This window comes from Nilaparvata lugens, chromosome 2 (genome assembly GCF_014356525.2).
Source record: "Nilaparvata lugens isolate BPH chromosome 2, ASM1435652v1, whole genome shotgun sequence".
Lineage (NCBI taxonomy): Eukaryota > Metazoa > Arthropoda > Insecta > Hemiptera > Delphacidae > Nilaparvata > Nilaparvata lugens.
This window is the reverse complement of record NC_052505.1, coordinates 56,138,205-56,210,293: the sequence shown is the minus strand read 5'-3', so window position 1 is coordinate 56,210,293 and position 72,089 is coordinate 56,138,205. Positions and strand designations below refer to the sequence as shown.

Here is a 72,089-nt window from a genome sequence, read left to right as displayed (position 1 = left end):
GAAATTTCGTTTGAAATATGTTGAATTATAAGTAAACTTTTGTTACATTTCTGATAGGAGCTGTGGTGATAAAATTTTCCAACACAAAAGAAAAAGACATGGAAGCAGTAATCAAAGACTGGCTGAAGTCTTCAAAAATTCGGTTTACCGGCAAAGAGGAATCTAAGTAAGTCTCAATTTTGATTATTTCAAAACAGAATATGAAGTCAAACAATTTTTTCCATGGGTGATGCGCACATGAGCTCTAGGCTTGTGCTAATCATTATAAGTAAGTAATCATACCGGGTGAGTCATATGTATGGGAACCTTCCAATAAATTAGAGACTGTTGTAGATATAATACTGTAACTTCCAGGATATGTTACTGGTCAAATACTCTAACTTTTGACGTACAACTGAATTTCAACCCCTCCATAAGGGGTTGACTATGTTCAGAATGTATAATATGGTGACTTAAGAGTTGTAACTCGAATATTTCAAATGTAAACACCCGATGTGTGGTACATTATTTTAAAGGGCTTTTAAAAACAAGAAAGATAACATCAATTAAAATGTACTATGGAACTTGAATCCAAAATGGTGGCTGATTGAAGTTATAGTTTGTGAAGAAATGAGGGGTTGCAATTCGAATATTTTTAATTTATACACCCATTGTGTGATACATAATTATAAAGGCATTTTTAAAACTGGAAAGATGACATCAATAAAAATTGTCTATGATACTTTTATCCAAAATGGCGGCTGATTGAATTTCATCAATTATTTCTTCAAAAACTAAAACTTCAATCAGCCGCCATTTTGGATAAAAGTATCATAGATTTTTATTGATGTCATCTTTCTCGTTTTGAGAAGGCTTTCAAGATGATGTATCACACAATGGGTATTTACATTCAAAATTTTTAGTTACAACCCCCAAGTCACCCCCTTATGAGAGGTTGAAATTCAGTTGTATGTCAAAAGGTGGAGTATTCGACCAATAGCTTATCCTAAAAGTTACAGCATTATATCTACAACAGTCTCCAACTTATTGAAGGGTTGAAGACTGTGATGTTTCGATAATGAATTCAATTTTAATATAAATTATTGATGTTTCTTCATTTTATTAAAGCAAAAATCTCCCTATTGGCCATCCAGACATTTATGGTTTTTTCCCAATGGGTGATGCAAGGCTATAGTGAAGTCCACGTTATAATGGCAGTGTAGGAAGATAGGAAAAAAGTGTTGCCAGATCTCAGCCTTGCCACCCAAACAGCTGATACTGGTATATGTGATGAATTTAACTGTTCATTATTGTTTAAAATAGTTAATCATATTTCATTTGTCAAGAAAATATATTTTTTAAAGATGTGATAATAAATTTTCATGATTGAGATTAAATATTTTGTCAATAAGCTGAATTTCTACATTGTTGATAAAGGATGTGCCAGCATCGCAATGCGTGAAAGAGATAGCACCATCTGCTTTGTTGAACGATAGACAAGGATAGCAACACCATTGCAAATCACACACTGCCATTATAACGTGGACCTCACTATAATACAAGCAAAGTCAAAAAGCTGAAAAAAAAGCTTACATGAAAAATATTTGAAATTTGTCAGTTGTTGAATGATTACAAACCAAAATGAGCTTTCTTTTTGTAATTATAGTGTGCAGCTGTTAGATTGCATTTATCACTTACTGGGAAAAATCCATTTGTCTTTGACTTAATAGTTGAATTTTATTTTTATTCAATTTTGTGTAAAATCATTGTAAAGTTAGGGTAGAGAATTTACTCCACATTATATTGTGGTTATTCAAAAGTTTTATAAGATTTATAGATTTTTAATGTCAAAATGAAGAATTGAAAAGGTTATTTATTCAGAATTATGAAGGTAATCCTTCTCTATCTTCTCACAATAAAATATTGTAAAAATGTATTTTAAAAAAAGTTATTTTCATGTGAATTTTTGGAAATTTTCATGCAAAAGAAATGACCAAATGTGAGACAAGAAATGTAGGAAAAACGTTTTATCCATGTTCTTTTCTAAGAGTTTAGTATAACGTAAAAATGTAAAAACAAAAAAAAAACGTTATTTTCAAGTTCCAGTTTCATGTACTTTTTACGTGAAAAGTTGGAACATTCCCACCTTTTTTTTTCACGTGAAAAAATGGTGTTTTCTCGACTTTTCCACCAGAATATGACGTTGTAATGTAAAACTGTGAGGACATAATTTTCATGTGAAAAAAACGCTCTTATGTTATCTTGGACTTTCCTTTCACGAGAGGGAGAGTCATGCATATTTGAATACATTTTTAGGTTAATAAATAAATTTGCTAGCAGATTAATTCAGGATATAAAATCCTCATTTTCTATTTTTCCAAGATTTTATACTTTGAACTGTTATTCTTTCTAGAAATGTACAAACACCGGATCCTGGAGGAAAATCTGAATGCTTCAAAAATTGTGATTGAAATGAGGTGCAGTAACATAAACCGGTATGTAGCTCAAAAATTGCTACTTCAAACAGGAAGAGAATAGAGTAATCTGGAGCACCACAATAAGGACCTTTCTTCATAGATAAATGACATTCATATGAGTTATTTTAATAAACAACTTTTCAAATTATGTATGTCTTAACTATTTACATTCCTTAATTTTTCATCAATATGTCAATAGATATCTATTCACTGAATCCAATTTACTTATATTGATTATAGGTAATTGAACAGGTATACTCCCTTGTCTGATGCTAGTCGCAGCTGGGTTAGAATATTATAATCCTTGCAAATGTTATCTTCATCCTAAGCTGCTCTCCTAGATTTAAAAGAGGATTTTTTCTATAAATTGGGCAGGCTGCTTATAGATGGCTATTGATCTGTATTGATATCAATACAGCTGATTATGTATTAATATCCATGGCTACCTATTGATGTGTATCGATATCATTAGGTATTAGGGCCAATACACATCAATACATATCCATGGAAATGTATTGATGTGTATTGATATCAATACAGCTGGTTATGTATTGATATCAATAGGTATTTGGGCCAATACATATCAATACATATCCATGGAAATGTATTGATGTGTATTGATATCAATACAGCTGGTTATGTATTGATATCCATGGATATGTATTGATTTGTATTGATATCATTAGGTATTCGGGCCAATACACATCAATACATATCCATGGAAATGTATTGATGTGTATTGATATCAATACAGCTGGTTATGTATTGATATCCATGGATATTGTAAAGCTTTTCCTGGGGGAGTCACTCTCACCTCCAAGGATAGGTCGATACACATATAATGAATATTGTACTAAGTCACCAGTATTGAGGTTATAAATTTTGAAAATGCGTACATGGACGCTAAGTGAGTACCAGACTGATTGATTCACTACAAGATTCAATACAATTGTCTGAATCGCGGGAGGCATAAACACTCGCTCACCCTTGATTCTTCTTATGACAGATTGTATAGTGATAAAAATTTTTATAAGCAGTGTAGTGGTTGCTAGACACTGAATTGATGGAACAAATTTACAAATAACAAATAAAATAGCCTAGAATATTGGCTCACAGATAAAACATATAAAAATTGAACAAAATTCCACAAATAGGTCTTGGTAACTTTAATGAGGTCTTACTGGTGAGGATTTCAAAAGGGAAGTGCCTGTCTTTTTCTAAGCCTTTTGGCTAGAACCTTTTCTCTGAGAATCTCTGTGTAATCAATTTGCATGAAAATTTGCCATTGGTAGAATGATTATGACATAGGCATGACATCAGTGGCAAGCAGTAGAATATAATTCCTTCAATAACAATAATAATTTGATTTGTATAATTCTTTGAACTACTTAATTCTCTAGATAGAGTTCCTCTATACAGTGCACATGCGCTAGCATATATGATAAGGCAGGTTTGTTGTCTGATAACAGATTAACATATGATGTTTTCAAACGATCACCCTTTTGGTGCTATTTCTATGCTATATGATTGGCTCAGACTTGCCAAAGAGATTCATTCACCATGTGGTTCAGTTGAAACAATAATTAATAATTTAATATTCCTATACAATTTTCATTATGCTCAAAACTGCTATAATTAATTTCTGCTGCTCTTATCAGTAATATAATGTTCATGCTATGATCCAGTTAGTTACAATAATACTTGATATTATAATACAATTCTGTAAATATTAAATAATTTCAACAATAATACCTACATTTTATTTTTTATTCAAAATTCTTGGTCCTTTATCGATAGTTCTTGATTTTAGAAATAATATTACAGCTTGCATGAAATCCTGGCATGACATTTTACAATATATTGAATCAGTCAGCTGTGCTTGAGCTACTCCAAAACATCTGATTAATAGTAAACAAAGTGTAACCTAAAAACTTAATAAGCAATTCACAAACGATTCGTACTCAATTCGCAAAATAATTATACTTTTAATAAATAATTCTCTAGAAAAAATGTATAGTATAGAACAGTACTTTTATCTGATACTCAGTTGTTGATAAGGAAGCTTTATTGCTCAGTCGCTAACTATTCCTTTGGCAGATTCTTTCATTTTATAAGGGTAATTAAAATTTTTCTGGTTGATTCTCTCTTCTTATGAGATATATTTGAAAGTTTCATCACACAAAAGCCCCCAGGATATTTTAAATAGGTAATTGGGAGACGAGTCGAAACATTGACTATTTGAAAAATCCGATATTGTGATGAATACACTATTTCATCTCCTTACTTCTACAAAAAACTTTGTACTCAACACTAAAAACAATAGCTTATCCTTCCATTGACTTATTAATGATGTAATATTACTTCATTCTGAGTGGTTGACTGCTGTAATTGATTAATTTTGGGCTATATGGATTGGTAACAATCGAAAACCAATTTGAGGGTGAATAATGAATATTTTTTAGTATTGTTGTATTGTCCTCATTTCGATAATTCTACTTGTATGTATCATGTGATAACAGTTTTTTGTTATCTTTTATTTTTCAATGGATTAATCGATTATTTTATGATCAAATGTCACTCAATTTTGTAGTCTTATATCTGAGATGTATGATGATATCTCAATGTACAAGAAAGTGATACTGAATTTGATGAAAATGATACTGAGTGTATCTTCCTACTCTTTATTTTATTGGTACAGTCATTTATATCTCTGGCATTTTGTAATTATTGTGAGTAAAGTTTGAAATACTCACTGGTTGTACATCAACTGCAACTCTGTAACTTAGATTTCAAATTCTACAATCAAAACTTATGATAATTCTCTCGTTTGTCATTTTATTTTAAATGTAAATTGTATGTATGTATTGTATTCATTAGATGATTTCATGAGTAATCGTTTATTGAATACAATATTTAGTATGTTATTTATTCTAGCATTACCAAGTAGTTGTGACTTGTGTTGTAGATTTTTTTTGTGTGTCTGTATTTTTGAATACCCATTCGAGGATCGAGCTAAAAATATGACTTGCTGTTGAACGAGGGCTTAAGAGTTTGCCGACTGAGATGGCCAGTGATATCGAACATCTGACCATGCCATGTGGGTCTTAAAGACGATCTTCGATCTGACGCCACTAGCCCAATGCCTGGAGGCCATCACCCTTCATCCTCATCCATCACCCTTTGGACACCGGACTCGTGGACGAAAGATCTTAGATAAGTACTTGATACCCCCAACTACAACATCAGATGTGCCCCCGTAAATTTGGTCTCTTAAAGACATGAGTATTTGGTCTCTTAAAGACACATTGTTTTGGTCTCTTAAAGATGGATTGTTCATTTGATTATTCATGTAAAGATGTATTTTATGATATTTTCTATATTATTTTCATTATTATAAGAGCAGTCAGTCAACCGCATATCTATGTTCTCATTTCCAAGACCCTCGAACAACTCGAATTGGGATCTCATTATTGACCTGATTAAAATCGTTAGACCTCAGGGCCTAGCACAATTTCAACAACTGAGCCTTCTACGACAATATCATTTGTCCCCAGGAGAGCGGTTCCACCATACTCCTGCACCATATGTCATTATGCTTCTGACTATTGTATGGAATATCATCTGTTTGGTCTTTCTGTGGATACTCTTACTCCAGATAATGGAATGAAGTTGTCATATATAACTTCCAGTTTGCCCTAGGTCTCTTCATTTCTTCATCTGTACCACCGTTTTGTGTAATAGTATAACCCGAGTATTTAAATTCATTTGTGCTTTCAATTTCTACGTCATTGTCTACTTTGATATTCTGCGTGACTTCACTATTTGTTTGCAAGTACTCCGTCTTGTCTGAATTTATTCCGAGCCCTGCCTCCTTGTATTCTTCCTTCAGTCTACGTATCATGAGACTCAGATCTTCCTCATCCTGGGCTATGACCACTTGATCATCTGCAAAGCAAAGGGTGAACAGATGCAAGGTGTCTTCCAAATAGATTTTGAAAAGAGTTTGGGATGTACTGCAGCCCTGAAGTAGGCCTTTAGATGTTTCAAATGGTACTGTAATGATTTTGTGGTCATGTGTTAATGAAGCTGTAATGAAGGTGAATACTGAGATTCGTAAGATTTGTAAATATTTCAAAAATGCTACTGTGATTGAAATTAGTAAACTTGGAAGGCGTTTTCACACTGCCCTAGTGGAAGAGATCCATAGAAATCGATAGAAAAACTCTATTGATATCAATATATGCTCATGGATATCAATACACATCATGGTAAATACAGTCAATGAACTTCTATTGATCACTGTACATTCAGTGATATCAATATGTGCTCATGGATATCAATAGAAATAATGGTAAATACAGTCAACGAAAATCCATTGTTATCACTGAATTTTCAGTGATATCAATAAAGTAAATTGGTATCATTCAAAGTAAATACAAAAAATCTGGTGTGGTACACTCACACAACTTTCCTTGCTCATTGAACTATAAGCCTCATTCTCAAACAAGAATGATCTAGGGGAATAACATAATGACGATTGGCGGCAACATATTTGAAACTACAATCAGACTTCTGTATATGTGTATAGTTGTTTTCAGAGTACTTTTTCCTTTGTGTAAATTGTGGAATTCGATATTTCTTAGAAGTCGTCAAAACAGCTGTTCTACAGATGAAATATCTTGACTATGTGTTCTTTTTATGAACTGCTCTACCTACCTACTTCATGCACGAGAAGGAGGCTACAAAGTCCATTTCTCAAGGATGGGGTGGACCCCCCATTAGTTTCTCAGAAAGGAGACTCATTCCAGTTGATAGAGCCAATAAATAACTATACAGGGTATGAATTTGAAAAAAATCGGTCAAGTCATTTTTGAGAAAATTGTGAAACACATGTTTTTTTAGTGATTATCCACCATTTTTCTCAATAATATTACGGAGCTCCTGAAATTTTTCCAGAAATGAGTTTCATGTCAGTTGATAGGGCTTATAAATAGCTATCCATGGTATAAATTTGAAAAAAATCGTTAGAGCCGTTTCTGAGAAAACCGTGAAAAACATGGTTTTTTAGTGATTATCTGCAATTTTTCTGAATAATATTACGGAGCTCCTGAAATTTTCCCAGATGTGAGACTCATATCAGTAGATAGAGCTTATGAATAGCTATTAATGGTATGAGTTTTGAGAAAATCGTTCAAGCCGTTTTCGGGAAAACTGTGAAAAACATGGTTTTTTAGTGATTATCCGCCATTTTTCTCAATGATATTATGGATCTCCTGGAATTTTTCAAGAAATGAGACTCAAGATTTTCTCAAGATTCATACCATGGACAGCTATTCATAATACAATTACTAATTTCAATCACAGTAGCATTTTTTAAATATTTACAAATCTTACGAATCTCAGTATTCACCCTCATTACAGCTTCATTAACACATGACCACAAAACCATTACAGTACCATTTGAAAAATCTAAAGGCCTACTTCAGGGCTGCAGTACATCCCAAACTATTTTCAAAATCTATTTGGAAGACACCTCGCATCTGTTCACCCTTTGCTTTGCAGATGATCAAGTGGTCATAGCCCAGGATGAGGAAGATCTGAGTCTCATGATACATAGACTGAAGGAAGAATACAAGGAGGCGGGGCTCGAAATAAATTCAGACAAGACGGAGTACTTGCAAACAAATAGTGAAGTCACGCAGAATATCAAAGTAGACAATGATGTTGAAATTGAAAGCACAAATGAATTTAAATACTCGGGTTATACTATTACACAAAACGGTGGTACAGATGGAGAAATGAAGAGAAGGCTAGGGCAAACTGGGAGTTATATATGACAACTTCATTCCATTATCTGGAGTAAGAGTATCCACAGAAAGACCAAACAGATGATATTCCATACAATAGTCAGAAGCATAATGACATATGGTGCAGGAGTATGGTAACCGCTCTCCTGGTGACAAATGATTTTGTCCTAGAAGGCTCAGTTGTTGAAATTGTGCTAGGCCCTGAGGTCCAACGATTTGAATCAGGTCAATAATGTGATCCTAATTTGAGTGGTTTGAGGGTCTTGGAAATGAGAACATAGATATGCGGTTGACTGACTCCTCTCATAATAATGAAAATAATATAGAAAATATCATAAAATACATCTTTACATGAATAATCAAATGAACAATCCATCTTTAAGAGACCAAAACAATGTGTCTTTAAGAGACCAAATTTACGGGGGCACATCTGATGTTGTAGTTGGGGGTATCGAGTACTTATCTAAGATCTTTCGTCCACGAGTCCGGTGTCCAAAGGGTGATGGATGAGGAGAAGGGTGATGGCCTCCAGGCATTGGGCTAGTGGCGTCAGATCGAAGATCGTCTTTAAGACCCGCATGACATGGTCAGATGTTCGATATCACTGGCCATCTCGGTCGGCAAACTCTTAAGCCCTCGTTCAACAGCAAGTCATATTTTTAGCTCGTTCCTCGAATGGGTATTCAAGAATACAGACACACAAAAAAAATCAGCAACACAAGTCACAACTAATTAGTAATGCTACAATAAATAACATACTAAATATTGTATTCAATGAACGATTTCTGATGAAATCATCTAATGAATACAATACATACATACAATTTACATTTAAAATAAAATGACAAACGAGAGAACTATCATAGGTTTCGATTGTAGAATTTGAAATCTAAGTTACAGAGTTGCAGTTGATGTACAAGCAAAGAGTATTTCAAACTTTACTCACAATTATTACAAAATGCCAGAGATATGAATGACTGTACCAATAAAATAAAGAGTAGGAAGATACACTCAATTCAGTATCACTTTCTTGTACATTGAGATATCATCATACATCTCAGATATAAGACTACAAAGTTGAGTAACATTTGATCATAAAATAATCGATTAATCCATTAAAAAATAAAAGATAACAAAAAACTGTTTTCACATCATACATACAAGTAGAATTATCGAAATAAGAACAATACAACAATACTAAAAAATATTCATTATTCACCCTCAAATTGGTTTTCGATTGTTACTAATCCATATAGCCTAAAATTAATAAATTGCAGCAGTCAACCACCCAGAATGAAGTAATATTACATCATTAATAAGTCAATGGAAGAATAAGCAATAATTACAAAACTAATGGGATATATGATATAAGAATATACATTTTGATATTCCTCAAAATCATGAATGAAAGGAAATTGATAGGTCTCAAGCAAACAGCTGTATTGTTATCACCAGATACGATGTCAACAAACACTACATAAGATAATAACGGCTCTCCATGCTATGGCTTTGAACAGCCAAATGAAAATGAGAGTGTTATTGCTATTCATTTAATAATGTAAAATATATAATATTCGAGGTTAGATTCCTTGGTACTTACTAGTTGGCGACCTAAGTAATCGGTTGAGCCATATAATTTGAGAATCAGCCAGACACCTGTGGCAAATTTTGTTGCATTTAAATAACATTCGCTTGAACTATGATCAGAGGATTAGTAATCAAGCATGGCATGTCAATGTAAAAGAAAAAGCATTTTTGGAAATACAAAAATATTCATTATATCATACAAGCATGAACAAAATGTATAAATAAATAAAAATGAATAAAAATATTGTGGGAATAGTATGTAACTTTATTCAGCACATGAATACATTTGTGGTTTTAGGATACACCAATCATAGTGCAGTATTTGACTGGCTGTAAAAGTGAATTGATTCAAAAAATACACGTATTTATTATATAAACAGTAGGAAATTGTAAACTATGCAGTACCCAGATTTATGTGACATATATAAAATAAATATTCGAGACAAAAATGTTCGCTCTTTAGGTTGTAACATAGCAGTTTAGTATGGACTATTTTTGACAACTTTGAATTACATCATCGCATAGTAGTGAGGCTAGTGAGACCACTAATGGGAGTGGATATTTACATTTTATTCAAATTAAAAATACAGAAGTGTGGTTGTGAAAAAGAATGAGGGTAGGTCCAAGCACTTGTTTGCTAGAGGTCACCGGGGACAGCCACCAATTTATAGAGCACAAGACTAGATCCCTTTTTGAATAATTGTACATTCAGAAATCCAAGATAATAATTGGAAATTAATTTCATAAGACTCAGTGAAGTTGTAATATAACAAGAGTCAATAAATTCAAATAATCCCCTTGAAGAAAACGACATCAGCCCACCAGGAAGGCCAAGGACATCAAAACGAATCCAAACCACCATCAAAATTGTGAATTTTGACACGTGAGTTCAATTGAAAAATTATTAAGGAGGGCCCTCAGTGGTTCAAAATTATCACGATTAAATAAAGCTAGCTCCTTGAAAGGTTATTTAAATATAAAAAATAATATCAAAACTTGCACAAGTATTGAAACGTTGAGGGAATATTTTTCAAGAAACATTTATGAGATTCACTATTAAATATGCAAAGAGGGAATATTCATTAAGAGGAACCTTTGATTCCACTCGGTATCATTTTTCATTGCTGACCACTTTGGTGAATGTTGGCGGGTGGCATTAGTGGCAGTACCACATCGGCTAGTACAATATTCAGAGCCCTTATATCTTTATCTATATCTTATATCTTATATATCTATCTTATATCTTATATCTATATCTATCTCTACTGCATCTATATTTGTGGAGTACAACAAATCAGTCACAAGAACTGTGAACTGTTAAAGCAGCCAACATTTGCAGCCAGCGAAAGCAGAGAATTGTTGGAGCTCCTAGAAGAGCTGGTAAGAGAATGGTTCTATTTTTCTTCCAGGAGTTATCAAAAATATCATATATATATTCAAAAATCTTTTCTCTACCGACTGCAACCAAGCAGGGCACATGTTATGGCAAAAATAACATTACAATGATTCCCAATTATATCTTTAGTCTCCAGGAGAGAAGAAAAAACAAGACGAATATGTCATGATTGAATCATATAAGAAATAAATCAGCTCATAAAATAATTTCTGTACTCTTCAGAATCTAATAGCGGTCTCACGTTCAGGTCTCCAAGTCGACCGAATTTGGCTCAAAAATAGGTATAAGGACTAGCAATGGAGCCAATAAAAAATTACCAATTTTAAAGGACGTGGTGGGGACATCAATAATTTCACTCAATAGAACGAGAGAGGAATACAACTAACAAGGACAGAATACAGCTAAATTCCCTCAATCGAAGTAGAAGACTCAGCAACAGAATGGATGTTCTACTGATTTTTTATGATGATTTTGTGTCTATGAAAATTCTAAGTACTCAAAGAAAACATTGGAAAACAATAGAGGAAATATTAGAGTTTAATTACATAATGTGCTGAATTACATCATGAAACTACTCCAATACCGTGAGAATCACAACGTTAATCCAGCACTCCAATAAAATTTTATCTTGGAAGAGTTATAATTTAAAAAATAAATAAATTTCGGCATAATGGGTGATGAACAAGCAAAGTAGTGGTAAGATTCTGGCTGTGGAAATGGAATGAAGGAATAAGGAACAGAATGAATGTTCAATTGGATTTAATGGAGTTCATTGAGGATAAAAGACTGGTATGGTATGATCACAAGAGGAGGGCTAGTGCAAGTAAGTGGATTGGAATAATAATGATGGATTGGAGCACATTGGGTAGAAGGAAGTGAGGGAGGCGATCTTGGCGAGATGAGGTGGACAATGCAATGGAGGCTAGAAATCTCTCAGATGGTGAGTGAAATGACCGACAAAGATGGAAAATCCAACTAAAAGGGGGAAGGCAGTGATTCACCGTGAAATCTTCGAATATTTATATATATATATATACATAACAGAAGACACTTCAAAGTTTGTAATATAAATTAAAACAGGAGACACGATATAAATAGTTTGAAAACACTTAAAAACTTACATTAGAAATGGGGAAAATTTTCGGAGACTTAGTCTCCTTCCTCAACTGAGCACAGACTGCAGTTTTGAATACAATGGTCGTGTGACCACAGAGTACACATGGAGACTCAATTGTGGAGAGAAAAAGGGTACTGATTCAGGGGAGATTATGGGGTATTTAGGGGGCGGTTACAAACTTTAAGATTTAAGATTTGAGTGAGTTATGAATAAGGAAAGGTGTAGCTTATGAATTGATATAAAAGAGGAGATTCAAAATTATAAATCTAGTTATTCAGTTTCTCGAGCTAAATTCAATAGTGAAATTATAATTTTGATTAACTCACACTGTTTTTATTTATCTTGAAAAAACATTCCTAATTCTTCAGTTCACCTTCTCGCCTAGCCTATAAAAGTGTAAATCCACCTAACGGTACACGATGGTTCGACCGAACAGAGGCACTCCGAGGAATGAGGTCAATGCTCCGAAGCCAGGGCCAGCTATTTCTGGATCACTGTCTGAAGAGACCCTCCGAATTATTCGACAGCAAATCGAAGAGTCTGTCCACAGTGCTGTATCCATGGCTGTGAAATCTATTTTCGAGGAACTTCAGGCATTGAAGGAGGAGAACAAACAGCTGCACGATAGAATTCGTGAGCTGGAGGTGTCTTGTCACCTGAAGGTCGACGACCTCGAGCAATATGGGCGCCGACATTCTATACGTATTTTTGGGATCCCGGAGAGCGACAAAGAAGACACGGACCTGCTGGCGCTCGATGTCTTTAACAAGAAGCTGAACGTGCCCGTGACTCTGGCGGATGTCAACCGCTCGCATCGCGTTGGAAGGCGTCAACCACCTCAACAAGGGCAAGCGAAACCTAAGGACCGACCCATCATAGTTCGACTCTGCAGCTACCGGACCAGGAAGATGATCTTCGACGCTAAGAAGAAGCTGAAGGGTTCCGGCGTCACCATTCGCGAGGATCTGACTGCGGAGCGTCTCAAGATCCTCAACGCTGCGGCCGACCGTCATGGGCATAGGAATGTCTGGTCATCGGACGGGAGGATCAAGATCTCTATCGGCGAGGGAGGATCCAAGAGGGTCCACACAGTCGAGAGGATGACCGACCTTCAAAAAATAAAGGTAAATTAAATCATTTCAGGATTCGATTACTAAGGTGCCCTTCACTACAATAATAGGAAATTCGTATTAAAACATTTCACATTAGAAACACCTTGGCATTTTTCATGAGCTGGCTTTCTGTTCTATAAATGAATCTTTCCACTGCTATTTATGATTATGTATGAGGCAATTATTTCAAACTAAGGAGATCCACATTTGTTAATACTGATTAATAATTTATCTTGATATTAATTCCCAAAACTACGTTCAATGCATCAACTACTATACTCCAGAGGGTACTTAGAGAATCATTATCTCTACTAATAATTAGTACATATCCTACTAATAATTATTACATCTCTTACCAAAATTATTTCCATAATTAATAATTTTCGAAATGCTGAATTTCAAATAAATTGGATGATTAACATACGTTATAGATATGGATGTAATCTATAGGTAAAGATAGTAATCTCTTCTATATAAGGTGTACATAATGATATCTCCTACTGTTGCCACAGCTCGAGCAATAGAAGCAAATGTGTGAAGAATTATTGATAGAACGGAGGGGTGGGTAGTAGGACGGAGTGGGTTCATATGCTTATATAGGGGCTGTGTTTCATTTAACGTTATCTTAGACATTCATCACTAAAATATTACAGTTCTCAATTTACTACTTTTATTGTTATTGCAACTCCCAATAGTTAATTATACTTCTATTAGAAGTATAGTAAAATACTATATAATATTTTTCACACTTCACCGTTCAATCCTATTTAAAACTCATCTAAAATAATCTAGCACTTTCTCCATCGTCTCCTCTACTTCTTATTTTTCTTTCTTATTTCTCTTCTTGATCTTATATTTATAATGATTACTTGAATATTGTTGTTTGCGATGATGATTATTATTCTCTTCTATTCTTCTTCTTCTTCTTCTTCTTCTTCTTCTTCTTCTTCTCTTCTTCTTCTTCTTCTTCTTCGTCTTCTTCTTCTTCTTCTTCTTCTTCTTCTTCTTCTTCTTCTTCTTCTTCTTCCCTTTCTTTTTCTTTTCTTCTTCTTTTCTTCTTCTTCTTCTTCTCTCCTTGATTAATTCAAGATCACAATACGATGTTCTATTTCTTATTCTATAGTTCAGTTTCATAAGTTCTTCTCAATTTGTGCACATTCCTTCTTTCTCCTCTTTTCTTCCCTATTATTATCATTATTTTCCCTGTGATTTTTTTCACTAGCTATCCAGCATGTTCAAATGTTTATTTCTCTTCCTATATCTATTTATCTTTCTACCTTTTCTCTTTCTATCTCATTACCTTCTACTAGTATCCATATATTATATTATAATATCCATATATTTATCCATATAATATTCGATTCTTTCCCACATTAAATCATACTATTCCTCTTCAATTTTATGCGAATATTATTCATTATCAATTGTATTATGTATCTTTTCTCAATTGATAACTTTCTTCAAAGATTTTTCGTTTTTCTGCTGGCTTTTTCTTCTCTTTTTCAGTTTTTACTGGATCCCATTTCGCTCTATCTCCACCATGAACACGATCTTCCACTACTGGATTCCATCTCTCTCTATCTCCACTTGGACTCGATTTTCCACCACTGGATTCCATCTCTCTCTGTCTCCACTTGGACTCGATCTTCCACTACTGGATTCCTTCTCGCTTACCTCCACTTGGACCCGATTCTTCCACTACTGGATACCTACTCGCTCTATCTCCACTTGGACCAGATCTCCCACTACCAGTTCTTCCTCAATCTTCATCTTATTCACCATTAGGATTATTCATCACCGGAACTCCACACATCTACATCTTATTGTGTTTAGTGAATTTTTTTTGAACTAGTACTTTAAATAGTGAAGGGAGCCGAACTGTCAAGGCATGCTGAATGCACTCGAATCAAGAGACTTTTTCATTTAGGTTAAGTTTTATCAGTTTCATCCCCATTTTCCCCGTCATGTGTCGTTCTGAGGTCGGTTCACGATTGGTCTGCTGCTTCCATGATGCCTCTCACTGACACGTCAGCTCGCTCGCCCTCAAGTAGGTATGATTATTTCAATAATAGTAATAATGACGCAGGTATGTTTCTAGCAAATAAGCTCCACTCTTTCAAAAAACTTTTCAAGGCTGCTCACCTTAACGTACAATCACTCAGTTGCCACATTGATGAACTCAGAGCAATCTTCCGTTTTCAGGACTTCAATATAATCGGAATTTCCGAATCATTTTTGAAGCCTAGTATTTCATCAAACTTTGTTGCATTGCCTGGATATAATCTTTTCCGGAATGATAGATTAAATAAAGCTTGTGGGGGTGTAGCAATTTATGTGAAAGAAGGTATCAAAACAAAAGTTTTAATCACATCTAAACAAGAGTATTGTTCCAGACCAGAGTTTATGCTACTTGAATTATCCTTATCTAGTACTGATAAATTACTCGTTGGTATCTGTTATCGCCCACCAAAAATAGGTCATTTCACAGATTTCGAAAATGCCTTGCTTTCTCTTATGCCTTGTTATAACCGTATACTAGTTATGGGGGATATGAACACCGACTTGAACATGACAAATCGTAACTTTGACTACTTTCAACTGACTACAATTTTCCAATGCCTAAACATGACTATTTTACCTCTCGATTCAACTCATCATACTAATGAATCAGACACACTCATTGACCTTCTCATTGTTAGTGATCCCAATGAGGTTGTTCAAGCAGGCCAAATCTCAGTCCCAGCTATTTCTAGACATGATTTGATCTACTGTGTACTTTCCCATAAGATACCCAAGCCAGAACAGAAAATTATCACTTATAGAGACTTCAAAAACTTTGATGAAGCCGCCTTCCTGACTGATGTGGCTCAGACTCCATGGCATCAAATTGAAGCATTACCCTCAGTTGATGACATGGTCAAGACTTTCGAGAATTGGACTTTGACTTTGTATGACAAACATGCACCTTATGTGACAAGGAGGATTAATAGAAAACGACGAGTACCGTGGATGACTGAAGACATACTTAAGATGATGGGACGTAGAGACAAAGCACATAGAAAATTTAAAAAGACATTTGACTTGGACAGTTTGATAGAGTATAGGAGCCTTAGAAATAGGGTTAAACAGGAATTACGGAACTCAAAGATTAGGTACTTGAATTCGTTTATGACAAACAATAGACAAGACTCTAAATCACTTTGGCAGGGAATAAAAGAATTCGGGCTTGGCAAACAGAAATCGAATCCACAAATTGACTTACCATTGAATAATATAAATGACCATTTCGTTTCACACTCTAACCAACGCGACGAAGTTGTCATTGCTAATCACATCGATGATCTTGAAGAGCAGGTTACAAACTTAGATTTACCAATCACTGATCAATTTCATTTCCATCCAATCTCAGAAGAAGACACTTTCAGAGCAATTCAACGTATTCATAGTAATGCTACGGGTGTAGACAAAATTCCTATTAAATTTATCAAGAAGATGTTATTTGCTGTTTTACCAACCATTACATACATTTTCAACAAGTCACTTGAAGAAGGCATTTTCCCTGAAAACTGGAAGTTTGCTCTGGTTCGCCCTCTAAATAAAGTTCCATCACCCAATAAAGTTGAGGATTTTAGACCAATCAGTATTTTACCTGCATTGTCCAAAGTGCTAGAAAGACTCATTCATGCTCAAGTTGTAAAATTTCTAGACAACAATAGTAAGCTTCATAACTTTCAATCAGGCTTTAGAAAATTCCATTCAACTGAGACAGCTCTGCTTCGTGTCACTGATGATATAAGGTTAGCTATGGACCAAAGAAAATGCACCATCCTCACCCTATTTGATTTTTCTAAAGCATTCGATACTGTTGATCATACAGTCCTTCTGAATAAGTTGGCTATTCTTGGTTTCAGTCACAACTCGTTAGTTTGGTTTAAATCCTATCTATTAGGTAGGAAACAATGTGTATCTGTCGGTGACAAAAAGTCAACTTGGAAAAACGTTATGCATGGAGTACCACAAGGTTCAATTTTAGGCCCTCTCCTCTTCACTTTGTATGCTAATGACCTTTCTTCCATTATCAAATTCTCCAGTTTCCATACTTATGCAGACGACCTTCAAATCTATTCAAGCTGTCCCATAACAAAAATTAATGAAACAGTTGAATAATGAATCAGGATATCAATTCGATAGTGGAATGGACAAAGAAAAATGGCCTTAAGCTTAATCCCATCAAAACACAACCCATTATAATTGGATATTCTCGTCTTATAAACAATATTGACCTTGAATCGATTCACAAAATTAGTGTAGACGGTAATGACATTCCTTACTATAGCTCAGTTAAGAATTTAGGCATTATTATGAATAATACTCTTGACTGGTCAGAACAAGTGAACAAAACTTGTAAAAAGGTATTCTCAGCCATGCATGCATTGAAGAAAATGCACGATATCCTCCCTAGAAACATTAAATTATTATTGGTTCAATCTCTCATCTTCCCACATTTAATGTATTGTAATTCTGTTCTTAACGATATGCAAGTCACTCTGAATGATAAACTACAGCGTTGCCAAAATTATTGTCTACGTTTCGTCTACTCTCTCCAACGCCATGATCATATCACCCCAGCCCACATTGCTAGTTCAACATTAAAGCTTCCCGATCAGAGGCTTTTTCGAATAGTCAAGCTTGTTAGAGATATCTTGATATACGGTTATCCGAACTATTTTAAAGATGATTTCAAATTTGTCTCTGAAGGTAGGAGGATAGATGCTTCACATACTAGAACCGGAGAAAGTACTTTAAGGATACCCAATCATCGAACTACTATTTTCACAAAATCCTTCTTAGTCAGTGCCTGTCGTGCATGGAATGCACTTCCTGTTTCTATCAGGTCCATCGAGAGCCGAGCGAGCTTCATCCTAACTTTAAAAAAACATCTTTTGGAACAAATGACTGAAACTGTCCGGCCCTAGAACGATCACATGACATCCATCCCCCACCCATCCCACAAATACAAACCTTTAAACCATGTTATAGAACGAATTGTATATATATATATATATATTATATAAACTCATGTTATTTCAATTATCCACTGCATAATGCTGTATATTACTGAAAGTCGATAACCCTGATCTACTTTCAGCCTACTTCATTTTATTTATTTGATCTTATCTACCTATATAATTATTTTACTCTATCAATTTTCTGTTTTTTTTTCTCTTTAATATTCATATTGATTAAAACTTTTACAATATTTCCATTAATAAATAAATCCTTAGTTTAAATAACGAAATTAACGTTTTGGTAGAGAGTTAGTGGGGAGGATATTTTTAATATTCTTTCCGAAGAATGGACATTGATATGTCCAAAGCTCCGCCAATTTATGTAGATGCATAACAATATGATTATTATCTAGAGTTATTATATTACAAACTGCTTTTTCATATCATATACAGTTCAATAATTATTTTCTTAGTCTATATTATGTAAATTCATCTATAATTTTGCTGTATTGTAAGCTATTGTATATAAGTGTATAAGCCAGTATATATTGTAATCTACATAAATAAAGTACTCAATCAATCAATCAAATCAATCAATCTACATCTATTTCTGAATAATCTATTGCTATACTGTCAGATTAAAGTGAATCCTTATCTCTACAATGATCTAAGTTCTATAATATCCATATTATGCTTGTTTCCAACTGACATTCAAGGATTCAATCAAACTGTTTATCAATATTATGCAGGTGTAAAAAATTGATGTTTCAATGAAAAAAAATGTTTTAATGTTTAAATGTTTAAATGTTTAAATGTTTAAATGTTTAGATGTTTAAATTTTAATGTTTAAATGTTTAAATGTTTAAATGTTTAAATGTTTAATGTTTTAATGTTTAAATGTTCAAATGTTTAAATGTTTAATGTTTAAATGTTTAAATGTTTAAATGTTTAAATGTTTGAATGTTTAAATGTTTGAATGTTTAAATGTTTAAATGTTCAATGTTTAAATGTTTAAATGTTTAAATGTTAATGTTAAATGTTTAAATGTTTAAATGTTTAAATGTTTAAATGTTTAAATGTTTATGTTTAAATGTTTAAATGTTTAAATGTTTAAATGTTTAAATGTTTAAATGTTTAACTGTTTAAATGTTTAAATGTTTAAATGTTTAAATGTTTTAATGTTTTAATGTTTAAATGTTTAAATGTTTAAATGTTTAAATGTTTAAATGTTTGAATGTGTTTAATCGACAGAGGCTGGCTCAAACAGCAATCTGGTTTGTGGACTGTATCATTAATTACATCGAGAACTTTTGGGTTGTCTGGCGTCGGGTGGCAAGTTGAACAATTAAAATGGCTAAGTGCACAATAACATAGGCCTACCTTCATGTCCAAATCCTCCTTGCTTCCAGGATCCCGGGTCCAGATCACGATACGAGACGAGACGACACTTGTAATAAATCAAAATAAATAATCAATAGATCACTTTGCAAAAAATCGACATTACGAGAAGTGAGCTGTTCAATTGGCTGTCAATCGATGACTGGCCACAATTATGCTTAGCGCATCACCGTATAATTGCCCACTCCACCACACAACGCCAGACAAGAAAGGGAAGCATTCATAACGTCCGAACATTCCGCCCACCTTGGAAGAACTTCCAATAACAAAAAACAAAAAACCACCTATAACGAACCCTACTAGGGAGACTAGGGAAAAAAAGGAAAATATCTTCACTCCTCAGGGGCCCTTGAGGAGACTTAAAAAAGAAGGAGTAGGAGGCCCACGGAAAGGAGAGGATGGGACGAGAAATAAATGACTATATACAACTAATATAGAATAAAAACAAGAAACAAAGCAACTTGGGAACCTTTCCCACACATAAAACGAGAAACAAAAAAACTGACCACTAAAACTTATTGAAGTTCCCTTCAATAAGGCCTAATCTTCATCAATAGGGAGCAGACATACCCTATTGACAGACTGGTGAGACTTCCTTTTGCAGTCTGTACCTCCACCACTCTCACAATTCCATCCTGTTCAAGGAATATCTTTGTTATTCGACCAAGTCTCCAGTGAAGAGGGAGTAGGTTACTTTCCTTTAAGAGATCCATACGTCCAATGTTAACATTACTATGTTTTCTGTACCATTTTGTTCGGGTTTGCAAACTAGATACATACTCCAATTGCCAACGTTTCCAGAATGAGGATACAATTCTTTCGAGTAAACTCCATCGATTTCTCAATTTCACCGATTGAATTGATTCCTCTGAGTCTTTACTCTGTGTTGCTAGTGTAATTTTTCTTGCTTCCAATTCAATCTGTATGGAATTTTCATCATCATTACCGTGGGTTTGGTGTGGCCAGCACTCCAGTGGTTTGTCTAACCAATCAGACCCATTCCACTACAGAGAATTACCAATTAATTCATTGAGAAATAGTCCTCGACTAGCACAATCAGCTGGATTACATTCGGTTGACACATATCTGAATTGCTCTGTAGACAGGTGTTCCTGTACTTGACTTACACGGTTTGCCACAAACCTAGCCCAACGATGAGGTGAAGACTGAATCCAACTCACTGCCACAGTTGAATAAGTCCAAGCTGCAATATAATCTATGTTTATAATTTTTGAAAGCACTTTTTGAACTTCAATACACTGATGCGTAGTACAAATGGCAAGAAATGGCGATGATGATACTCCATACGACATAGTTGTTAGAGTATACTCTTTCATTTCTTCTCCCTTTTCGGATTTTGTCCATTTTATTCAACATTATCCTGTCTATCATCATCTAACTCTTCCAAACTTCGTTTCTCCCTTTCAAAAACATCTTCTCTGAATTCCTTTTTCAGTATGGGTCTTCCCATTGGTTTGATTTCATGTGGACTATGAATCACTTTTAACTCTTTCCCTAAATTACCGTTGATCGGTAAATAACTGTTGAAGGCTATACCTTGTTTACCTGGAACTTCTTCTAAATTATCTCCCAATTCTTCTTCTCGAATCATGGTAACATTTTCTCCGACATTAGTTTCAACTTCAAGATATCCCGATATCTCCCTCGTATTTGTTTCCTTGGATGGTAATTCTACAATGTATCTACCAGTATTCAAACGACAAACAGTTGATTTGTATATCTCCTCACAAGCCATTTCACTTTTCAATAATTTTTTTGTCCTAGGTGGCTCTTCTATGACCCAAAATCGCTTCACCAACTCTTCTGAATTAGCATTGGAATACATGCACAGATTATTTGAGATAGTAGAACTCTCCTCTGATACCTTACCCATCAGGCAGTAGCCCCATACTGTTTCTAGGGCAGATGGTGTACCCGCTGGACCAATCACCTTTCTTCCAGTCAGAATGAAGGGGAAGTATTCAGCACCCAATAAAATATCAACCTCCTCTGAGAGGGAAAATTCAGAATCTGCTAGCTCCAGTCCTTCAATATGTGCCCAGTACGCATTTTTTATCTGATTTGTAGCTGCTATTTTGTTGACTCCCGACACGGTAATTCCTAATGAAGGGGAGTTCGGTATTTCAAATTCACAGTTAGTAATTTCATCTGTCACTTCCAGTTTAGTATCAGATAATCCATAGATTGGCAAACTATGTGTTTTCTGTACCACTAAACCCAGTTTTTTCATGCATCGCCTTGTAATGAATGACTCGGTGCTTGCACTATCTAATAATACTTTGACCTTATGATAATTACCTCGAACTCCCAATTTAACAGTTGGTAACAATACTAAGGAACTATTTATGTTCGAAAATACTTTCTTCGCTGAGTCAGTAACAACTGTCTGATGGCTTTGATCAGCGACGTCGTGCACGTCTACCCTGCTCATTTGTTTATTACCGGCCAATGTGTTGGTGTTTTCAACAGGCGGCTGTCTCGGCTCTAAATGGAGGAGCAAATGATGATGCGAATTACAGTGACTGCACGGCTTTCTTCTTCTACAATCTCTAATAAAGTGCCCTGCCAATAAACAGCCGATACATAGTTTCCATTCTTTTACACGTTTTAATCTATCAGATGGTTTGAGATTCAAGAACACTTCACAATTTTCCAGTTCATGAGAATTATTACATTCAATACATTTCAGCTCGCCCGATTTCGATTTAACAATCATAGCTGAAGCCTTGTAATTTCCCATAGTTGGTTTCGATTTCCCAAACTGCTTACGTGAGGAGGCTTCTGACGATGTAGATGATCCCAATAAATCAGTGGATTTAGTAGCCTCTAAAATAACAGCTTCATCATTCAAAAATATTTGGAAGTTTTTCAAATCGGATACTGTTCCTTTTTTTAGCAGTCTCTGCCACTTCTCTCTCAATTCTTCAGTCAGTTTTTTACGTGAGACAAATAATAACGGAATCGACCAGTCATTAACTGCATGACCAATTGGTTTTAGTGCTGCAATATACTCAGCTAAATGAGTGATGAATTTTCGTAGCGAGTCTGGTTGCTTATTAACTGCTGGCATATCAAAAATTGCTTGCAAGTATGCGTCAGTCAGATTGTAAGAGTCATTGTAGTGATTCAATAATAATTTCCATGCCTCAGCATAATGATCACTTGTCAATGGGACTACAGAAATGACTGACAGTGCATCGCCTCTCAGTACAGACCGGAGATACATATGTTTTTGTATGTCAGCAATTTGACCAATATTATGAACCGTGGCTTCGAATAAATCTTTAAATTGACTCCAAATTTTCAAATCGCCGTCGAAAGTCATTAAAGGAAGCTTAAGTAGGGCAACTGGCGAGATATTTCCAGTTGTAGGTGAAGAAGCTACATTGGAAGAACTAATATTCAAATTTGTTTGAGTGGATGGTAAGCTTTCGAGAATAGCCTTGACATTGGAAAAAGTGTCATCAAATTGGCTCATCAAATTTTCAAGGTCACTTGTTTCCAATCTAGGATTTTGTTTGTTATAGTAGCTCTGCATCTTATCTATTATGTCATTGAACTCCACCTGGTGGTGATCGATATGCTCACCCATAACTTTCAATAAATTCTTCATTTTTTTATTTTTCGGATCTTTTTCGACAGCTTCGGCAATTTCATTAATCCGTTTTATTTTCATCATAATTTTTTTTTTCATTCGTATCGGTAAAATTTTTATTGTTAAGGAGACATATTTGGGGAAACCTGTTGTCTTCATTGTGAATAAATAGATAAATAAATGAACTATTGATTGCGTGCAATACCGCATGCAATTAATAACTAGAATTACATAGTATTGTCTCTCGAACTTTCTCTGCTTTGAACTCGGGCTGTCCTGTTGCCAGTATGTCTTGAAGAAGATTAGCTTTTGATGTTAGCATTTTTGATACACCAACCCCAACAGCCATTAGCCGTTTTCACACGATATATCGCCGACACGACATACACACAGGATTTACTTTGATGGACAGTATAAGAGGAGGCTGCGGTTTATAACTGCGCGAGGTCTACTGTTCACAGAACCACTAGTTCAATTATAAGAGCAGTCAGTCAACCGCAATGCTCTTATTCCCAAGACCCTCAAACCACTAGAGAATTAAGATCGCATTATTGACCAGATTTAAATCGATGGACCTCAAAGCCTAGCACAATTTTCAACACCTAAGCCTTCTTCAACAAAATTATTTGTCACCAGGGAAGCGGCTTAATACATTATACTAAAATCTTGTATATAGGTTGATCAGGAAGATAAAACAAATGATTATTAAACTTGAATATGCATCAATAAATTGGAAAATGTTAAAAAACTTGATTCAGATAAATCACATACAAATTTGGAGCCAGAAAAATCACAAAAAAACATTCACTATCAGCACAGCTGTAACTATAGGCCAGTCATCGAAATTATAAGAACAATCTCTCATCAGCGGGCAAAGATTTCCTTTTTGCTGGTGATGCCTAGATTTTATATTCTATTTTAATTTTATTCAAGTATATGTATGAGTAATTATGCTTATTTATTTATATTTTTAATGATATGTCATATTATAAAGATTTTGTACCCTCAACTGGTATGGTAAAAAAAGTAACACTCCAGGTATGGTGGGGTCACCATTGACCCCAATTATAAATTATTGGTAATAAATAGTCAAATCCAAAAAATGCTGTTTATTATTATATTATAATTATGTTCAATTGACATTTGAATTATTGAACAACACACTATATATTAAACTTGTCACATAATGAATAATATTTTATAACTAAGTTTTGAAAACAAGCAACAAGTCATGCCTCAACAATCCTTTAAACTGTCATCCTCTGTTCACGTGGTAGACTGCTAACCTGAGATCTTCGTTTTAGGTGAGGCTGACAAAGGTCAAGTCCTAGATTTTTCAAAAAGTTTCTTTGATCTAGTTTAGTTTGCAGGTCAACTGAGTTGAGAATAACATGCGCATTTACTCCACTGATATTCAAGAGACCAAACCACAGTACTTGGGGCCAGCGATGACTTCTTCTCCCAACAGAGAAAATGGCATATTTTTGATCCAAGCAATCCACACCTCCTTTTGTTGAGTTATAGAACTCAATTGACACTGGAACAAGGAACTCCATAACATAAATTTTAACTTGTGTTTAGCTCTGCTCAATTATGTTAAAAATTAGTGTGAACTGAATTCGATAAGTTATTGATTCACTCAGTTCTGTTACATTACATATCTGTGCAACGATTACATACCTAGGAAGTGTCTGAAGAAGTGAGTAATTTACAATAGAAACGTTACAACCTCTAGGGTGACACATTTGTGAGGTTAAATTATTAAGCGTTGTATGGTTCATTCTTGAAATTGCTGTCAGCTGTGTTTCGAATTTCGGAACAATTCAGAGCAGTATTGTCTCCTGGTCCGTTATTCTGTTATTGTGAGGGCTAACCAGCTGACTGATTAATCAATCTTACAACGTCACTCTCCTTATCTTCTTTTTCATACTAAGACAAGATCTACCATCGGACGTAAACAAGAACCTCAACGTCAACACCTTAACAGAACTATAGCGTCCTTCAGTTGCTATGACAACGCATTGATAGTTGACACAGGCCTCTTCTATCATTGGTCAACCTTTCGCTTTCAATCAAGCGGCAGTTTTAAATCTAACAAATATTATTGATCTATCCATATTCAGGAGCTTCCTTTGCTTCCAGCCTCGACAGCTCTCTTGGCAATATCCGATTTCCTTTCTGCTCTTCCTTTATAGCTGTACTCTCTCATAACATACCTTATACGCCCCTATCAGAAATGAATAAACGTATGACCCGGCGAAAACACGAGAACTTAATTCGCGATGTAAAATCTGACCTGGATAATTTAAACGGTGGCCTAGTTAATGATGATGTAGTTGAATTGGCTGTGAGTACTAGGGGAACACTCTCTTACATTGCCGAAAAATACTCAAATGACGCAATTATTGAATTGATTCCGGATATAATCGGAGTCCCAAATAAACTGGACAATGCTTTAACGGACAACTATGAGCTGAGAAACAATCTGACAGAGATAGCAGAGGAAAATAAACAATTATCTAAGCTCGTGAGTGATGAAAGAAATAGAAGAAGAGCATGTTTCGAGGATTCATTAATCAATGAGGAGAAAGCAGAGGAGGAAATAAATTTCCTTAAATCTCGAATTAAATGTCTGGAGGCATCCAGGCTTGCTTTGAATGAAGAGTTGAAGAGTAAGAATGCTATCATAGACATAATTCAAGCTGAGCAAAATAGTATTCTCAACAGAGAAAAACTAAATTCGGAGCGAAATTCTATTGAGTTTACGGACTTTGTTACACCTAGAAAAACGATTAAACTAAGAAATGAGCACAGACAGGTCAGATCCATAGAAACAGTAAACCGATTTTCGGTGCTCTCTTCAAATACATCGTCACCTTTGATACCACAAAAAATACAGGTGATAGCTCAGGTTCATCAACCCCCCTCAACTCAAAGGAAACCAAAGACTCATTATAACGGTGGCGAGCTTACTTCCAAAAAGAAAAAAAAGAGTCACAATTCTAGCAGATAGTCAGGGAAAGCAATTCTGTAATTTTACGAGTGAATTTGGAGATGTATTGGAAGTTTTAGTGAGTACTAAAGCTAGTGCAAAGTTGAAGCACGTTATTCAGCAAGGTCTTGACATAGTCAAAGATTTTACAGATAATGAATGTGTCATTTTATCGGCGGGTTCAAATGACCTCCATCGTAACGAACCTTTTCAACTGACATTGGACCAAGCAATGCGATCTCTTACTAATTTGGATCTAAAAACTAATATCCTGGTATGCAGTGTGCCCTACAGGTACGACGATCCTGCCCTCAATGAGAATATCAGCTACGCCAACGCCTACCTATCAAGAGCGGTGAATAACTATACAGGAGGACTCAACATTCACTTCATGGATATAAACACGTTCCTGAAAATATTCCACTTTACGAGGCATGGGCTTCATCTCAACCGACGAGGGAAAAGGATCATGGTCAAACGGCTTGCGAGATATGTGAGAGACTTATTTGGTGCCGATCTCGCATCGTTAGGAACTGAAGTGCTATTGGATAAACCTAATCTCAATGCTTGCTGTTCTCCAGCTATACAATATGTAACTGATACGCCTACGATGATTCCAAAATCTCTTTGCCTGACTCCCAATGTGACTGTTCGTACTCCTATCCTACATTCAAATCAAAATTTCACAAATATGTCAGCTTCTTCTCAATCTATGAATTTTTTAGGCTTGTCTCAGTTCCCGGTCCTGAACAATTCAATTTAGATGGTCACTGTAGTAAAAATAGTTTTTCACTATTCTTTTGTAACGTACAAAGCATTGGGAACAAAATTAATGAAATCAATATGTTGAACAATAAACATAATTTTAATGTGCTTTGTATATCTGAGCATTGTTTGAGGGCAAACACTTTAGAGTTGGTTAAAATACACGAGTTTTCACTTGTATCTGCTTTCTGCAGAAGTGAGGCGAGGAATGGTGGAGTCGTCATTTTTGTGGCAAATAAGCATACTGATCAAATCAAGGTAATAGATGTGACTGCATATAACTGTGAAATTCATCATGAATTTGCCGGGATAATTATGAAAAAACTAAATATTATAATAATAGCTATTTATAGATCACCGAGAGGCAATCTGAATCTCTTCCCTGAAGCTTTAGAAAAACTTATTGTATATTTGAGAGCTAAATATAAAAATAGATATAATTTTATAGTAGGAGGGGATTTTAATGTGAATGTTTTGTCTGCAAACTCTGAAACGTCTGACTTGATTAATCTCTTGAAGTGTATTAACCTAACTCTCACAAATTTCGAGTCTACTAGACTTGACTCAGCATTGGACAACATTGCGACAGACTTGAGCTCAGAATCTTTCTCGGTGAAGGTGGAACCAGTTGCTTTGGGTGATCATGATGCAGTGTGTTTTCATCTGAAATCGGATTTTTTGATGTATCCACATGAACAACCCTTTAATATTCCTCATAAACGGAAATTGAGACCAATTACTTTGTCTGGACTTGAAAGCTTCTGCTCGCGATTGAGTTCAGTTGACTGGTCCAAAATTATTACATACGGAAACGCTGAAGAAAACTTCAATGCATTTTTTGACAGATTTCAGGAATTGTTCCTACAGTCTTTCCCATTTGTTGATTTTAGTCTGAGATCTAATGATTTAAAAAGAAAGAAATCTTACCTTTCTTCACCTGCTATGGAAAGTTGAGATGTTATGTGCTGATTGCATATGACAAATTTAAAAAAGACAGAACAGACTCAGCCAGATTAACGTATAATAAATCAAAAAGACTGTACAAATATGAGTTGAAGATGACACAACTAAAATGCAATGCCTACTTCATTGAACAAGCCAAAAATAAATGTGTAGCTGCTTGGAAAATAATTAGAAAAAGTTCCAAACCACCTCTGTCAAATTCAACATTGGTTTCCGCCGAAGACTTCAATAATTTCTTTGTAAATACTGTCTCTGAAATGCGGGAAGCAATTGAACCAGCTAATGTGTCAGCTGAGGAGCTTTTAGCGTCTTCTCCCGGATCCAAGTTTGAGTTTGGTCTGAGGGAACTGTCATCTAAAGAGATTGCTGATATAGTATCCAAAATTAGGTCATCTATCAGTAAAGATATTTATGATCATTCCAGCTCTATGTTAAAAACTGTCATAAATGTTATTTTGGAACCATTAACTTTTTGTTTCAATGCCTGCATTAGAGAGTCCGTTTTTCCACGGATACTTAAGCATTCCAGAACAGTGCCTATTCATAAAAAAGGTTGCAAAAATTCACCCAAAGATTTCAGACCCATATCCATCCCACCTATTTTCAGTAAGATATTGGAATATGCTGTTGCTAATCAATTGTACGAGTTCCTTGAGAGAAATAGTCTGTTGTCCACTTCACAGTTTGGTTTTAGGTGAAGAAAATCTACTACTGATGCAGTCACTTCAGTTGTGGCCGAAGTTGAAAAAGATTCTGACAGTAAAAACTACACAGGTGTTGTACTTTTCGATCTGAGTCGAGCTTTTGATGTTGTTGATCATAATAATATCTTAGCGAAAAAACTCCATCATCTTGGTGTGTGTAACAAGGCTCTAGACTTTCTTCAATCATATTTGAGAGATGGAAGTCAGACTGTGTGTGTGAACTCAAGTCTCTCAAGTCCTCCATCTGTTCCTCATGGACTTCCTCAAGGATCCATTCTTGGGCCTCTACTCTTTATAATCATGATGAACGATATTGAGTACAGTATTGGTTCTAAAGTCGTCTGTTATGCTGATGACTAATCCATGGTAACTGTGGATAGGGACTTGAATGCTCTTCAGCAGAAAATGATCAAGTGTCAGGATGAGGCTGCAGTGTGGTTCTGTGCAAATGGTTTGCTTCTGAATAGAGATGAAACTCAGTTGTTGGTGCTTGCACTGAGACAAATCACTGAGGTCGCTGAGGGTGCAGGAAGTGGCAGGCTTCTTGGTCTCATACTTGACCGAAAGCTTTCTTGGAGTGAGCACATAGATAGTGTATGCTCTAAACTCTCTAGATCCATATACTTGCTTCGTAGTCTAAGGGAATCAGTCCCCAAAAAGTACCTGAGGTCATGTTACTTTGCGTTTTTTAAAAGTGTCTTTGTTTACGGTCTGGAACTGTGGGGCTGTGCCCCAGATGTCCAAAAGGTACTCCTTTTGCAAAAGAAAGCTATCAGGATAATCTCCAGTGCCGCTTTGCAAGCCTCTCTCCATTAAGGAGAGAATTATGACAGTGTATAGCATAATAGCATTTAGGCTTCTAATGAGCGTGAAGAGGAGAATAGACAGTTTCCTTTGCAGAGATGAAGTGCACAGTTATAGTACAAGAAACAGATATGAAATTGATGTTCCTTATTCTGGGTTGGGGAAGATTTTAGAAAGTCCCAAGCACATTTCCCTTAAGCTTTTTAATGTGCTGCCATGCTCGGCAAGGGTTTTGCAGGAGTCCAGATTTAAATCTGAACTGGAGGGCATTCTTTTGCAAAACCCTCTATATTCTTTTGATGACTTCTTCCAGATGAGAATGGACAACTTTTTCAAGCTTTAATTTTTCAACTCAGTTTAAGTCTAGGATGGCCATATTGAGCTGATCGATTTTTCTATTTTCCACAAGGCTGACCATGGTTTCCTATTATTTCCTGTGTATGGTTATATAAAATCACTTCATTTTACACATGTGTTTCCAAGTTATTTTATAGTAATTGTATTTTTACCAATGTATTTTAATTATAATAAGTATTATATTGTATTGACGTTTCCAATTGCCATTTTTTATGTGCTCAAAGGAATAAAAGCATCCTTATTCTTATTCTTATTCAATCATCTCTGCCTTGTTTCCATTTTATGCGTTTACTTTCATGTTATGATGCATTGTACTTGGAAGAATAACACTCCTATTTTTTTTTTTTTTTTTTTTTTTTGGAACATTGGATATGAGAGTTTTGTCCCTAGTGAATCCAAATACAGAAGACTGTACGGGTCGATCTTTGTTAGGTCTGAAAGCAGCCGGTACATCCCTTTTGTTTTGATGAATAGTCCCTACATATGTCAATTGTCTCTCCTTTAGTTTGTTGACAAGTTCAATGGAAGTAAAATAGTTGTCCACAGTAATGTTCCTTTTTGAATTAGTTACCGGTTCAACAAGGCTTACTGCTGCAAACCGTAGCAATAGGAATAAGCAATCTTTCTAGATTCTCAGCACCATTTTCTCCTACATACACAAAAGCGTTCAAGAGGTAATGTGTTAGTAGATATATTTTGCCAATCCTGGAGCAAACGTCCCAGAACCGTCTTTAACCTCAAGCTCACCAGAGATGACCAAACCTAACCTCAAGGTCACCCAAGTTGACTAAACCTAACCTCAAGGTCACCCAAGACGACCAAACCTCACCTCACTGTCACCCAAGTCGACCAAACCTAAATTTGGAAAATATAAAAATTGTTGCATAATGTTGTACAATGTGAGCAGAGATTATCACACAGAGCAGGATTATGAAAAGTTTGTCATGACAGGATGTGGACAAGTTTATCATGGAAACAGGATGCTGTGATTGCTTAACATCCTGGGTGGTAAGATTGTTAAATTTTTCTACAAAATGAAAAAAGTTATATCTTCCACTAACAAGATATGCGAATATCTAGATGGGAGAGGATGTTGCCTAATATATTCAATGAGAAAATTGATAGTATTGCTAATTTTGATTTAAGTCACTCCGAATAAGGAAAAGTTTGCTATCCAGAAGGATGTAATCCTTCACAAATCCTGTTTATACTAAGTGGGTGGACTTGAAAGTTTGGCTATCTTGGGTTTGTGTATATATTTACTGCCCAAGGTCACCCAAGTAAAAAAAAAAAAAAATCAAAAAATAAAAAAAAAAAATTCAAAAATTGAAAAAAAATTAAAAATTTTCGAAATTGAAAAAATAATTAAAAATTTGGAAAATTAAAAAAAAAATTAGAAATTTTTAGAAATTAAAAAAAAATAAATAAAATTTCAAAAATTGAAAAAAAGAAAATTTTAGAAATTAAAAAAAAAATTAGCCTAGAAATTTAAAAAAATTGAAAAAAAATTGAAAAAAAAAAATTGAAAATTTGAAATAAAAAAAAATGAAAATTTGAAATAAAAAAAATGAAAATTTTAGAAATAAAAATTAAGAATTGGAGAGAAATTGGAAAAAAAATCGAAAATAAATCAATATAAATCAAAATTAATCGAAAATAAATCAAAAATAGATCAGAAGGCCTCCTACCCACTTGGGAAGCATATATAGTGTGCACAACAGTGTAGGACCATCAGTGTTCAGCCACAAGCCATACAAGAGAGACATCCCTATCTGTGTGTGTGTTATCAAGTTTCATAGAACCCTGCGTTCCAAACATTACAGTGCTAGGCAGCTGCATATCCATAGAATCAAAAGTTTTATACATTACAGTGCTAGACAGATGTATTTCTCAGTGTTTCACTAAGACACAGCCACACCGCTGCTGTTTTTTGATCTTCAATTGTGTAGAAAAAGGTCAGTACACAAGTATCCATTTAATTATATGTTTTCTGTATAAAAAGATGTCATCATATTTGTTAATTCAGCATAACTATCATATTGGAAAAGTTGATTCAACAAGAGATATCCATCGTAGTGTAGTGGTTAGCACTTCTGCTTTTCATTCTAGAGGACTGGGGTTTGAATCTTCATTGTATATGGGGATGTAGGATGATTGGTTATGGAATGTAGGTAGGTAGAGGGATAGCATATAGTAAGGCACATGTACTGACTGTAAAACCATTACACCATGATGGATATCTTTTGCTGAAAATTATAACAAAATCTGGGACTGTATCTGAAAAAAAATGAATTACCATATTATGCATATACAATGATGCTCTAGCTTAGTAGATAGAGAGAGAGAGAGCGAGAGAGAGAGAGAGATAGTTCCATAGACATGGTACTAATGCTAAATATATTATTCTCAGACATGAATAGGAGGAAGGTTAATGCCTCAGGTCAAGAACAATCCTACTGGCAGGATAGATATATGGATGAGTTTGGGCAATATTGCAAGCCAGTGTGCAAGGTGGCAGGGTCAGGAGGAGGAAGAGGAGAAGGAGCATCACCCCTCCCTATTCAACTCTGACAACCCCAGCTGGAGTGAAATACTATCCTAATGCCTATATCCATGAGGTTTTCACACATATACGAGGTCAGGGTGAACAGGATGGAGGCATATAAAATCATTTGAATAACAACTTAACCATTTGAAACAACTTTGTATAGCTCTCATATAATGTACCACTATTGTTGTCAAATAATATGATTCAGGTTTGAAAGATGAAGCTGTAAATATTGATTATATGGCTAATTCACTTATATTCTTTATTGTGTTGCTATCCAATAATGCAAAAGATGAATATTGTGAATAAGTTGACCTGTTGAACAATATGTCAGCAGATCTATATGTTTGTGGACAATGAACTGGGCTGATGAAAGATAGGTTACTTGTAACTTTTTTGACCTAACCTCAAAATATTGATTTCAAACATTATTTCTTTCAGTAGCATAGTAATTGTGTGCTGAACATCTGAGTGCCAGACATGTCATGGCTATGTCACTCTATATGATGATTGCCACCTATATTGTAATCTATTATTAAGTTGCTTGTATGTATGTTACAGATGAACAAAGCTACCAGATTTCAGCAGACCAGCAGCTCATCAGGAGAGTTCTGCATGTTGGAGGAGGCATTCAACAACAACCTTTGGACACTGTTCTACAACAACAACTCTTCACCCAATCCTGCAAAGGACTTTCCCTCTCTGCTAAACAGCCAACATACAAAGATCATTGATGTGATAGATGAGGAGTTCCAGACACATGGGTCAATCAAGGTCAACCTGGTGTTGGAGGCTACATACCAACACAGCCACCTTGATGAGAAGAACATCAAGCAGGAGGAGTTCCAGAATGTGGTCAAACTATTCAATCTTTAATATCAACGATCTTGCTGGAATTATCAGGGAGGCATGCAAGAAGCTGTTGAAAGAAGAGGCTAAGTTTGAAGGCAACTCTAGTGGATGGAGCCTTCTCATCATCGACACTCCCCTCATAAGCATGAGCAAACACAAACCACTTCGAGGATCTTCCTACATTGGACTGCCAGCTAAAATTGCAGCAAGAAAAGCTATCATCAACCCAAAGAATACCAATCAACAATGTTCCAAGTGGGCAATCCTTGCCAAACATGTGCAAGGAGCAAGTCCTGAATGTGTTAACAATAGGTATCATCAGCTCGTTGAAAAATACAATTTCAACAAGATATCTTTCCCCACCACAATCAATCAAATTGACTGTTTTGAGAGGGATAATCCGAGTGTATCAGTTAATATATATTTTCTTGATTCCAAGTGTATAATCTTTCCAAGACGTGTTTCAAAAGAAATGAAGGAGGATCATTTCGATTTACTACTACTCCATGAAAATGATAGTCGTGATGCCACCACCACTCAGGACAGCAGTGAAGCCACTCAGGACATCAGTGAAGCCACCACCACTCATGAAGAAGAAGAGGAGGATATCAATAGCCATTACTGTTTTATAAAAAACTTTGAAAATCTTGTTAGATCTCAACTCACTAAAAACGGACACCACATCATCATTTGTTGCAGATGTTTCACACATTACACCATCAACAATAATGGCGAGCAGAGGATTAAAGATCATGAGGAGTACTGTGCCAACAACAAGACTGCTAGGATCATCATGCCTCAATTCAAGGAAGATGGAAGCCGACCAACAATGAAATTTGAGAAACATTTGAATAAATTTAGACTACCATTGGTGGCCTATGCAGATTTTGAATGTCTACTGGAGAAGCTTGAGGAAGAGCAGCAATGGATTGGGAAGGCTACCAAAGTGATTCAGCGTCACACAGCAATGAGTTATTGCCTCTACTTTGTCAGAGATAAGGGCTTGTTTCCATCATGGCTAACAATCACTAACCTCATCCCTAAGGATCCAATTGTCTACAGAGGACCTGATGCAGCCAAACACTTCATCAAAACTCTGACCATGCATGCAAGAGACCTGGATGAGGCAATCAATCATCATCAAATAAAGATGCTTCCACTTTTTGAGAGGGAGAAAGCCAGGCACAATGCTGCCACCAACTGTGAAGCCTGCGAGAAACCATTTAATGGTGACAAGGTTTATGATCATTGTCATATAACAGGAGTCTACCGGAATGCTCTGTGCAACAAGTGCAACCTTCAAAGATGTCATACAAAATTCATTCATGTTTTTCTTCACAACTCTTCCAATTAAGATACTCACTTGATCATACCGCACCTTGGAACCGATAGAAATCAGCTGACTGTCATCCCAAACACATCAGAAAAGTACATATCATTCACCAAAAACATTCCCCAACAACTGCACCTACGATTCATAGATACCTTCAGATTCACACCGGACAGCTTGGACAACCTAGTCATCAACCTTGTCAAGTCTACTGAAGAAGTGTCAACAGTGCTACCACATACAGCTAGAGAATTTGGAGACAAACTGGAATTGGTTTTCAGAAAGGGTGTGTTCCCCCACGAATATTGTGACTCGTGGGAGAAACTGAAGGAGACCTCACTACCACCAAAGGAGACGTTTTTCAGTAAGCTAACTGACAGCCACATCAGTGATGAGGCATATGAACATTCTCAACAAGTGTGGGAGAAATTCGACTGCAAGACCTTGGGAGAGTACAGTGACCTATACCTCAAAACAGATGTTCTCCTTCTGGCTGATGTCTTTGAAAGCTTTAGAGATATGTGCTTAAAAAACTATAACTTGGATTGTGCACACTACTTCACATCACCAGGCTTCTCCTTTGATGTTATGCTAAAGTATACAAAAGTTGAACTAGAACTTCTGTCTGACTATGATATGTATATGTTCATTGAACGAGGCATAAGAGGTGGCATAACAACATGCGTTCATCGACATGCCGTAGCCAACAATGTCTACACAGGAGCACCTGTCGACCCCGAGAAGCCTATCATATCTCCTGTACACAGTTGCAAACAACCTGTATGGCTGGGCGATGTGCCAACCACTTCAATGCCGGAAATTCCAGTGGATGGAGAAAGATGAGTTGGAGGGGGTGAGCAGAGGTATTGATGGTGTTGGAGATGTTCAAAAGATTGGCTACATCTTGGAGTACCAAGATGAATTGAGATGATTGAGTACCCTTCTGAATTGCATGTTGAGCACAATGACTTCCCATTCCTGGCAGAGAACAAAAAAACTCCAAAATCAGGATCATAGAGATTGATGACAACTCTAAGCAACTGTGAACGATATGTATGTCATTATCGCATCCTCAAGCAAGCAGTACAACATGGATTGAAAATCACTAAAGTTCATCGAGGTGTAAGGTTTAAGCAGGAGGACTTCCTAGCACCCTACATCATGCTAAACACCAGACTTCAACAACAGTCAAAGAACAAGTTTGAGAAAAATTTCTTCAAACTAATGAAAAATGCAGTTTTTGGCAAGACAATGGAGAATGTGAGAAAGAGAATGAATATGGAGCTTGTCAACAATGAGAAATGTCTTATGAAACTGATTGCCTAACCAACCTACAAGGACCTGTACCGAGCACTCCTTTTAATTCAGGCTTTTTCCCAAGTTATAATAGTAAATTTAATACGCAATAGACTAGAGCCATTATTGTAAGTGAGTTAGCAAAATAAATTATTTTCTCTCTCTATTATGAACGGCCATGACTTCGAGTTTCCCATGATAGATATTTAAAAATTGTGGCTCCGAGTCGTCGAGGAATGTAGATTATGGAATTATCTCTAAAACTTAGCCTTCTTGTTGCGACATAAAGTGCGATAAGTTGGAAAACAGCAAGCATTGAAATTATAACAAACTACAGATTTTGCAGTTACTATTTGGTCCAAAGGCTCTAGAAGCCACGCGACGATTGGTCAAATTGATTCCCTTCGCCCAATAGGAGACCTGTTTCTAAATACAGTAGTGGGGGGATTCCCCAGTCGAGAGACCAGATTACGTTTCGGACGACTTTGCTAGGAGCACTACGAGAGTAAAGATGTAGTCATTATGTTTCCCCCTTTTTGGGCAAGTTTATAAGTTTATATAATTAGTTAATGTAGGAGCTAGTTCTATTTTTATTAAAGTTTGAATTTTCTAGTAGTGCCATGTCCTGAAAGGTTCAATTGTGTTTCTTCATCATGTACGAATAATTGTTTCTTCAAATAACCGCTAAGGTACGTAAAATAAGGTTAAAATATAATTTAGGGAATTTAATTGATTGAAACTTCCATAAGAGTATTGAATTAATTAGGCCTGTTATTTTTCAAGTTAATAATATTGATTGAGAATAATTCTTTTGATTTTAATAGTGATGGAAGATAATTATAAATTTTTTTTCTAAAGAAGTATAGAAAGTTTTCAGTTACATTACATTTGAGTTATTGTTTCTGGAAATATATTATCGTAGAGTATTGCTGAAAGTCAGGAAGATAGCCTTTAAATTGGAATGAAATTTTTAAGATTATGTTCATATTCAGTTTATGACATTTTATAATTTTATATTTTTTCAGACTCTGTTTTCTTATGTCATTAAGGCTTCCGAATAATTTAGTAGATTTTTATGATAGAAATCTTAATAGACAAAGGAGAAAGTTTTTCTTTTCCATGAAATAAATATTAATAAATGTTGGCTAGCGCACAAGTTTCCAACAATACTAGTCGAGCTACTATATGAAAAATTATATTTGATTTTGCAAACCAAATGGAAAATATCATATAAGTTAGCATCATTTCTATCTGAATTATTCCTTTCCTAAGAGTATTATATCAATTTATATAAAAGTTAACATCATGTTTTCATAAAGTTGCATTGTATATTGATGACACTCTGGCAAGTAAATCCGTTTTAATTCAATTTTGAGAATGAAATCAGAACGTCAAGATAATATCTAAATTAAATAATTGAATAAACTCCTGTTTTAGCTTTTGATGAATTGTAGGAAGAGTTAGAAATTAATGCTGTAATACATTTATTTACAGCGGTTCATGTGTGTCCCCAAACCAACTTCATGTACTACCACCACTTTGGTTCCGCAATTTTATGTAACACCGCTTCAAGACACCCGTTCAGACGACAGGTCTGGGGACGTAAGAGGACGTCGCCGTCAAGCCAAATTTAACCGGTATAAATTCACCGCCAAAAACAAGGTACTGTAACCCCGACGATAAAGCAACGTACAGACCAACAAAAGTGCAGTGTAGTAAAACAAAGGTTCATTCGAGAATGTCAATCAAAAGTGGGGATTCAAAATTATTATGAAATGGGTTATATGGGTTACTATCGACGAAACTTGGGTTCAAGGACTTTTCTTTCTTGAGTTATTTTATGTTGAAATTAACTTGTTATTTGATGACTGATATTGTTTGGTTTTGTGACGTATTGCTATCTAAAAGGGGATAGTAATGCGCCCCCGAATCAGATGAAGAATGTCAACAAAGTAACATGAAATTGTTGTTTCTGTTGTTCGATTTTAGTTGCCAATGTTTATTGAAGCTGTTTGTATTTTTCAATTATTTCTAATTGTAGTGTTATTCTAAAGTATAAACCTATTAAATCAGGCAAGATTAATTGAAGTTTCCTTGACTCTAGCCCGTTCACCTGCATGAATTAGGTATAGACTCAGGTATTTTCTAGATGTGTTGACCTATTTCTAAATTCTAAATTTTATTCGAAATTTTCTTCTTTATCATCTTTTAAAAGGTAAAGGCACACAACTGCGCCGACTCTGCTGTCTAGAGATATTTAAATCTCTGGAATTCAAATATTCTAGAAAATTAAATTTTTCATAACTTACTCTAATCATACTAGATCAATTTTTCTGAGTCTATACTTAATAATTCATTCTGTGAACGTGTTAACTGTCAATATTTTAGGTTTGGAGTTGAATGAATAATTTATAGTTGCTACTCCAATTTTTCTGAAGTTTAAATAATTGTAGATGAAACAGGAAAGTTATTCAGTTATGTTAAATCCATTAAAATGGAAATCTTTTGAAGTGCTTAAAGATAAAGTTAGGTATCATTGATGCTTAAGTTGAAAGTATTCTGAAACTTAATATTGAAATTGATTATTGAGAAATTAAAGGTTTAACGGTAGAATAGAAATCAGTAGAAGAAACTAGCATAGGTGAAAACAACTGATTCTAAGTGCTGAATAAAATTTTTGCATTCTGTAATTCCGTGAATGGTGATAGAAATTATTGTGATGTCAACGTACGTATTCTGGTCTCATGCATCAGGTACTTGAGTATCATCATAGTATAGTAGAAGTGAAAGTGAATATTCAGAGATTTTAGTTTAAAACCTGAATAATAATTTATTAGTTGGAGAAATTAGAAAACGTGAAACTGATTCCAAATTAATGCTAAATTGGTGATAAGGTTAATTTTTTGTAAGTTTGTGCGAAGGGATTGAAATCGTAACACTATGGCTTCCAGCCCACATTCCCCGGCCATCAGCCCGGTTAAGGTTAATTTTCGGGATGTCAAAGAGGACATAGAAGAAAATTTCGATCTTGGTCTTTTGTATTCGCGTAGTATCAATCCAAACTATCTGCTAAAAGGGGAATTACTTTTCGAACTCAATTCATTCGGTTGGTCTAGTAATGTTGATTGTGATGTTGCTAATTTGAGACAACAATACCATCAAATACGCGGTGAGGGTAGTGGTAGAATTCATCGCGCGGTGTATGATGAAGACAGGTCCTGACTCGAATTAAAGAGTATCAATGAAATTACTGCTAAAATTGATGAGTGGTTACCTCAACTGGAAACTGGTTCCGATGCTGAAAAGAAAGAATCGTTCAATCGAATAGTGAACCAATTCTCACATGTATTGAATAGAATTATTCACCTGTCTCATTATTCTCAGGAGAGGTCTGATTCCGAACTGATTAACGAAATCCAGAAACGCCTTGCAACCCTGGAGGCGGCTTACCCCATTATGTTGCAAGTACAAAAGGAGGTCGAAAGTCACGCCCTGTCCCCAGCTCCGGTAGTATTTACCACCCCTGTCTTAAGTCCATCGCTTTTTGATTTCCCGGGGACAAGTGGTGTAGATAAAGTAGATGTAGGGAAAGTAGAGGTCCCCGCCCCACCGCCAGTTTCTAATGAACACGGCGACACAAAGCACATTCCACCTGCCTTGGTTATCCCACCGAAAGAAACTCAAACTTTTGATTCATGCTTGGGACTGAACCCTAACAGTATACGCATTGAATGCCCCCGTCAATTTGTTCCGATTAGGCAATCAGTCAGTAATATCACGTCTACTAGGGCGCTACCTCAAAGTGTACCTCAATCAGGTTATACACCGGTGTTCAATATGATTTATAATCATCTCCCTAACCAGATTGAACATTTATTGCGTGATTTGCCACACACTTATGGTTTAGTCGTGGACAAATTGTTGAAATTCATCGCTCTGGCATTAAAAATTTCAACTCAGTTCGATTTGCCGGATGTACAATTGTTCCAGATCCTTCAACCTTTCTCTCTAGGACCTCTAGCCGATCGCATAAATTTTCCTATTAATTCTAATTATACATTTGATCAGTTTCATGCTGAGGTCCTAAAATATTTTGTGCTGCAAAGATTATTGGCCGTCATTGAAAGGGAGGAATTCTACCGACTCCAGAGAACAGGCGAACCGTTGTCCGCCTACATAGTATCAATTAAAGAGGCCGCGAAATTATTACGTTTAAATTTATTCGAATGTGAAATTGTGAATACCATTTGTTCGGGACTTAATCCTGCCGAAAGATCCAGACTTATCTCCCATTGTTGTCCTCAGACATATAAAGAATTGATTGATATGAGCGTACAAGCTCAAAACTTGAGTTTTGCCGATGAAGAAAGAAACCGAGTTGAACGGCCTGGGAACAATAATTATAGGTGAAGTCCTAACACGCCTAGTAGGAGTAATGAACAACTTGAACAAAGGTGTTTCTATTGTAAGAAAGTTGGTCATATTGCTAGATTCTGTCATTCTAATCCCAACAACTCACGTTTTCGAAATAACAATAATGCCCAAGGTCAAACACAAGTTTCCTTTACTAAGCATGACAATGATGTGAAATGTTATACTTGTAATAAGATCGGTCATTATTCGCGCGATTGTAGAAACCGGAAAATATGACTAGGACAAACAAAAGAAAAACGTACCGCTTCCATGATAGTTAACCAGTCTGACAAAAATTCCACCTATTCGCCTCAGTGTTATATCCAACGGGCTAGACGACATGGTGTTAAGAAAAGCACCAAGAAAAGGGTTAGTAGGTCAATAAAAAAAAGACACCTTTTCCACGGAAAGATTAGAGGTTTGTGCAATAATGTAATTCCTTTCATTTCCTGTTATTTAGGGTCTCCTAAAATACGGTCAGTTGCTTTAATTGATTCTGGAACCATATGCTCGATTATTTCAAGAAAGGTTTATGATAGCCTAGTGTCGGAAATTTCGAATCTCATTACTCAGAAAGAAAACATTAGTTGTACAACTGCCAACAACACGCAGCTATTGCTTCATGAGTCGGTAATACTAAAAATCAAGGTAGAAAATTTCAGCTGGTATTTCAAATTCTTCATTACCAATGATGTACCTTTTCCAATGATTTTAGGTTGTGATTTGATAAGTTATTCCAAATTAATACTTGACTTGTTTAATAGAAGATATTTCTTTGGTTTCAAACCCAATTACAAATTCAAATTCAAAGAAGATTGGAAAGCAAAGTGCTCTGAACCTGTAAGCTCTATCGCTGTGACAGAAGTTGCTGATAACTTATCGCATCTTGAACAATCTCAGTTGGAAGGAGTTCTCAATGAATTCAAAGATGTGTTATCCAAAAAATTAGGTGAAACTAATCTTACAGAATACAAGATTCGGTTAATTTCCACCGAACCTGTGAGAAGAACCCCATATCAATTAAATCCAATGAAGATGGAAGTTGTTGAAGAGAAAATTAAGAAGATGTTAGCTGAGGGTGTTATTGAGCCAGGGATCTCAAATTATTCATCCCCCTGTTTCCTAGTAAGTAAATCCAGTAAAGACAATTTGGATAGTGATTCATGGTGACTTGTTGTTGATTATCGTTTCTTAAACAAAAAGGTGTCATTAGATTCAGTCCCATTACCAAACATCGAAAATTGCTTCCACTTTTTCAATGGTGCTAAATACTTCTCAGTACTGGATTTGAATCAAGCGTATTATCAAATCCCCCTTGCTGAAGAAAGTAGACACTTGACAACGTTTTGTACAATGCCAAATACATATCAATTCAAGCGTATTCCGTTCGGGCTGGCTACCGGTGCACAAGCACTTTCTTTGGTATTAGACCGACTGTTATTGGCCGACTGTTATTGTTATTATCAACGTACTCCATATTTTACAACAGCAGAGTAACATGGGACCAATTGAAACTATGATGTCTTTCAAACGTTTTCCCTTGTTAGAGTTTGCCAAGAAAGTAACCAGGGACTCAATGAAGTGATTGAAGTATTCAAAGATTATTATACAAGGTCCATCTTTAGTGCCTACTTGAAAAGTGGACACGCCCATATTGTTTTGTCCTGACTCTTGCCACCGTTTTGAAGACTCTTGCCACAAATCTCTATTAGTTATACATTTTGCTGAATTTCGGAATGATTAAAGAGATTTCTTTTGAAGAGGGCCCGCTTCAAATTGTATCCTACTATCTATCCAGAAATTCGACTCTCCAAATCATACAGAATGCCTCTATGGTAACATATCCTGATTAGATTTCTTATTGCATGTTTCACACCATAAGGAGGGGGAGTGTGCCAAGCACTCCTTTTAATTCAGGCCTTTTCCCAAGTTATAATAGTGAATTTGATAGCAATAGACTAGAGCCATTATTGTAAGTGAGTTAGCAAAATAAATTATTTTCTCTCTCTATTATGAACGGCCATGACTTCGAGTTTCCCATGATAGATATTTAAAAATTGTGGCTCCGAGTCATCGAGGAATGTAGATTATGGAATTATCTCTAAAACTTAGCCTTCTTGTTGCGACATAAAGTGCGATAAGTTGGAAAACAGCAAGCATTGAAATTATAACAAACTACAGATTTTGCAGTTACTATTTGGTCCAAAGGCTCTAGAAGCCACGCGACGATTGGTCAAATTGATTCCCTTCGCCCAATAGGAGACCTGTTTCTAAATACAGTAGTGGGGGGATTCCCCAGTCGAGAGACCAGATTACGTTTCGGACGACTTTGCTAGGAGCACTACGAGAGTAAAGATGTAGTCATTATGTTTCCCCCTTTTTGGGCAAGTTTATAAGTTTATATAATTAGTTAATGTAGGAGCTAGTTTTATTTTTATTAATGTTTGAATTTTCTAGTAGTGCCATGTCCTGAAAGGTTCAATTGTGTTTCTTCATCATGTACGAGTAATTGTTTCTTCAAGTAACCGCTAAGGAAAGTAAAATAAGGTTAAAATATAATTTAGGGAATTTAATTGATTGAAACTTCCGTAAGAGTATTGAATTAATTAGGCCTGTTATTTTTCAAGTTAATAATATTGATTGAGAATAATTCTTTTGATTTTAATAGTGATGGAGGATAATTATAAATTTTTTTTCTAAAGAAGTATAGAAAGTTTTCAGTTACGTTACATCTGAGTTATTGTTTCTGGAAATATATTATCGTAGAGTATTGCTGAAAGTCAGGAAGATAGCCTTTAAATTGGAATGAAATTTTTGAGATTATATCATGTGGTGCTGTATTTTACTTGCCTCACATATGTAGAGAGATTTGCCAAATCATGTAGTGCTGAATCTAAATGCCTCACGTTGGGCCGGCAAATCATGTGGTGCGTTTTTTAACGGCTTCACACATGTAGGGTGAATCTTGTACTGAGTCAATGGTGTAGAGGCTATAAATTTTGCAATGCGTGTGTGGACGCTGAGTGAACACCAGACCGATTGATTCACTACAAGATTCATACAATTGTCGGAATCGCGGGAGGCCTAAACGCTCGCTCACCCTTGATTCTTCTAATGACAGATTGTATAATGATGAAATTTTTATAAGTAGTGTAGCGGACGCTAAACACTGAATACGGATACCTTAAAATTATTACCTGTGAAGAATGAGCATACAAAATCATACAGGTCGAGCAAAAATCCCGATGTAGCTAATTTACGGGACTGTGTCTCTAATAAGTTCTGAAGGATTAAAAATACGGTATTTGAACCAAATATCGTTCAGAATATATTTCGAGAACAGAGTCTTGTCGGGTTTTAAGCTCTATTGTAGGAATTTATATGATCTATGGCTGCCACTGCTGTACAATTGATGCGTTCGCTCCTAAGTCGAGGTGGGTAACAGATAAAAGCTGATATATGAGCAGGTAAGGACAAAGAATAAATATCTCGATCTGACCCCACTCGCTACATCCACTTAGACCTGTTCCAATATCCAGCTTGATTCAATTATTCCAATGATCGTATTCGATCGGTTCTTGATGATATAGAACGTATCAGACACAATAATTGACAGGCTTAAGAAATAATCGAACTCAGAAAGCGAATTAACAAAACTGAAATATATTATAATAAAATATGTAATCATACAGTGCAGATTCAGAATTTGATTTACAGGTTGATAATAATTTAGCATTAATAGAATAGTTAAAAATTTTCTTGTGCTTGCATGATACCATGCGTGATTCAACAGAATTTTACAATTGATAAAATTGAACAGTTTTGAAAAAATAGTAAAAAAAAAAAAAAAAAAAATGAATTACAAAATATATTTTAAAGTTGCTCGGGGTCGTGGTTCAGGCAGCGGAGGATAGTTAATCAACTACAAATTCTTATAAATTTAATATGAATAAATTCTAGACTCTTAAATGCTAAAGCGCTTGTCGGCGTGGCCAATAATTTAACGAAGAAAAATTTATGTTTTTCAGCACTGAAATATTTTCGAAGCGTAGATTGGGGCCCCTTTTAAAACTTATAACTCACGTGAATTTCCTTGGCGGTCGTGGTTTTCTTCTTTAGATCAAAAATCGTTTGATCGGCGGCAATCCAGGCTTCGGTTTCAGCACGTGGGGAATTTTAATTTAAATATCTCCTTCACCAAATTAATTAAGGGATAATTTACTTTAAACTTTTAAATTTATCGATTGATGAAAACAGAAATTTACAAATAACAAATAAATTGGCCTAAAATATCGGCTCACGAATAGAACATTTAAAATCGAACAAGAAATTTTCACAAATAGGTCTTTGGTAACTATAAAAAGAGATCTGCACGGTGAGGATTTCAAAAGGGAAGTGCTGTCTTTTCTCTAAGCTTCTTGGCTAGACCTTGCTTCTCAGAATCTCGATGTAATAATTTGCATAAAAATTTGCCATTGGTAGAACGCTTGTGACGTAAACATGACGTCAGTGGCAAGCAGTAGAATACAATTCCTTTAATTACAATAATAATTTAATTTATGTAATTCTTGAAACTGCTTAATCTTCTGGACATAGTTCCTCTCATACAATGTACATGTGCTAGCGTAAATGATAAGGCAGGGTTGGTGTCTGATAATAGATTAACATGTGTTGCTTTCAAACGATCACCTTCTTGGTGCTATTTCTATGCACTGTGATTGGCTTAGACCTGCCAAAGAGATTTAATTACCATGTGGTTCAGTTGAATTAAATCGTTAATGAATTAATACTCTTGTACAATTTTTATTAGGTTTGAGATTGTTATAATTAATTTCTGCCATTTTATCAATAATATAATTTCATGCTATGACCTATTTAGTTACAATAAGACCTGACATATAATATAATTTCTTAAATAATAAATAATTTCAACGATAACACATACATTTTATTTTTTTATTTGAAATTCTTGATCCTTTATGGATAGTTTTGATTTTTAGAGATGGTATTATATCTTACGTGAAGCCAGCGTGACATTTGACAATACTTTGAATCAGTCAGCTGCGTTCGAACTGTTTTAAAAACATCTGATCGATAGTAAACAAAGTGTAACCTCAAAATCAGTGAGCGATTCATAAATAATTTGTGCTTTATTTGCAAAATAATTATAATTTTATTGAATAATTTTCCTAGAAAAATATTCAGTACAGAACGGTACTCTTATCAAATATACAGTTATTGATAAGTAAGCTTTATCGCTCGGTCGCTAACTATTCCTTTAGCAAATTCTTTCATTTTAAAAGGTAATCACAATTTTTCTCTCTTTTCATGAGATCTATTTGAAAGATTCATCACAGTTCATATTCAGTTTATGACATTTTATAATTTTATATTCTTTCAGACTCTGTTTTCTTATGTCATTAAGGCTTTCGAATAATTAAGTAGATTTTTATGATAGAAATCTTAATAGACAAAGAAGAAAGTTTTTCTTTTCCATGAAATTAATATTAATAAATGTTGGCTAGCGCACAAGTTTCCAACAATACTAGTCGAGCTACTATATGATAAATTATATTTGATTTTGCAAATCAAACGAAAAATATTATATAAGTTAGCATCATTTCAATCTGAATTATTCCTTTCCTAAGAGTATTATATTAATTCATATAAAAGTTGACATCATAATTGATGAAGTATTCATTTTTCTAAAAGCATTATATTAATTTATTATGAGTGTTTTCATAAAGTTGCATTGTATATTAATGACACTCTGGCAAGTAAATCTGTTTCAATTCAATTTTGAGAATGAAATCAGAACGTCAAGATAAAATCTAAATTAAATAATCGAAAAAACTCCTGTTTTAGCTTTTGATGAATTGTAGGAAGAGTTAGAAGTTAATGCTGTAATACATTTATTTACAGCGGTTCATGTGTGTCCCCAAACCAACTTCATGTACTACCACCACTTTGGTTCCGCAATTTTATGTAACACCGCTTAAAGACACCCATTCAGATGACAGGTCTAGGGACGTAAGAGGACGTCGCCGTCAAGCCGAATGCAACCGGCAAAAGTTCACCGCCAAAAACAAGGTACTGTAACCCCGACGATAAAGCAACGTACAGACCAACGAAAGTGCAGTGTAGTGAAACAAAGGTTCATTCGAAAATGTCAATCAAAAGTGGGGATTCAAAATTATTATGAAATTGGTTATATGGGTTACTATCAACGAAACTTGGATTCAACGGGCTTTTCTTTCTTGAGTAATTTTATGTTGAAATTAACTTGTTATTTGATGACTGATATTGTTTGGTTTTGTGACGTATTGCTATCTAAAAGGGGATAGTAATGCGCCCCCGAATCAGATGAAGAATGTCAACAAAGTAACATGAAATTGTTGTTTCTGTTGTTCAATTTTAGTTGCCAATGTTTATTGAAGCTGTTTGTATTTTTCAATTATTTCAAATTGTAGTGTTATTCTATAGTATAAACCTATTAAATCAGGCATGGCAAGATTAATTGAAGTTTTCTTGACTCTAGCCCATTCACCTGCATGAATTAGGTATAGACTCAGGTATTTTCTAGATGTGTCGGCCTATTTCTAAATTCTAAATTTCATTCAAAATTTTCTTCTTTATCATCTTTTAAAAGGTAAAGGCACAGACCGCATCATCTTTGGTGAGAATATCTGTACTGTAACATTGCATGAGAAAAAAGTAGAGCTGAACAAACCTATCTACATTGGTTTGACAGTGTTGTCGCCATTGCCGATGAGAGGGGTGATTGGATGCTTTTGTATGATGATCATTTGAAGTCATGCAATGATGGCGATGAGGAAAATGCAAGCACACTAGCTGAACAAGGGTTTTTCAAGACATAAACGGATATGTGCAATGTGTGTTCTGCAAAATTATTCTAGACTCTGTCAGCAGAGAACCTTGTCACATGGACTCCTGCCCTAAATGGTGTGAACAGGAAAAAGTGAAGGAGGATGAGTCATCTATTGTGTGGCAGGAGGAGGTATAAAAGGAGCTACAATCATGGCGCCTTCAAGCATCTACCAAGCAGCACTCTACCTCGTGCTAGCACTCAGTGTCAGTGCACTGGATCCAAAGTACAGGACGCAGGGATTTCTCACATTGAGGGAGCATGGCCTGGATACATCAAACATCTATCATATGCATCAGTGCCTGCTAACATCTGGGATTCCTGCTCTACGGGGTAATCAGTCATCAATCGATCAAATGTACAGTGATGTCAGAGACTGGTACATGAATATGGCTGGGGAACAAGCTGTGGAGGGGGCACTCTTCAAATGAGTCCACTGCGCATACAATCTGCACGCATGTCTCCACCCAACATTCACATCACTGGACTTTCTGGAAGTGGTCATTGTCAGTTGAGGTCTGTGCACCGTGCTGTAAAGAACTAGCATCAGCTGCAACTACAACTCCAGCTACTACTCCAGCTAGTACTCCTGCTGTTACCACTACCACCGCTCCAGACCCAGTGCAAACATCAGCCTGCAGTGGAGCAAGCAGATATGTGTCAGTGTGGAGAATGTCTACTAGTAACCAGCAACCAATGGATTGTGCAACCATTTCTGAAGTTTTGAGATAAGGACCTACCAGAACCGTTTGGAACAGCTCAAAACTTTCTAGAGACACTAACATTCATCTTTCAAGATGCCGAAGTGTCAAGCTGTACCAATCTATGCGAGGGAGCAGTCATCTTGGAATTCTCATTCAGCAGAGGATTCTGTGAAATAAGTGATAGATTGGGTGAATTATATCAATAGATAGTTCTTCATATATTGGACTGAATCTATTGAATTGTAATGTAAATAATCTTATTATTCATATGAATGCTCATTTTCTATATATATATATTATGCTGTGTATCAATGAAAGAGAGAGTGTGTTTTTTCCAAAAAAAAAAAATGAAAATGTTGTACATCTTATTCCATACAGCCTTCAACTTCTAGAGTAAGCACTGTTAGACATTTAAGATAGATTAAATACAATAGGAAGCATCCTACTATGATAAACTTGTCTTTATCATACTATGCAGGAAGTCCATGATGGTTGAGCTCAACAGCTTGATGCCTATATAAATGCTAATTAGCAAGTTCATATCTCCAGTATGGATAAGACAGTGATAGCGCAAGAGCTGCACAAGCAAGCTTGTCGGCATTTTCTGACAAGAAAGGTTACAGTCAAAGGTCTTGATGACCTCTATCGAGTTGACCTTGTTGAGATGATACCATATGCTCGACAGAACAAAGGTTACAAGTACATTATTACAATCATAAATTGTCTTAGTAAGGCTGCATTTGCTATACCAATTAGGAACAAGTCAGCCAATGACATTGTTGGGGCTATGCACCCTATATTCAATAAACATCCAATGAAAAATCTGCATACTGATGATGGTGAAGAGTGGTTGAATACAATATTTCAACAACTTGTGCAACAGTATAATGTGAATCATTACTGAACTAGATCAGAGAAGAAAGCATCCATAGTGGAATGCTTCAACAGAACTCTTAAACAGTTAATGTGGATTGAGTTCACTGAGAAAGGAACCTATCGTTGGACAGATATTCTAACCTCACTTCTCAAGGAGTTCAATGCCAAGATTCATCAAACAATAGGTATGCAGTCAGTAGATGTGCAGAAGAAGCATGAGGGAGTGCTACTCGACTGACTCGGTAAACAGCATCAAGCCTATCGAGAAGAATTGCAGAAGAAGAATGCAGAGTGTAGAGGTAGGTTCTATCCAGGTCCTAATCAGGATATTGTGCCTGGTGACAAGGTTAGAATGAGCAGGTATAAAAAGACTTTTGACAAGAGATATCTAGCCAATTGAGACAAGCTGTTAGTGCGTTGGAAAGGATACAGTTCAAGTCACAACTCATGGATTGATAAACGTGACTTGGTCTAGGATGAGAGAGGTTGTACAACAGCGCAACTTATTCAAAAATATTGATTTTGATCAGGTAATAAAAGGTTGTGGTCTGGAAATGGACAATGAGAAGAAGCACCATGGTCCTTTGTTTCCCAACCATATACGATGGATTATATCTGGACCTCCATATAGGTAAAAAATCACCTTGCTATGCTTTCATATAGGTAAGAGATCACCTTGCTATGCTTTCATATAGGTAAGAAATCACCTTACTATACTTTCAATGAAGGCTGTTTCGACGACCCCCACTCTACTTCCCCCTGTCAAATGACTAATGGCCACGCCCACCAATCTCCATCATCATTAGGGGTATCAATGGGGGACCTATCACTCTAGCTCAAGATGGTCATGCAGGACCTGTCACTCTTTACTAAGATGGTCATGGAGACCTATCACTCCAGATCAATATGTCCATGGTAGACCTACTAGATCAAGATGTCCATGAGAGACCCGCCACTCTAGATCAACATGGCCATGCTGCTCTAGAGATCAAAATGGCATTGAAAATAGACATTATGAGAAGTGAGCTGTTTAATTGGCTGTCAATCGGCAACTGGCCGCGATTATGCATGTGCATCACCCCTCAATCGCCCCCTCTACCACACAACGCCAGACAACAGAGCAACATGGATAACGTCTGAACATTCCGCCCACCTTGGAAGAACTTCCAATAACAAAAAAAATAGATCAATAAACGGTGGTGGTGTGGCTGTGTCTTAGTGAAACACTGAGAAATACATCTGTCTAGCACTGTAATATATGAAACTTTGGATTCTTTGGATATGAAGCTGCCTAGCACTGTAATGTTTGGAACGCAGGGTTCTATGAAACCTGATAGCACACACAGATAGGGATGTCTCTCTTGTATGGCTTGTGGCTGAACACTGATGGTCCTACACTGTTGTGCACACTATATATGCTTCACAAGTAGGTGAGAGGCCTTCCGATATATTTTGATTTATTTTCGTTTTTTTAATTTTTTTTTTCAATTTTTTTTTTAATTTTTTTTTCAATTTTTTTTTAACTTTTTTTAAATTTAAAAAAAAATTTTTTTTTTTTTTTTTGGATGACCTCATCAGCCACAGAAAATTGACTCATGAGATGTAGTAGATTTATATTGCCAATCCTGGAGCAAATGTCCCAGAACTGCCTTAAACCTCAAGGTCACCCAAGACGATCCCAACCACACCTCAAGGTCACCCAAGATGACCAAACCAAACCTCAAAGTCACCCAAGACGACCCAACCTAACCTCAAGGTCACCCAAAATGACACAACCTAACCTCAAGGTCACCCAAGATGACCAAACCTAACCAAGGTCACCCAGGACGACCAAACCTAACCTCAAGATCACCCAAGACGACCAAACCTAACCTCAAGGTCATCCAAATAAAAAAAAAATTAAAAAAAAAAATTTAAAAAAAATAAAAAAAAAATGTAAAAAAAATAAAAAAAAATTAAAAAAACGAAAATAAATCAAAAATGGAGAGCTTCACCATTTTCAATCTACACCATGCCATACACCATACATCTTGCCTACACCATAAATCTTCTTATATTATATTTTCTTTACGCTTATATACAATGAGCATGTGGATTGAATGGCAAGAAGGCAACTTAGCATGTTAAATTGGATCACTACATATTTCAAGTATCCTGTTTCCCTCTATTTGTTATACTGCACTCCAGTAAGATGTGTCCTGGGCCTAGGAAATGCTTCAGTAATTTGGCAGAGATTAAGAATCACATCGACTGTGCAAAGTAGGTTTGCTAGAATATTATGTGATAAATTTTTCCCTCAACTGTGAGGACTGAATTATAATTATCAGGAAGCCTACAATCTAGGCAATTTGGAGTTCCTTCAATGGAGAACAAGGAAGGATGACAGACACTTTTTCTACAGACACCTTTCCATTTCTTTTCTTGGCACCCGAGAGTCACTGTTCTATTGGGCCGTGTATAATAAGGATCTGATAGAGGAGAATGCAAAACATCAAATAAATTCAATACAATATCACTCTACTCTATTAGTCCAACACCCCAGAAAATTATGAATAGAATTACAGTGATAAAATAATAAACAATAATGATAAATAATAATGACAATAACAATTGTGCAGAACAATAATTATAATAATGAAATCAATTATGATAAAAATAATAATGATAATAATAATAATAATAATAATAAATAATAATAATAATAATAATAATAATAATAATAATAATAATATAATAATAATGATGATAATAATAATAATAATAATAATGATGATATTAATTATGATAATAAAAATAGTAATGATAATAATGATAGTAATTATTGTGCAAAAAGATATCCCGAACACAATTCAAAAACAATTTTTTCCTCTCATGACTTCTCCCTTTTTCTCTGTGTTTTCTTCTAATTCCCCTAATTTACTTTTCTTCTAATCTACCTCCCAATGAAACTACGAACAGCACCCATGCCAATGGACTTGAACAAATTCATGAGCGGGCAGGTTCGTCTGAAACAGAGAAACAATGGAAACTAATGAATATCCAATACATACGGTAAATTATGTTTTATAAGGATATTAACTCTATCGAATATTCTTTTATAACTAGAAGGTTGGAATTATTGTGATGTGGAAGAATTGAATGTCCATTTTCACACATAAATAATGTCAAATTTATTATTATGTGGATTCGATGTTGTCATCTGGGAGAAAAAGTGTTCGATCAGCAATACCCAATATTTATTTGTGCATAAAGTGAGCGATAGCCGAGAGAAACAGTTTCTCTCAAGAGCCGAGTGCAGCAACACACATCTACTCATGAGTCATAAATTACATTTTTCCTCCAGTTACCATAGAATGTGACAACTGAGTGATTGGGGAGAGCTTCATAAATCTTGGAAATAAACTCGGGAGTATCGGATTGACATTGAAGTATGATCAAGCTAGACTATATAGCAAGATTTGTGAGAATTGATCAGCTATCAACAACTTCCAAAACGTTTGATGCTTGCAAGATTGTCAGAAATTATAATCTAATTTGTTAGGCAACAAAGAATTTAAAGTTTCTATTTACTGCAGAAGGAAAATTCATAAGAATTTTGGTAAGGAATGATGTGTTGGAAAGTTTATGAAATTTGTTCTGCTTCGAACTATAGAATTGAAGATTATCTTTCAGTTATATTCTCAGACTTGAATAATATTATAATGGAATCATTAACATTATATGGTACCATTCCATTTCCGTGAATTTTTTATGTCAATTGGGATAGTAATGAGGGTAAAATATAGATATGTGTAATTTTCATCAACATTATTATTCAATCTGTAAGATTAATTATTTACTCCATCTATAAGAGATCAAGTTTTATTGACTGGAATCAATGATAAAATGGTTGAAAATACTATTTATTTTATAGACATAGATCACTATAGAGTTAATTCTGTTCATGGAATTAGATATGTTGTTCACTGATGATATAATTATCTCCATTGTATCAAAATGAAATACTGGGTGCCGCAGGAAGGGTGGATGTTTTTAGAACAGATAGTATTCTGATTTGGGTAGTCGGATTGGGCCAGCTGAGGTGAACATGTGTTCGGTAGATCATACAATTTTTTCTAGTCATTGTTTAATCGGCATCATGGATTCTTGGAATGTGCAACATCGTGTGTTCACTTACAACAGTTTTGTGCGTAATAATGAGAGTATCATTACAGTTCAGTGTGAGTTTTGTCGTCATTTCAATCTTGCGAGAAATGAAAATGTACCCACTCGTAACACCATTTTACGTTGGGTAAAATCATTTCGTTCAGTAGGAACAGTAATGAATAAACGACTACCAGGGGCTCATCGCACTGTACGCACTCCACGAAATGTGGAAAGAGTTCGGCAAGCCATACTTCGTAGTCCTAATCGATCTGCTAGGAGACATTCTTCTGAACTGAACATCAGTGATCGGTCAGTAAGGCATCTTTTACATGAAGATCTAGGATTTCATCCCTACAAAATGGCCATGGTTCAACAATTGAATCCTGGCGATTATTCAAAGCGGCTGAATTTTGCTCGAGAAATGGGGGCCATATTTGACCAAAATGAAAAAATCATTTTGTTTACGACAGATGAAGCACATTTTCATTTGAATGGTACCGTTAATCAGCAGAACCATCGTTATTGGTCAGATGAAAATCCAAAATTAATGCATGAGAGACCATTACACAGTCCCAAGGTGACAGTTTGGTGTGCTGTGAGCAGTATATTTGTTATTGGTCCATACTTTTTTGAAGACGAAAACGGGACCACTGTAGCTGTAACCTCAGAACGTTATAGACAGATGTTCACTGAATTCTTCCTTCCTGAATTAAGAAGGAAACGTATTCCTATCCGGCAAGTATGGTTTCAGCAGGACGGTGCGACAGCTCACACAGCAAGAAATTCAATGGAATCAATTCGGGCTGTTTTTCGTGGTCGCATCATTTCTCGGTTTGGTGACATTGATTGGCCTCCTCATTCTCCAGACCTGTCCATGTGCGACTACTTCTTGTGGGGTTTCCTGAAGTCACGTGTTTACCAGCATAAACCACGTACACTTCAAGAGCTAAAGGGAGCAATTCGTGAGGAAGTCGAACAAATTGGCAGGGCAATGTTAGAAAGAGTACAATCCAACTTCCGAGAGCGGCTTGTAAAGTGCATTGCTGAAAACGGCCGTCACCTGTCAGATATTGTTTTCAAACATTAATTTTCTAAAATTGTAAAATAATGTGAATATTGTTCTGTAAATAAATGTATTTTTTTATGCATAGGTAACGACATATTACTTTTTTGAAAACCGTTATGATCGAGTTCTTTGAACCTTGAAATCTGATGGACAATTTTTTTTAGGCATTTTCGAAATTTCGGAGATGAGTTATCAATGGAAAAACAAGTGGCAGCCGTATATGGCTGCCATAAGTGGGGGCTGCTACTTGTAATGGCGAAATAAGCATTATCGGCTGCCACTTGTCATGGAAGATGTACATATATATATATATATATATATATATATATATATCCCATACCTATATAAATATATACTAACCTATATATATAGGTTGGATTCGAAACTGCAGTCTGCTAGGTTGAGGAAGGAAGCTCAGTCTCCGAAAATTTCTGATGTAAGTCTTTAAGTGTTTTCAATCTATTCATATCTTGTGTCTCCTGTTTTGATTTATATATATATATATATATATATATATATATATATATATATATATATATATATATATATATTTACTTTTTTGTGCCTGTTGTGGGTCCAGTAAAATTTCAACTCTTATGTAGTTCCCCGGGACCCCCCATTTTAAATTTGATCAGATAGTCACAAAATAAAACTATTATGTTATACCTGAAGAACTTGACTTGCTGAATGGTTATATTCCACTCAATTTATGATATATTCATCCATAATTAATCTAGATCCTTGTAGAGTTATTCACCTCATGATGGTCCTTTCTAACCTCCAAAGTGCTTATATAATTCTGCTATATAAAATCTACTCCTATGTTGGGTCTTGAGTGATTTGGCCCCAACATTGGAGTTGCATGCAAATTTTACTCCTCAAGAAGGTCCTTCAATATTATAATTGCTGCGTGAAATGTGCTCCTATGTTTGGTCCGCTGAGCTGTGTTGCCAATTCTCATATAGTAAATAAATTTCACTCCTCATGAAGGTCCATCAAACGTTGCCATAGTTCGTCTTTGTAATAATGATTTGAGATTTGTTTGAATCAACCAGCAACCGGCTCCATGAACTTGTATTGCACATAACTCAAAACATTTTGTAGAGCATTGTCAATAGACTAAGATTTTCATGTTGTCAGAATATGTAAAGGAAAAAAAATTGTACAAGCACCGTTTTTTTATGCATTTAAAGTTGATTAATAAAGTTGATTTATTTATTTATTTGAGGTTGCATAATAAGTCAAGCATGCTCAATAAATGTAGAAATCTAGGAGATTACCCTGAAAACCCCAATGAGCTGTATCAGTTGAAAGGGAATTACCGAATTAAGAGCCATTTGCACAGTCAAAGCTTAAACTGAATTTAATCAGCTGGTGGCTTAAACTCAAAATGTAACACATTATAACAAACGAGACTTGATATGGATTTAATCCAGTTTAAGATGGAATTTTCGTTTAAACTGTCACTGTGCAAATGGCCCTTAGAGAGACAATAACAACTATAAAACAAGTACAGTTTTCATGAAATGAAATTTTTCATGTTCAAGATGACAGACAAAAAGCATTACATTAGGGAATTTTTGGGGATACAAGGCATGTGTTCAGGAGCTGCAAGCTTCAGTGGGTGGCAAGGTCGGTGGATGCTAATGGTGTGAGCGACCATAAAGGTTTTAAACATCCCTTCTCTTGAGAATATAAAAAATGGGCTGTTAATATAAAAGAATTTGACTTTTGGGTATCTATCAATTATTGGAAATTAAAAAAAATGTTTTTGACTTTCTCATCAGAAATTAACCACACTAATCTTAAGGTATGAACATCTGAATGAAATTGGGGAATGGCCGTGAAATTCAAACTTATTTGCTGGAATAATATCAAGGTTTCGATTGTTAAAACTGAATGAAGACTTTTGGGCAGCATGCCAGGTCTTTGAATGAATTTTAATTACAATACCATCTTTATCAAACACTGCCTATTGTTATATTGATTTTAGAATTATTTCGTGTATCAATTAATCCAGTTTATTGCAGTGACATACACAAGAAAGTACAATAATGAAGGACTACTGGAATCATTAAAACATCGAATGCTACAAACTGTTTGAAAAAATGCTAACAAATTGAGCTACAACAAATGCTAACAAATGCTAACAAGCGAATGCTACAAATTGATTTGTATACGAAGTATTCGTCCATAGGAGTGTAGGTTCATTCCTAAACACAAGGTGGGTCTTTTGTTTAAATCTCTACAATTCGTGTTGGTCTGTTCAATGGTAAGAATATACTCAAGTATGTAATTTATATAATGTATATATTTATTAATTTATGTAATGTATGTATTTATGTAATAGAAACCTTAATTACTGCATCACTGTATATTATATAAATTGTACCTGATTGGATAAAGATATGAAGAAACATTTGAAAAATATGATTCCAAGCTCAGAAATGCTAAAAATGCATTCATTTTTCCATAGAATAAAATGAGAACTCAAAGTTCAGCTGAATGTCTGGTAGGGAATACGGATATTACTCTATTTTTATTCTTAACCAGCATCACATTTGAAAATGTTTATAACTTTGTTAAATTTGGACAGATTGATTTAAAAATTTAGAAGAATCTCAAATATATGAAAAAAACGTTCACGACTTTTTGTAGAATTTTCCCATGACTCCTTCACCTTCCTAAGCCGAAAAAACATAATTATTATGAGAGTTGTGACGCTAGGCAGAAATTTTCAAAAGTCGCGCTTCGTTCAGCTGTCGCCCGCCAAGGAACTGAATTGGATAACTTTTCCCGCGTAACAACGCTACAACGCTATTGGGTAGTTGAACTTGAACCAGCAAGTTCAAACGATATGCATTCATTTTATCTCTCTATAAAAGTGGAAGCTGTAGATAACACCAAGTTACTTGGAATACAAGGTACTGGCCACGTGGATCTCGATCTTTTAATGATCAGAGTCGGATGATCAGTGTGACATCATTGGTACTCTAAATATCTATTCTTCCTATATTTCCAATGTTAAATTTAGCAGCTTTGTAAGTCTTTTTTTCAAAAAGTAAATAACTTTCAAGTCCCATCGACATCTCCTACGACTCATACAATATTTATCTTAAATTTTTTTTAAAAATTCAATATTTTTGGACGACTGGATCTTTCAGAATGATTGATTTTGTAAGAGCCTACATCGAATACCTGTTGCTCTCTTATTGAAAATTAACATGCTTTTCCTGGCTCTTTCGTAATTCAATTACTCAATGCTGTAACAATAAATATTGTTACAATTATGAGTGATGAGAATTATGCAAATTAGCCTGAGAAGTTAGCCTGTTATAAAAATGGATTTTGCTGTTCTGCTTTTCTGTGTTGTGTTGTGTTGACTCTGTAAGTGTGTGCGTAGAAGCTATCCTAAGAATAACATCAATTTTCCTGGAGCAACAGCTTAGTTCATGAGCCTTGCTTTTTGCGTTGTGTAGTGTCGACTCTATAGGTGTGTGTGTAGAAGTTGTGGGAAGATCAACGATTTTCCTAGAATATAAGTCTGGTTCACAACCTTATAAGGCAAGGAATTTGTAGTCGTCAAGGAAAAATAGCTGTCACTTGGTGGGAGAATGTATCTTGAATTGTAGTTGTAACGTTCCTTTCTATTGGTGGAAATTTTTCTAGAAAATTGTAACTCTCAATCATAGTTGGTGTTGGTTAGGTCTATTTAGTATGGACGATCTCACAGCTGTCCACCTCAAGACGAGAAAAGCGAAGTGGACTCACTCAGCGTCTGTCGACTGTCATTAGCAGTACTAAATGTAGTCTGTTCAGAACTTTGTATTAATCATGGCTGCCATGCCAGCTTTAGGCTTTTTTTAGTATTTGGCTCTGGAACCTTTTGTTCCAGCAGCATTTTTAGTCTTTTTGCCTCTGTAGTCGCTTTAATTAAGAAGAGAGAGAGAGTATCAAATTGTCACCTCACAATGGAGATTTTTCTCCTATAACCGCTACTAAAGGTACGTCATAGATTTATAATATTATTAAGGAAATTATCTTCAATGAAAGCTTCCATCAAAGTATTTATTGTAATGTACCGTAATTAAAGTGTAAAAATTGAGAATAGTCCTTTTGATTTGAATGGAAGATGGAAATGGTAATTCAAACTGAAAAATGTTGGAAGAAAATTAACGATATATGTTCTGTAGAAATTTAGAGTACCTATTAGTAGGAATTAAGATATTTGTTTGATTTAAACTATTTTTGAAGAGGAACTATTAACCTAAATTTCAATTACTGTTGGTTACCAACCAAACCAAACCAACCAACCAACCAACCAAACCAACTGATGTTTACAGTATATTTTTATGAGCTCTATCAGTATTTTTTGGTTATAGATTTTATTTGTCTTTTGATGCTTAGGAAAAGCTTTCATGATTATTCAGGAAACATCTATCATGTAATTTATTCTTTTAAATTACACCATAAATGTGATTTATGTAAGAGAACTGACTAAACTAACAACAATACTCGAAATACCTTATTATGAAGTAATTCAATCAACGTGTGAATCATGTAGGCCTATTATGGAATACTATGTACTCATCGCTTTGTGTATAGGGCATAACCCTGATTACTAATAAATTCTATTCTATTAAATCAAGATATTGAAGTAGGTAATGCCTATTTCCGTTTTAAAGTAATAATCTTGATTTGAGTTTATATAACCTGAAATAGGTTGATTTTATTATATAACTCATGTTAAGTTAATTTGTATTATCCTAGTTTATTTTTTTTATTCTAACAGCGGTGTAAGTACGGGAACATCGAGTATGGGATCAACGTACGAATCTATCATTTCATGGGTTCATGAACGTGTGTCTTTAAGCCACTGAGACGCCTCTGAATCGATGGCCGTTCTAGAAGCTTGGGGTATGCTGTCTCCTGTCCATCTGGACGTGTAGAGCTCGATCACCGAGCCTAGATTCAATTTGAAGAAACAGCTATGAGGTAACAACTTTTTTCCAAATTAAACGAACGTCCCAGGAACTCCGGATGTGACAAAATGGGTTTTAGTGACGACAGACTTTCAATCAATTAAAACGTGCGGAATTAGACTTTTGTTAAATCATACTTTTGAGATATTATTGGGGATAGATAGATTATTAATTTTATTAATTTGGTTTGAGTAATAGATTTTCAGTTGTATCTTTACATTGAAAAGTGAGGCCATATTTTCTCTGTAAGGATCCAGCTGGGAATTTCAGTTTTCTTTAAATTTATAAATAATTATAATCTTTTAAACTACTAAAGGTTGAATGAGTACATGAATTGTTTTAAAGGTCCCTTATTGATTAAATTAATGTTATAAAATAATTCTCATCTTAAAGTTGTAAAGAATCAAATGAAGTTTCAAGGACCCTAACCTTTCCTAAATTTGCTTTGATGACATATATTTTTGAATAGTTTTTTTTAAGGTAGTATACCATGATGTGATACTTGAGGAATGTTTGTCCTTGCAGCTTTCATGATATAAAGATACAGAATAGTTATTATTGGGGGGGGGGATCATTAATATTTGATAATGTTTTGATAGTGTTTTAAAGTTTCCAAGTGTGTTCTAAATTTAATGTTCTAAGAATTTTATGAATTTTATGTGGATCTTTTCTTAAAATATTTATTGTTATTTATGATTAACTTCTGAGACATATCTATGATAATTTTCAATAATTGCTCTTTTGAAATTAGAGTCCTTTAAGCTTTTATGATTCAATCTAAAACGTTTTAAAATGTAGAGCATACAGAGTAGGTTATTACCGAATTAAGTATATCAGAGATAACTTTCTAAATTTAGTCATTTTATTTCCGGTTTTCATGATTCTTCTTCTTGTTTTATTTGTTGTTTATTGATTTCTTTGTTTTATTAACTTCTTTGTTTTATTAATTGTTGAATTTAACTGTAAGAGGTGACAATATAGTTGATACCTTCTCTCTATTTCGTTGTCTCTCTTGTCATTTCTGGTTTCCCGTTCTCTAGCACTAGGTATGTTTATCAAGCATCCCTTTTATTAAGTTATATTGTGTGTGCTTCTAAATTCTAAATTCAAAATTAACTTTCTAAATTCAAAGCACGGCACAATGCTAATGAATTCGATAAATCGATCATTGAATAAGGTATTAAGAACATGAAATATTGATTGTACTATTATTTCTTTCACAATCCTTTATCTTGTCTGTGTACTGTATATCATATGTAGAATCAATAGAACTCCTTGCCTAATCCCTTAGGAGGAACTCTTTTTTCAGGAAAATTATGGCTTTCACATACTTGATGAGGAAATAGTTTTCTGGTTGAATCTTTATAATTGAAAACTATAACAAAAAATATAAGGGCGAATATTATATTAAAGCATGGATTGAGCGTGAGGAATTCTCAATAATTATATTGAATACTTGATCTCGTATTCTGAAACACATATTTCTAATTTAAATATTTGTAAGAGGAATTCTCAATTGGTACTTATTGTAGAACTCTCATTCTTTATTTATTTGTGAAAGGGAAAATCAACTCTTCATGATTCAATAATAATGAATTTAATGAAAATGAATCATACATTGAAAAGTATGCGTATGAATATGAATTCATACTATAAGTATCCTACAATATATTCCTTCTAATAAACTTGATAATTCTATAAGGCAAGTGATCGGTTGAATTCCTGTTTGAAAGAATAGAAAGGATGACAATCCCTTTAATCAACTCGGAGGGCATTTCAATTCTAGAAATTGAACTCTCATAAACTTAAAACAGGATAATGTGCGTGGTAAATTCCAATTATTTTCAATCTCCACATTATTTTCCTTTACCGGAAAGATAATATAGTTGGGCATATTTTAAGATATTTTTTCAAATAGCAAATTATTCAGTTTATAATGCATTTATGAATGTGAGTGCTATACTATCACCCCATACTTCCTTCTGTTCCATATATTGGGGCTTTCTACCACATAGAGTGTGAGTGATGTATATGTGATAAAAATTATGTTACTAGATTGTGCCTTGGTCACTGAGTGTAAATAATTTTGAAACCAATAAAGTTCTTTATCGAAAATTAAATTGGAATTTAATTGTTGATCAATCCAATTGATTGGTAATAACAAACGAAATAATCAAATATCATAATATAATATCATAAGGGAGGAAAGTGGTGCGCTTATCATCTCCATCTGTTGATCATCCACATTCTCCTTTCAAATCACTGATGGAATGCCCTGCACTAACAACCTTTATTCTCTGCAACCGCTCTTGATTTTACTTTTATCTAATTAATATTAGCTCTTCCTTTATATGTCTTCTGTATTTAGATTGGTATTAGAATCAATTTTGAAAGGATAGATATTGGTTGAGTTTGCAGAAGAATATCACAATGAACAAAGGAAACAGCTCGAATGTGTACAACGTAATAAATAACGAGAAAGCTCGAAATAACAGCAATAAAGTATTCAAGCCAAGCCTAATTATTATGCTGATAAAAACAGTGATTGAAGAAGTATAGGTCTATATTATCACTCAAAGTATTACTAGGAGAAATAGGCTACATTCAGTACCTTTTCTCAACTTTATAATTGTTGGGGAATTAGAACTTTGAATAGAAAACCTCCAGTAGAAAACCTTTGAAGCCATTCATCTTTTCAAATGTTGACAAATAAAATCTATTCATTCATTCTACGAGTATCCCTTCTCGTAGTAACAAATGAGAGTTCTCTATCGCCAAACCGGTATGCCCTTACATTATCGAGAATTCTGGAAGATCTAGGAGTTCGAAGGTGATGAATTTCTAAAAAAAATTGAAGATAAATATTGTATAAATCGTAGGAGATGTCGATGGGACTTGAAAGTTATATACTTTTTAGAAAAAGACTTACAAAGCTGCTCAAGAAAAAAGATAAATATTGTATGTGACCGTAACACACAACCATCACCTGGTTAAAGTATGTGTATATGTGTATATCGTTTTTTTCCTGAATTAAGAGTGCACTCCTAAAGGATTAAAGATGTTGAACCGGCAAGATGTTCTACTGATTCTATGTAATATACAGACAAGATATGAAGGATGTTGAGAGAAATAATATTATACTCTAATTAATGTTTCCACGTTTTTAATTCCTTATTCAATGATCGCTTTATCAAATTGATCAGCATTGAGTAATTGAATTACAAAAGAGCCAGGGAAAGCATGTTAATTTTCAATAAGAGAGCAACAGTTATTCGATGAGCAGGCTCTTACAAAATCGATCATTCTGAAAGATCCAGCCGTCCAAAAGTATTGAATTTCTAAAAAAATTGAAGATAAATTCTTGTATTAATCGTAGGGGATGTTGATGGTACTGGAAAGTTATGTACTTTTTGAGAAAAAGACTTACAAAGTTGTCAATTTAACATTGAAAAGATAGGAAGAATATACTTTTAGAGCACCAATGACGTCACACCGACCAGCTGGTTTGGATTTGTCAACGCGCATCTTTTCGTGGCCAGTATCTTGTATTCTGTATACCTTGTATTTTGTATACCAGTACGGTACCTTGTAGGTACATTGGATAACACCTACTTTTTTCCCAACTTTTCTTTTTCTTCTGCTTCTCCTTCTTTGTCATCTTGTTCTTCTTTTTCTCCAAATTAGAGAATTCTTAATATTTGTCCTTTCATATTGAGTGATAGCTCATTTTACTCAGCTCTTCAAGGCGGTTTCAATGCATATTTCGGTTGCCTGACAAAACCTCACTAGTACCTCTAACCTAACCAGATAGGCTATGTATATTTTAATGAATTGCACTGTTGACTTATTTATTACACTGTTGAAGTATTTTTGGAGCAATCCCATTCCAAAAAGTTGAGTTTATAATCATTTCATTAAAATACACATGTCTGGTGAGGTTGGTTGTGGCGAAGGCATGCGTTAGGGTTAGGTAAGGTTCAATCAGGTAACCGATATGCATTGAACCCACCTTGAAGAGCTGAGTAAAATGAACAAATATTTAAATGAATGTTTATTTCCCAAAAAAAAAAAAAACTACAAGATCAATTACACAACATATTAGATAAATTACAATAAATTACATACAAAACCTAGTTAGTTACAAAACAATTTTATAATGTGTCCTCTATTCTACTTGTTTAGTTTTTTTTGATAAAGCCATTGAAATTTATTTTTAATTTATCTTTGAGGACGGGTAAATTTCCTTCAAAATGGAAGGTGGCAAGGGTTACTCCAGTTTTCAAATCTGGAAATAGAAATGATATAAAAAATTATAGGCCAATTTCTATTTTAAATTGTTTTTCTAAAGTTTTTGAAAAAGTTATTTATTCCATAATTTATGATCAGGGTCAGAGAATTATTTCACCCCAGCAGCATGGATTTTTACCTCGTCGCTCCACTGTTTCCAATCTTATGGTTTTTAGTAATGAAGTGTCACATGTTCTAGATGATGGAGGGCGTACTGATGTTATTTACACAGATTTATCAAAAGCCTTTGACACTATCAACCATAGACTTCTGATAAGAAAACTTAAAGTGTTGGGATTCTGCGATACTCTGGTTCATCTTGTTCAGAGCTACCTTCAAGCAAGAAAACAATATGTAAAAATTCAACAATATAAATCAGAATTCTTTGAGTGCACATCGGGGGTACCTCAGGGCTCTAACCTTGGGCCACTCCTTTTTATTTTATTCATCAATGATCTCCCATCTGTTATCAATAAATCAAAATGTCTTTTGTATGCAGATGATGTCAAGTTGTTCAAAGAAGTCAATGATCTGAGAGATTGTTATGATTTACAGATTGACATTGACAATTTGTCCAAGTGGTGTGTTACAAATGAACTAAAAATAAATGTAGGAAAATGTAAATTCATGAGTTTTACTCGACAGTCTTCTCCTTTCATACATGTTTACCATATAAATGGTATACCGTTAGAAAAGGTGGAATCGTTCAAGGATCTTGGAGTGGTTTTCAGTTCTGATTTTTCTTTCAATGCACATGTAGATTACATATCTAACAGAGCTAATCAGCAGATGGGATTCATCTTGAGGACATGCTCACCCTTTGGAGACATAGTGCCTTTGGTACTGTTATACAAATCAATTGTAAGAAGCCTGATGGAATATGCTAGCGAAATTTGGAATCCATATTATAATGAACAGATTCAAATACTAGAACGAATGCAGAATAAATTCTTGAGATGTATTTATTATAAAAAGCACAATGTTTTCTGCCCGTTTGATTACCCTACCAATTCTTTAAGAAGTATGTTTCAAATTAAATCACTGAAAGTCAGACGTGACGTCAAATCTCTTCTTTTCCTTTATAATCTTTTAAATAACAAAATTTATTCTCCGTATCTGCTTTCCAAAATTAATATTTATATAAAATACCATTGCTCGTCGTTCGACCTTTTCTTTTCATATCTCATGCTCCAGAACGGTGAGTCATTATAACTCTCCTCTGAATAGAGCACAGAGAATTTTCAATAGTTGTTCTCAGCACTTGGATATCTTTTGGTTCTCCCCGTACAAATTCCGTAGGATGGCGTGCGATCTAGTCGATAATATTATATGATTTGTCATTTCGTGATTTGCATTCCTTTCTTTCATTAATTTTATGTGGTAGTGATTCACAGACATTCTATTTTTCTTTTCATTGTAGGCTAAACTTGAATCAACAGACTTTATTAAGTTTTAAAGTTCAGGGTTTAATTAATTACCTTTGCAATTTTCTTATTATAAATATTGATTTATTTGTTGTGATATATTGATAATTATTGATCAATTGAATAATTATTTTTCAGGCCTATTGATTAATTTATTGTAGTTTATTGATAATTGATTAATTGAATACAGTAATTATTGATTTCAAGTTTTCTAAAATTGTTAAAATCTTATATTTAATTTCATTCTCATTCATTTGACATACTTTTGTTAGTATTTTTGATTCATTCAATTTCCATTTCTTATTATTTCACTTACATTACATTTCTTGTTTTTTAACATTATTCTTCATACTTAATTCTTAAAATACATTTTTTGATTGTATAGTGTATTATTGTAATGTGTGAAGGAGGCAAAATGGGTTTTTACCTGTTGCCTCCATGAATAAAATTATTTATTTATTTATTTTCTGTGTGGAAATTGACCTACTCCACTATGGCATACCATGTTCTAGAGTAAAATGAGCTATCACTCGAATTGATAAGATAAAAGATATTGAAAATCATTCTCAAATTTGGGACCCCACATCTTTTTGGACAAAAAAAATTAATAAGCTGAATGGCTACCATACATAACTTGTGGGTAGGTTCCAAATATAATAAAAGAGAAAATTCCGATCTACCTGTACAGACAATAGGGATGTCATAATTCCAAGTTCCAACACAAACGGCAAGTTGCACAAAAGAAAATGTAATTTAATTAACATAAGATGACGTCATCATACAGAGCTGAACAGGGAAGTGGCTGCAGTGGCTCCATTAAAGACGTCATCTCATGGTTTGATTTTCTTTTATACAACTGGCTGATAGAATTTGAATTTTTGGTTCTCCGTTCCTTGCGATGTCTGTAAGGATTCTTCCAATAGGCAAATTGCAGTATTTTCTTTCGATTGAATTTATTGATAATACATAATTTTCCAAGCTGATAGGCTGAGTGCAATTGATTTGTTGATGCACTTCATAGATTCAATTTATGATTTTTAAAGTGACATTGGAATTTTTTTCATTGATTTTTATTATTAGCTTCATTAGTAATTTTGGAAGCTATTCTTCCAATAAGCTAGATTTCTTGTTTCAGGATTTGTTTCAATGTATAAAATTCATAGCTTTTCAAGTTTGATTAATTGTTTCCATCTACTTCAATTGAACTAATCTTTCTCGAAGAAAGAGATCATCACACTAAATGACACATTATTTTAATTTAGTCTTTGGAAAAAACAACAGCTGAAATACTTTTTTGATACGTATCATCGTTTTACAATAAAGCATTCAAAGCTGCAATTTTCAAAAAAAGTTGTTCACAATAAGAAGGTTAGAACCAAAGAAGAGGTAGAGTTTGTAATCTAATAATATTGTATGTGCTAGAACCCACTACAATGTGCATTTTCCACAATTGTTTCACATGTATTTTCATGTGATTTTCTAGAAATTGAATATAAGATACTGTAGCTATTCTCTATCTATGAAAATTGTTTATATTGAATATAACAGGAATTATTATAAAATAAATGAAATAATAAACAGGAATAAATTGTAGAAATAAAAAAAATTCTGAAATTCAAAAACCATTTTTAATTTCAAATTATTATGGGGGTTATTCATCCACTCATCCATGTGTAATGAGTTAATTTATTATAGGTAATAAATTTAATTAATGCAGAAAGTATTTGTTCAATTCTCTCATTACTCACAAAGATGTAGGAAACTGGAATACAAACAAAAAATAAATATGAAATCCACTTTCAAAAATGAGCAAGCCTTTTTTTGTTCACATTCTTGAGAGAATAAGAATAAGAATCTATATTATCATAGACATTGTTAACAATGCATTGATAAATGTCAAAAATAGGTACTAGATATTACATAATACAATTAATATATACAAATAATATTAGCCTACAAATATTTGGTCCAGTCAATTACATGAAATTCTTGGATGTTTTATAAACTTTCAGCTTTCAGTACAGTTTTCAATTTCCTTTTGAAGAATGTAAGAGGCAGTGCCTTAATATCTAGTGGTAATGAATTGTACAGTTTAACAGATGTGTACAGAAGATTTTTTTGTGAAGTTGTGAACCTGAACTATTGAACTCTGATATTATTCCTATTTCTGGTTTCATATCCATGGCAGTCACTATTTAATTTTAAAAAATCCAGATTACTTAACTAACACTAAATAATATTCTGACATTTGTAAGAATTTTAACTACCTTCCATGCAGCTTGAGTTTTATTTTTTGAGTGCTCTATTTTGTTGTTGGGATAATTTATTTTTGCATTCTTAATAGCAATTTTATACTCTTTCTTACAGCTTTTATATTTATCTCTAAACTGATTAGTCTTAAAAAATTTCAGTAAGCTATAATATTCATCACAACTATGTTTGAGCTTTATTAAATCAGCAGTATACCATCCATCATCCAGCTTAGGCTTACTAACTTTGAAACCTCTAAGAGGATAAGCAGCATTAACAGCTGACATAAAATACAAATCAAAAAACTTCTTTAACTTATCATTTGCATCATTAGGCTAAGCAAATACACCACACTCCAGTGTATGATACTAATTAACCTAACAAATAAATAAGTGTTCTGATCATTAATTAACTAACCTATCTAGCTTTTTGTTTACACTAGAGAAACTTTGAGAGTCATTTTTCACATTTATTAAAGATTTAAATAGTAGGGCATGATGATCTGACAGTAGATTTGTATCGATAACTCAGGTCACATGTCTGCTATCATGAATATCAGTCACAACATTATCAATACAGTGGCCTTTATTCAGTGTGCCTGGTCTAGTGATTTCATTTTTGTAGAAATATGGATACCAAAACATTCAAACAAATTGCAAAGATCTCTATTAAAATTATCATTTACATCAAAGTTGACATTGAAATCGGCACATAATATTAAATTATAGTTACATTTATAAATGGCACATAATATATCATTAAGACAGGATAGAGAGTTGTTAAAAAACTAACATCATTATTATAGGGTCTATACAATGACTAAACAATTATTTTTTCATTTGGAAGTTCAATTGCAGCAGCTTCACAAATCATTTCTATAGAAAGTTCCTTTACTATGCTTAATTCTTCTAATTTCAATCCATTAATTAAAAAAATTGCTTCTCCACTATGAATGAAATTTTTCCTTCCATAGAAGGACCCAAGTTCATAGTCAGGTATTGTGAGACAGCTACAGTCATCGTTTGTTAACCAGTGTTCAGCAACAGTAATTATCTTAGCATTAGGCTATAGTTTTATAACATAATAAGAGGGAAATATATTCTTATTTGTTTGATATACCCTGGACATTCAAAGATATAGTGTTTAGAAAAGTTTCATTAGCTGTTTATTCATCATTAGTCCTAGGCCCAGGATTGGTATTGTTTGCATATCACATAACCTAGCTACATTTGGACTGTTGTATAAATTAGAATTGGAACCGTTTTGGGCGTATAAGCCTGTGGTACTTTTCTGTAAGTTGAGTAATTCTCATTGATTGAATAAATAAATAAATATCCATTCCTATCTTCGGACCTATTGAAAGAGTTATTTATGAAAAATTGCATGGCTGAAGAGGAATGATTTTAGGACTAACTTGACTTTTATGATCTAAATATTTATTTATGCAATTGAGAATTTTATTGCCAATGAGCTTCTTACCAATTCTATCCAGGTATATATTTATTGTATATATCCTAATAGAATAAGATTCTTGTGCAGATTTAACTTAGTTGAGCTTGTAAGTAGTAATAGAAATGAAGGAATTACATTTACGATTTTATTTTTTGTTACATTTATTTATTTCCAATCACTCAATTACATACACTCTGTGAGTAGTGATGCGGTTTACTTTTAATTTCTACTTTTGATGTGTTTTATTCTTGATTTCGTTTCAAAATGTTAATAACCTTAAAGCATTACTAAATCTCATAAGGAAATAATTGTAAAAGAAGCAAGCTAAATAGTACAAGTAATTATAATAATTCAAGTACAAGTTATAATTCTATAACTGACTTACCTTTTAAAGTTGAATTCAAAATTTGATCACTGCTTGAATAATCTTTTTGAACATTTTGACACAATCACAACATCACAAAACACAATATCACTTCCACTCTGCACCTGCAGACAACAGACAGCTGACAGACAAGACAGCTGACAGACGAGACAAGAATATTCCATTCACAACAGAAACGGCGCGAACTTCAATACATAACCTCAAATCAAGTTCAGTCTGAATAAATGGCGCGAACGCTCAGACCCACGGGAGTGAGCTATTATACTCCATTACACAAACGCCATCACATGATAGGTCTGTGGAGCTACTAAAGATGCTTGGACCATCTTACGCGAACGTACCAACATGAGTTGTAAAGATTTATACAAAAGACCAACTTTGTGTTAAGGAATGAACCTATATATATATATATATAATATATATATATATATATATATATATATATATATATATATATATATATATATATATAAACAGGATACACATGACAAGGATAGATTAAAAACACTTAAGAAAGTGTTTTTCCTTGAAGTCTTCCTGTTTGATTGACAAAGGGAGCCCAGCTCCTGAAAATTTTTGTTTGAATGTGAGTTTTTAATCTATCTTTGTCATGTGTATTCTGTTCATATTTATATTATAAAACTTTAAGGTGTTTTCTGTGAATATATATGAATATATATATAGCTGGTAGGGGAAAAATCAAGTGAATTTGTCATCTTTTATTTTTATTATAATTTTTTTGTTTTGGCAGTAGTTCAATGTAATTTTTTTTTAATTTTTGTAGATACTCCCATGGTCAAGCTTTGAAACTTTGCATAAGTGTAATTTAATCAGAAGGATTCATTAATATTAATTTTCAATTATTATTTTTGTTGTTGTATAATGTATTCTCTGATAAATAAAATCATTATTCCAATGATATTTCTAGTAGTCGAAACCCTTCCTATATATTTTAGTGGAACTTGAGCTTATCTGTGACAAATTGCACATCATATGCATTTTGCATCCATCATAATAATTATGTGCGTACTCATGTGCAAATTTGCAATATTAATGCAAAAATGTTGTGATCGTTCTTACGGTGGTGAGGCCAGCTCTGTTGAATGGACTGCTGCAACATTCTTTGCAGGTTCAGTTGAAGATGCAGATGCAAATTCAGGTGTAGATGCAGGTGTAGATGCAGGTGTAGATACAGGTGTAGATGGAGGTGATGATGCAGGGGTGGATGCAGGTATAGATACAGGTGTAGATGCAGCTGTAGATTCGGGTGGCATGTCCACATTAATCATTCTGGTTGAAGTGGATATATATTGAGGCTCTATCATAGGCAATGGTTTATCTGGAAAAAGTATCAAGGTTCAAGTTAAGCAAATTGTGGCACAAATACGAATCTTGTAATTGTCATGACATTCCCATCCACAACCATGTTATAATATGAACAATATCGAGGGACCATGCTTCGCTCTGGAGTGTAAAAGCATAGAGAATTTGTAGCGAAAGATTGAATACTTTGGACCAGAAGAATATATTGTTCTATTCATTTATTTTCTCAGTCGTACAATTATTCTTACAATAATATGAGGAGGCACAACAGGCTTATGCCCAAGACTGTCCCTTTTCAAATGTATACTACAGTCCAAATCGAAATGTAGGCTAAGCTACTATCAATCATCAAAATAACAATTCATTCACACTTCTAAAAACTAACACATTATGGATTTCAAATAGATATACTATGAATTCTATTGAGAATGATATACTATGTTTGCTACAATATCAATTTGTTAATATACCTAGTTACCATCTTGAACTTATTAAAGTAAACATGTTTTCTAAAGAAGATAGATAGACAAAAATGAGTTTTTCCTCCTGAATTATTCTTCTCATGAGATCAGCTGAGGAATAACCCACTCATGCACTCGCTCACTCACTTCCATCACATTATCAACAGACGAAAAAATTTCCAGCTGTTTTTCCAAGGACTTCTTCTTGTTTTTTGATCTTTGCTTTTTATATTTCTTTGAGATTTTCTTTGCTGCTTTCTGTGGACCTATTGCAAGTGACTAAAAATAGTATTTTAATGTCCTTCAGCGAGTTGTCCCAGAATTGAGACCTAGTGCAATCGAAATTTCACTTCATAAACCAACTTTGTTCGAAATTTGGTGAGAATCGTTATAGCCGTTTTCAAGATCCAGTCACATACTGATATGAATATAAACATAAAAACATCTAAACATATGAACAGAAATTGCTCGTTCAATATTATAGGATTACAAAATCACAATCAATCTCATAACAGAGGAGTTTTTGTAATGCATATTCAAAACTATACTACAGAATGTGAGCATTATGCAACGACTTGAGCATTATATCACGGTCTTCTATGCTGGCGGAATCAACATTGGAAAATATTTCTGATGCTAGCAGCAGGTTTCTGTTTGTCACGTTTCCACTGAATCATGTGTTCAGTTTGACAAGTTGTCAATTCAGCAAGCTTATTTATCTCAGTTTGTCAAGTTGTCAGTTCGTCAGGATTTGAGTTTATGAAGTTTCCAATTTGTCAAGATCTCAGTTTATCAAGTTTTCAGGACATCTAGTTCTCTTTGCACCAAGTTATCATTCAGTGAAGTTTTCAATTTGTCAGGTTTTGATTTCATCAATTTTTCAGTTCAGGTTCTTAGTTTATCAAGTTTTCAGTGAATCATATTCTCAGTTTTACGAGTTTCCATTTCCTCAAGTCTTCAGTTTGTCTTGTTTTCTGTATTTCAAGTTTACTATTCTCTCTCTCTCCCCAAGTATTATTTACCTATTGTTATTTCGATCTCAATTTAGTTATTTTAATCTCAATATGCTCGCTCACTTGTGTCTCAACTCTTGTAGTGCTGTATTTGGATATACCGAAATATGCTACATTTTGATAGTGATTTTTCATATGGAATGTCACTTGGGTGCCCAACAGTTATAATATGATCCCCATCATGCAAAAAAAAATTGCAGAAATCGAAGGCTGTCTGGCTCACAAATATAATTGGGTACTAGCCACAGCTCTAGCTCTGTGATGAATGCATAAGTAATTTTTTATTCATTTTTTGTAGTTGAGAAGTTGATA

At 34.5% G+C, this 72,089-nt stretch overlaps 1 protein-coding gene and 1 long non-coding RNA gene across 2 annotated transcripts in view; one reads left to right on the top strand and one right to left on the bottom strand.

Moving 5' to 3' along the window:
- The window catches only part of LOC111054933, a 22,443-nt gene extending 19,824 nt beyond the window's left edge, over positions 1-2,619 (top strand). Inside the window, exons 2-3 of the long non-coding RNA XR_002606329.2 lie at positions 58-166; positions 2,393-2,619. This is a non-coding gene — a long non-coding RNA (uncharacterized LOC111054933). The remainder of the gene's footprint in view (positions 1-57; positions 167-2,392) is intronic.
- A 48,988-nt stretch (positions 2,620-51,607) lies between these two features.
- LOC111054795 (eukaryotic translation initiation factor 3 subunit F-like) lies at positions 51,608-70,314 on the bottom strand. Its single transcript, XM_022341899.2, has 2 exons — positions 70,061-70,314; positions 51,608-51,993 (listed from the first exon to the last, which is right to left on the bottom strand). The coding sequence occupies exons 1-2, from the start codon at positions 70,303-70,305 to the stop codon at positions 51,921-51,923; spliced, it is 318 nt and encodes a 105-aa protein (XP_022197591.1). The 5' UTR covers positions 70,306-70,314; the 3' UTR covers positions 51,608-51,920.
- Positions 70,315-72,089: the final 1,775 nt, after the last annotated feature.

What these genes read in the sequence shown, in the direction of transcription:
- LOC111054795 (XM_022341899.2), bottom strand. Translation starts at nt 70,305, where the DNA reads ATGATAGAGCCTCAATATATATCCACTTCAACCAGAATGATTAATGTG. An exon ending in ACAGAGCTGGCCTCACCACC is followed by an intron (nt 51,994 to 70,060) that starts GTAAGAACGATC and finishes TCTCTGTTTCAG; the next exon opens with ACGAACCTGCCCGCTCATGA.